We start from the raw sequence: 70,925 nt of genomic DNA, 5'->3' as shown, positions 1-70,925 counted from the left end.
TCACTTACTTTTTACAGCAGCGCTCACAATGAGGGTGAATTTGTAGGCCCATTGGTTACAACAGACTTCCTGCCTAAGACAGGCCATAAGACTTCCCTGAATTTTTGAACTAAAGCAGATTTTTCAGAATTTTTTTTTAAAAGCCCAATCTTGATTGAAAAATTGCCAGTGATTCAGAATCAAGCACGACTCTTGGTAAATGGTTCCAATTACCCTCTGTAATTACCCCCCCCCCCCCCTAAAAATTTGCACCTTATTGCCAAGTCTGAATTTGTCTAGCTTCAAGTCCCAGCCATTGGATCTTGTTCAATCTTTGTCTGCTAGATTGAAATGCCCATTATCAAATTTTAGTTGCCTGTGCTCAGATTGTTGTTCCCCATTGGAGGGGGGCAGGCGGTCCCTGGGCAATGGTTTGGAACTGTACAGGAACAGGTTGCAGAGCTGGTGAATGTGACTTTGCTTGTTGGATCCTTCCACAGGCCTGCCAGCCTGAACAATAACCCCATTGGGAGTTCAGGGCCCCTGCTAGCTTCCCCCTCGTATAGACTGTGGCAAATAACTTTACATGTTCAGACAATACAATGTGGAGAATTCAGCTCTGCTCATGTCACCACTTCTGGCTTGGGATCTGCATCAAAAGACCAGAGAGATAATGCTGAACTCCAGTCTTTACAGTGTAGAAAGGGGAAATCGGGACCTTCTTTTAAAAAAGAATAATGGTGAGGTTGGTCTGCTCTGGCATTTAGAGTTCAGACTCTCAGAGGTATGGGAAGGAAGGGGCCTACCAGTCTAAAATGGAAGGGCAGCAGTAACCCAAGGACAAGACCTTGCTCTGCCTGAGGCAGCGTGCCTCCTCTAATGGCAATAATCAGCATTTTTCACCCCTAGATCTCAAAGCACTTTACAAAGCTGTATCAACGAAGCTGTCTTTATGTTACAGCTGGGGAGACTGAGGCACGGAGCAATGAACCCATGACTTGAACAGGGTGGCACACGGAGTCAGTGGCAGAGCCATGATGAGAGGGCAAGTCCTCTGCCCTCGCCACAAGCTCGTGCTGGGCCCCCCCACAAGGGCCCGTACCAGGCCGAGTGCAAGGACCAGCTAGAGGCAGCGTGCAGCAGAGTATAGAGCAGACATCTTGCCCATCAGGTTTCTGGTCAGTTTCCATGTGCCAGAGTTCATGGTTGCGAAGCTGGATCTTACCCCACATGGGAAGGTAACACAGAGGAAAGGCTGGTCAAAGTGAAACATTTATAACTGGAATTCAGGCCTGCTGCCCAGACCTCCTTCCCTGATTTACGTGAGGAGAGAGGCCCCGAGTTGGTTTCAGCGGGGCGGCTCACACGCCAAAGTCTTTGTCATGGGAATGAGAGTGAAGCACAGTTCAAATTCTCCTCCCTAGACGGGACAGAGCTAGGAATCCCTGGCAAGCCGTTTCCGAACGGGATCCGGTCACGCTGGATCCAGTTTTACCGCAGAGGTGGGGCAAATGTGCCTTAGAAACATTTCTCAAGAGTCGGGGGCCAGATCCTCAGCGGGGTCAGATCCTCAGCAGAGGACATGCTTCAATGGACTATGAAGACTGGATGTGGCCCAGTAATACATTTCCCTTTTATTTATTTGGGGGTGGGGGTGGGGGTGGAGGCAGGTGTTTGAAGCCAACTTGTCTGGATTTTAGTGCAATTGAAAGTAAAGGCCTGAGACCACTAGTTCACATCAGGCAACGGGCAGGCAGGTTCCCTACTAGCTGCACCTGCAGCTCTGCTACTGCCCCTCGTTTCTGATCTGCACAACCCCCCCCTGCCCTTCCAACTCGGGGCCTCTCTCTTGAGCTGGGCAGCGGGATGTGCAGCCTAGAGGAACTCTCAGATGAGCCCTCAAGCTCCTTTCGCTCATTGTCCTAAGCAGCACTTGAAAACAGTCCTCCTGGGGTTCAAAATAAAAGCGTGCTGAGAAAATGGGAAGTGGAAATTGACGCCCCCAGAGAACAGGGAATCGCTACGTTAAGCTATTTAGGGACAGGAAGATGGGTGACTGCAGTGCTTGGGAGCTGCGAGGAAGGAATCAAATGTGGCAGGATTGGGGTTAAATGCTGGATCCCCTGCACAAGAAAACAGGCTTTAGCTGAGGGTTGAGTTTGGGTAGTTCTTTGACCTGCCTGCCATGGCCCTGTCCTGTTCTTGCCCCACTCCCCTGCACAGAACAGTGCCCACCCCCCCACAGTCCCTGTCGCCTGACAACTCCTGCTATGCAGAACGGCCACGTCTCTTCCATGTCCCCATCCCTGGAGGGGTGCAGCGGCAGGATGTAGTCAATGCTGAAGCAACATGTCCCCTTGATTAGCAGCTGGGAGCAGAGCACTGCCCAGGATTTCAAAGCTGGGTGGGTTTGATCTCCATTGGTCCATTAAATTCCCGGCATCGATCGAAGAAGCCACAGTTAACTGGAGAAATATCTCCCTCAAGTGTCTAACGGTTCCACGCGCTGGGCAGCTTGGCCAGGAGGACTTCTGCCTGAGACCCCGCTGCGCTACAGCATGACCCTCAGGAGGGTCCAGAGAGCGGCAGCTGTGATTGCCATGGCATCGGCTGTCAGCCCTGGCACGCCGCCGGTATTGCACAGGTCGGTGTGACAGCACGAGTCGGGGTGGGACTCCCCGATTCCATCCGGGTCGGAGGGTGTGCACGTCTTAGCACAGGATTTGGAGACGGTGATGTTCCCGAAAAAGGGGTAACCTATAATGGATGGATTAGGAAAAACCGGGGAGAGAGAAATGGTGAAGGGAGGTATATAGATTTAGGTTCTCCTTTATGCTAAGGCCACTTGACACTGCCTTGGAACTAGAAAGGGGCCTTGAAAGGGTAAACAAACTATATTCAAAGGAGCCTGAGTGCAAGTGGGAAAAAGGCTCATTGGCTTTAGTTAGTATCTGTAATCCGGTGGTACTCACAATGTGCTAGTTGCAGCAAAGAATCCTGTGGCACCTTATAGACTAACAGACGTTTTGCAGCATGAGCTTTCGTGGGTGAATACCCACTTCTTCGGATGCAAGCAGTGGAAATTTCCAGGGGCAGGTGTGTATATATAAGCAAGCAAGAAGCAAGCTAGCAAGTTTCTTCATGAGGTTGATAGTTGTTCTGTACGTGCATGTGAGGACACAGTCACTGTGCCAAAATTACATGGAATTCAGACCTAGGCACCAGCTGGTATTTCCATCCTCTCCAGGGGCCTGATTCTGAGCTGATGCCCGTGTAAATTAAGGGAAAAGTCACTGCATATTATGATGGGGAACAGCCATATGAGCAGTATTTAGTTTCTCCAGTAATGGCACAGGGCAGACTATCAATTCAGAGGGTTCAGGAGACGCTACTGCAAAATTAGCACCGGCGCATTGTTATTCTCCTTTGTAAACGACCAGTGCCGGCCAAAGCTTCTGTGAAGCAAAGTGAACAAAGGGAGTCCCGATCCCCACAAACTAGAGAGGTAAGATCCCCTGATATGTAGATGAAGCAAAGTAAGGAGAGAGAGCCCAGATCCTGGTGATTTACCACTAGGGTAGAGTTAAATAGACTATTCTCCTTCTTCTGTAAATTTGAATTTGGACTTCTCTATCTGGGTTCCTCAAAGACAGTGTAGGGGGCAATGCCACACTGGCTGGGGAAGCGGGTAGGAGGAAAAGAGAGAAGAGGGTGCGTGAGAAGTTATAACCAAGTTACATCAGGGATGTATTTCCTTTGCCGTGTTTACTGTATTTGCTGTGATCGGATGAGACTTACCAGAGTCTACAGAATGCACAGTTGTCCTGCACGCGGTGTCGTTCTCAGAGCAGTTGCTGACCGAGGTGCATGCAGCGAGATCTGTCGGTTCTTTGCAGGTGTAGCATCGCAAGGACTGGGCTGTCAAGAGGAACAAAATAGCAGGTGCTGAGTGTGGCTCTGCTTTTTTTTTGTCAGCTTTGGAGAACCTGCAATTGTGCTAAATGGCTGTTTAGAACACCAGATTCCCTCCCCCGCAGGGTATGTTGAGATTGTAAGTCAGAGGTTCAGGTACCTTGATAACCAGCCATGTGCAGTGGTATTTGAACCCAGATCTTCAGAGCTAAAAGCATGAACCTCTATCACCTCAGCTAAAAGCCCAAGCTGTAGCTGGCTTATTAATTATTGTTGTTATTTTATTTTGGAAGGACCTAAGATCCATAGTCTCCTAGTTTGGGTTCCGCAACTTGAGAAGTGCAGGGATCTAGTATGAATCATCTGCCTGGCAATCCTCATTACTTCCTTGTAGAGTTGCCACCTCTGAGGTTATATCAGGTGCCTGCGTGGTCAGCATTTTTGCCCAGCAGTACAGACACTTGTTCCTGTCACGCCTGTTTATATACACGAGAGCCAGTGCTGGGAGCTGCTGTGTGGCAGCGCACGACGAGCAAGCGTGTTCCAGCCACCTGAAATGACTTTGGTTTTAGATTAAGAAAAGCAACAAAGAACAAAAGGGATGTTTTCTCATGAGCGTGTGTGCGTGTGTGCGCGTGTGCGTGTGTGTCTTCTGGAACAAACTGCTGCAGCACCCAGGGCAAAGTGGTTGCTGTCATTTCAAGGTGCCGTTCACAAGAAACAAAACGAGTCTTAGTTATACCCCTACCATAGCAACCACTATCACTGAGCTCCAGCATCCACTCCAAGGATCCCTTTCACTTGCTCAGAGGGTTCTCAAAAGAAATTCCTCTTGGGATGAATTTTTCTATGCACGTTCTCTCCGCTCAGAAGAGAATTTTACGTAGTTAGTTGTTTTTTAGACTAACTTGTTTCAGCGTGTGTGTGTGTGTGTGTGTGTGTGTGTGTGTGTGTGTGTGTGTGAGAGAGAGAGAGAGAGAGAGAGAGAGAGAGAAATGCCCTGATGTAACTGAGATCAGAATATGGGCCAGTGAATTTCAGATTTGCCCCAGAGTTACTGAGGACAGAGTGAGGACATGCACCCATCAAGGTATTCTATTGCCGTATAAAACCGCTGATGATGTTACAGTTGTTTTGTAATATGCGAAGAGCAGCTGCTTGCACAGTCAAGACCTTTGACCTATTGAAACCTTTCCTATGTGTCCTTTTTATAAACATCATCAGTCTAGTAGTTTTAAAATGCAACAAATGTTTCTACTGCCACCTCCTGGTGAAAATGTAGAAAGAAATGATTTTTGTTTCTAACGATATATTACTTGGATCCATAAAAAGCAACAATCTGAGTCCTGTGGCACCTTATAGACTAACAGACGTACTGGAGCATGAGCTTTCATGGGTGAATACCCACTTCGTCAGACGCATGTAGTGGAAATTTCCAGAGGCAGGTATAAATATGCAGGCAAGAATATACCTGCCTCTGGAAATTTCCACTACATGCGTCTGATGAAGTGGGGATTCATCCACAAAAGCTCATGCTCCAATACGTCTGTTAGTCTATAAGGTGTCACAGGACTTTTTGTCGCTTTACAGATCCAGACTAACATGGGACCCCTCTGCTACTTGGATCCAGGTGCTCCGTATGGGCAATTCTCCACAGCCTCATACCTAGGGTAGTCATTTCGACTGGAATTTTCAAAGGACCCGAAGGCAATTAGCTATTCAGTGCCGATTGAATTTCAAGGGGAGCTGAGCATGAAAATGCCAGAGGGAGGGCAGAGTATGAAATGGTCCCATTTTGATTTGCAGATGCTCTCCACTTACTTTGCACAGGTCAGAATGACAATATAAGGTGGCAGGGAGTGGTAAATTAGGCTCAGTGGGCCAGATCCCACCTCGCAGGGTCCTAGAGTCCGGGCTTTAGCCCGAGCTGGAACATCTAAGCTGGATAAGTTTATGGAGGGGATGGTATGATAGGATAACGGGTTTAGTCAATAGGTCAATAACGTGCCACACTGGTAATTAGTATAAAGGGTCAATGTTGGGATATTGTTAGCCTTTTCCAGAGGGTCTGGCTGGAGAGTCTTGCCCGCATGCTCGGGGTTCAGCTGATCGCCATATTTGGGGTCGGGAAGGAATTTTCCTCCAGCGTAGATTGGCTGTGGCCCTGGAGGTTTTTCGCCTTCCTCCGAAGCATGGGGCAGGGGTCGCTTGCTGGTGGATTATCTGCTACTTGAAGTCTTTAAATAATGATTTGGAGCATTCAACAGCAGAGTCAAGGGAGAGAATTAGTTCAGGAGTGGGTGGATCGGCTTATGTGGCCTGCATCTTGCAGGCGGTCAGACTAGATGATCATAATGGTCCCTTCTGATCTTGAATTCTATGATTCTATGATCTACACTACAATTAAACAGTCCTGTAGCCCGAGCCCTGTGAGCCCAAGTCAGCTGGCATGGGCCAGCCGCAGATTTTTAACTGCAGTGTAGACACATCCGTGCTTTACGGGGCTAAAAACAGCACTGTAGATGTTCTCCCTTGGGCTGGATCTTGGGCTCTGAGAACCACCCCCTCCTCTGGGTTTTGCAGCCCAAGATCCAACCCGAGCGGGAACGTCTACACTGATAATTGTAGCCCAGGGTGCGAGTTGTGTGAGCCTGAGTCAGTTGGCCCAGGCTCTGAGACTCACTGATGTGGCTTTTTTTTTTTTTTTTTTTGCAGCATTGATGTGCCCCAGGTGACCTGCAAAGATTTATTTGCATAATAACAAGCGAAGGGTGGTGCAGGGAAATAGAGTTCTCCATCTCCTTCCCCCCCCCCCAAAGATGGTTGTTAACATGTGGGATCCGAACTCAGCGAGTATAAATCAGCGTAGCTGGCATGGTCTGGCCGGCAATTTTTGGTTGGGCCTGATTTGGATCTCACACCAGTTTTCCACTAGGGTAACTCCATTGACTTCAGTGGAGTTACTTCCGATTTACACCATGTTAAAGGAGAAGAGAATCAGGCCCCCATGTTCCTTGGCAAATGAATCCTTCCCAGAGGAGCAAAAGGCCATTATTGCCAGGGAGAGGGGGCAGTGGAAGGAACCAAAGAAGCACAAGGGAAGGTTACAAAACTAAGGAACAGTCCAACGGTGAGGAAAGAGCCCACGGAGAAGCAGAACAAGGGCATACAAAGGGCTGTGCTATGCTCAGGCCTGCACACCCGAGAGTGATTCAAGGGATCACGATTCTGGGCCCAGCCATGCCCTGTCTCACTGCAGGATCTAGGACAAGTCACTCTTCCCTCTCTGTGCCTCAATCTTTCCATCTGTAAAATGGGTTAGTATCATGTCCACCATCTATGGTATTTTAATATTAAGCAATATTCTGACACCCCAGAGGGAAATAACTAAGTATGTGGAATAGGTTACCTGGATGGGGGCTGAAACAAGAACATGGGGCAGAGCTTCAGCTGGGGTAAATCGGTGTAGCTCTGGTGAAGTAAATGGAGCTCTGCTTATTTAACCCAGCTGAGGAGCTGTCCCGTGGTATAGAAATAAGAAGTTCAGCAGATGGCTGGGTTAGCTGCAGCAGATGGAGAGGATCGAGGGGTAGGGAGGAAAGGCAGGACAGTGCGAATCAGGAAAACCCCCAAGCGGTTAACTCTTGAAAGACTCCTGGATTACGATTAAAGTCACAGCAGAGATGTCAAAGGAACCCACCCCCCCCAGCAGGCTGTTAAATCTCAGCATGGCCAGGGTTGCACACTACAAGGATATATAACAGGATCGCACCAAGACTGGATCACTCCCAAGGTTCATCGGGGCCAGTATCTGTCCCTGACTGTTGCCAGAACCAGATGCTTCAGGGGAAGGTCCAGGAAACGCTATATGAGGTACGTGTAGGATCAGCTCCCCCGTGAAGGTCTCATTCTAGCCCCACTAGCTAGAGATTGGCTTACACGCTGAATCCCATGGGCCAACACCTTTTCCAAAATTTGTGTTGGCATTAACTATCCGAGTTCTGGACACATCCCTCCCCATCACCTGGCCCCCCCTGATTTATGGACTGCCACCACAGTCACATAGCAGGCGGAGCGCAACCCATCCTGCACATAAAGGACCTAGCTAAAGGTAATAAAAAGGTAATAATTGGAGATATACCAATCTCCTAGAACTGGAAGGGACCTTGGAAGGTCATCTAGTCCAGCCCCCTGCCTTCACTAGCAGGACCAATTTTTGCCCCAGATCCCTAAGTGGCCTCCTCAAGGATTGAACTCACAACCCTGGCTTTAGCAGGCTAATGCTCAAACCACTGAGCTATCCCTCCCCCCTAGCTGACAGGCTAGGTGGAGCACATGTGTTAGGTCAGATCCCTGCCTAATATTCCACGGCCTCCTTCCCAGCCAGGGGCGGCTCTAGCCATTTCGCCGCCCCAAGCACGGCGGCACACCACGGGGGGCGCTCTGCCGGTCGCCAGTCCCGCGGCTCCGGTGGACCTCCTGCAGACGTGCCTGCGGAGGGTCCGCTGGTCCCGCGGCTCTGGTGGACCTCCCTCAGGCGTGCCTGCAGATGCTCCACCGGAGCTGCGGGACCAGCGGACGCTCCGCAGGCACGCCTGCGGGAGGTCCACCGGAGCCGCCTGCCACCCTCCCGGTGACCGGCACAGCGCCCCCCGCGGCTTCCCGCCCCAAGCATGCGCTTGGCGTGCTGTGGCCTGGAGCCGCCCCTGTTCCCGGCATGTCCCAGTCCTTTCACCCTCCCCGTTCTGCTGTGGGTCATGGATCTGGAGCAGAGAGGAGAATCCCATTCTCCCTTGCCCCATTACCTTGCTCGTTCTTTACACCAGCATAGAGGGGATGTGAGATGTCACCACCCAGAGGCGGTCGCATTACACCCATGTGAATCCTTGCACCTAGTGCAATGCAGGAGAGCCTCCCTCTCGACTGTCAGTAACTGTCCAGCTGGGAACATGCCCCCCCATTTCCCTTCCCCAAAACCTTCCTCTCATTTTGCCTGATTATTTGTCAAATACATAACAACACTCCTTCCCTCTCTCTGGGCTGTCCAGCCCTTTGTCCAGCGTAGCCACACGCTGGGAACATCACAGTTAAATCACTGCACTCCGAGTAATCCAGGTGGAGCCCCTGCAATCTTACCTAGCTCCACGCACACAAGGCCAGCCAGCAGTACGGCCAGAAGCACCTTCATCCTGAGCAGACCCTCAGCCTGGACGGCCAGGAAGAGCAAGAGCTGCTTGTTCTACTCTTCCCCTCTGCAGGTGATTTCCTGGCCTCCGCTGGTTCTGATCAGAGCCTTCCCCAAACCTGTAGTGCAACAAGTTCCTTGAGTGATCTCATCGCAGCAGGGTCCCGCCCCCTTCCTCCCCCACCCCTGCACATCCCGAAGCTCTCCAGGGCTGAAAATAGCAGGACAGAGGGGTTATGGTCAAGGATCCTTACATTGGTTGGGGGGGTTGTACCCTCCCCATCAGACGAGAGCAGGGGGGTTCATACAGCTCATCCCCCTGCACCGGAGTGACTCTTCGTGGCAGCTCCTTGTGCCACACTGATGCCCCTCACTGACCCTCTTTGCTTTCTCAGGCAGCTGGGAGCCCCTCAGGGATAATGGCCCTGGATGAAACTGTCTTTAGAAGCTCTGGGCGGCAGGGAGTGAAGTGGCACCAGGGAAGTGAAGCAAGTCTGACAGCATGGACGTCCCTCAGTCAGACTGCTAGGCTGGGACTTGGGCGACCCGTGCTCTGCCACAGACTTCCTGTGTGACCTTGGGTGGGTCACTTAGCTTCTCTGTGTCTCAGTTCCCCTTCTGTACATTTGGGGGGGGGCAACGCTGCTTCTTGCCCCCTCCCCCTGTCAGACTGGGAGCTCTGTGAGGCCAGGCTGCCTGCCACTCTGTGTTTGTACCACCCTGAGCAATGGCAGGTGCTCCTGGAATGCAAGTGACAATGTTCTTTGCTCTCTCTTTCCCTGCCCGCTGTACATGGGCCTCCATTAATCCAGTCCTAGCAGTGACAGGTTGGCAACTCCTCTTCCCCTCAGCAGCCTCCAGGCCTGGAAGAGTTTCTTTGCCCGTTCTGCCCTTCTCCAGGCCCCACTGCTCTCAGACTAGACCAGGCTTCCACTCCAGGGCTGTCTAGGTCCTGATATGGCCCCTCCGCACAACCCACAGGCTACAGAGCAGGAACTGAGGCATGGTCAACAAAAGGACAGGCCTGAGCATTAAGCTCAAATCACCTGATTCCCAATCCTGGGCCTTGACCACCGGCCCATCCTTCCTCCCTTGAGGAAGCACTATCAGGAAACTAACCCCTTCCCACCTCCGCCCTTGCCTGGTGCAAGCCCTCGTGTGGTAGGGCACAGCTGGCTCACCCTGCTCTGAGCAAGCCTGGATAATAATCATAGAGGTCACGGTGATGAGGAAAAGCCAGGGACAGTCCACACTAGCTCTCCGACCACTGCTACCCACTGGTGGAGCTGCATCAATGCAACAACCAGAGGATGGATCTGCTTGGGATCCATCTGAGGAGGGTCTTCTGGGATTTGCTAAGCTGCAGGGGATGTCTGGGATTCTGACCTGTTTACCCAGAAGCGGCACTCTGGAGGAGCTGCACCGTGGCCCAGAATCTTCCTGCCTATTCTAAGTCCATGGGAACACAAGAGTTTTTAAAGATGATGCTATTGCTAGTGATTGTAATGATAGGAAACGGTTGTGTCTCAGCAGCCAACAGTTTAAGAGCTACCAGCCTCGGGCTCCAGCCTCGTACGTAATCAGCCTGTTGCACAGTGAATCTATTGCATTTTTAATAACAAGGGAAGAATCATTAAAGATCTGCTCTCCTGGGCTCGGTTGTGGTGACCGGGCGCAAAGCTGTGGTTGCCATGGGAGGCAGAGCTTCAGAACATCTTGGGGGTTGTGTTGGGACTTGGTGTTCCCCACCCTCCCTGTGTGCTCAGCGAAGACATTTTCACATGAGTGAGCAAAAGCTGGGCGTGCGGGGGACACGGCTCAGCTGGGTGAGAGGCCTTCGTCGTCACCTGCCCGCTGGCTAATGGACCAGATAGCAGGGCGTGCCAGCTTTACTTAGAACTGGGGGTGTCGTCCTGGGACATTGCTGTGCCCAGCTGTTCTCTCAGAGGGTGAGACAATGGCTGCTTTGTCTTGTGTGTATGAGCTCTCCGCTCATCCCCCCGTCACAGATCTGGACCTGAGGTGAACCAGCACCAAAGGAGCTTGACCAACAATCCTTCTGAGCCACCTTCGGTCGGTTTCCACTCTGGGCTCCCCAATTCCACCCCCTCTGACTGCCAGAGATGGGCTGCCTCCCCTCAGCTTGTTTTGCTACCATCCAGCTCCCTCCTGCCACCCTATTCTGGACCTTCATCCCATGCCCTGACGGCCTGCTAGGCATCCACACAAAGCAGCAGTCACTGGCTCTCCCACTCTTAATGGTGCATATTGGGGTGCCTTTGACTCTTTGCGGGGCCCAGGTACTTGCACCTTTAGGGACGGCTTCTCAGCTGGAAATAAATGTTGCTCCCTTTACTTTAGCAGACCCATGAGGATTCACCCCGCTGAGGATCAGGCCCTTACTTTCTGTGTGCTCAGCGGAGCTGCACCGAACCAGAAAGGCATGGCTTTAGGTGAGATGGGTTTGGTGGGTCTCTCCCCTTGGTACCTTGGTGGGCTGTTTCTCCATATTAGTTTCTTCAGCCCAATAGCTTCAATGGGGAGATCATAAAATCATAGACTTCAAGGTCAGAAGGGACCATTATGATCATCTAGTCTGACCTCCTGCACAACACAGGCCACAGAATCTCACCCACCTACTCCTGTATCAAACCCCTAACCTATGTCTGAGTTATTGAAGTCCTCAAATCGTGGTTTAAAGACTTCAAGGTGCAGAGAATCTTCCAGCAAGTGACCCCGGCCCCACGCTGCAGAGGAATTTGAAAACCCCCCAGGGCCTCTGCCAATCTGCCCTGGAGGAAAATTCCTTCCCCACACCAAATATGGTGATCAGCTAAACCAGATGCCTGAAGCTACAGCAGCAGGTAGGAGTGAAGATCAGAACGGGGCGAGGGGGGGGGGTGTGTGACTGGCAAAGGGAAAGAGAGGACGGATGGTCGGTTGTTAGGGTTCAAGTCCCTGCTCTAACACTATGATTGTATGACACTATGACCTTGGGTATAATACATAGAACTTCCCCAAAAGAATTCCTAGCGCAGCTCTTTAAAAAAACCACCCAACCCCCTGCTCCAACCCGGAGTCCCCTCCCACACCCAAACTCCCTCCCAGAGCCTAGGCCCCCCCCAACACCCCAACCCCCTGCCTCAGCCCTGAGCCTCCTCCTGCACCTCAAACCCCTCATCCGCAGCCCCACCCCAGAGCCTGCACCCCCAACTGGAGCCCTCACCCCCCCACATACCACAACCCCCTGCCCCAGCCCGGAGCCCCCTCCCACATTCCAAACCCCTCATCTCAGGCCCCACCCCAGAGCCCGCACCTCCAGCTGGAGCCCGGAGCCCCCTCCTGCACCCCAACCCCCTCATCCCTGGACCCACCCCAGCCGGAACCCTCACCCCCTTCCCGCACCCCACCCCCCTGCCCCAGCCCGGTGAAAATGAGTGAGGGTGGGGGGAGAGCGAGTGATGGAGGGAGGGGGGATGGAGCGAGGGGTGTGGGCTTGGGGAAGGGGCTGGGTGGGGTGGGGCAGGGGTGTTCAGTTTTGTGGCATTAGAAAGTTGGCAACCCTGCAGCTGTGGGGCGGTGCGGACCTACATCTGCCCTGGGCAGAGGGGCCAGGTGGTGGGGACATGAGTTGGGGGCTGCTCTCGGGCTTTCCCCACCCAGGGCAGGTGGCAGGTCCGCGGCTTCCCACAGCTGCCCGGGCTCCCCAGGCCGCTCTTCCCCGCAATCCAGCCTGGCCGGGGGCAGGGCATCAGAGGGGAAGAGGAGGGGCAGGTGGTCATGCTCGTGGCGTAAAATGGACGGGCCCATCCAGCTTAAAAAGTGGGAGGGCCATGGCCTTGGCCTCGCCGTTCCGGCGCTCCCCGACGCTGTGGCTCCCAGGAGCTAGTTGTTGAACCAGAGGGTGTGTTGGAGCAGGACTCCCAACCTCGAGAACCAGCACGGGCTCAGCGAGCTGTGCCTAGCCCCTGGCTACAGCACGTCGGGACGGACGCCGCGGTGTTTAAAACACTGGCAGAGGCTCATGGCTTGTGTGCATTGGTGTTTCTGCCCGAGCTACCCAGGGTGCGGCTGAGCCGGGGTGACAACAACAGGGTGCTGTACGGAAAATAAGCTTCCAGGCCTTAGCTGGCTGGACCTCAGTGCAGTGAATGGAGACCGAAAGCCAAGCCACCCCCTCGAAATCTGGGGGTCACTTGGAGCTTGCTGCCTTTGGGGAGGGGTTAGGAGGTAGGACTGGTCAGGGAGCTCCCTCAGGCAGTCGCTCCCTGCCCTCCTTTTCTTTCCTAACTGGCTGGGATTTCACAACCAGAGCCCGAGGCTGCCTGGGGGACAGGCCCTGGGCCTGTGGGTGGATCGCCCAGTTGGGATGTTTATGGCTCTTTTCGGGAGAGCGTTGTGATCATCTCAGGTGTCTTGGCTGAATTCCAGCTAGACCTTTGCGTTCCATTCCAGCTCGACGCACAGGGACAGCCTTAGGGAAAGCGAGGCCCTGGCCCAATTTGTATAGTGGTGCCTGGGTGTCCCACCCTGCCCCCTCGCTCACCCCGCTGCCTCCCTGGCCCCACACTCCTCCCCTCATCACTCTTGGCCCCCAACATCTCCCTATCCATCCTCCCATCGCTCCTCACCCCCACCACCTCCCTACCCATCCCCTCATTGCTCCTGGCCCCCACCACCTCCAAATCCATCCCCACACCGCTCCTGACCCCCACTGCCTCCCTGGCCCCACACCCATCCCCCCATCGCTCCTGACCTCCACTGCCTCCCTGGCCCCACACCCATCCCCACACCGCTCCTGACCCCCACTGCCTCCCTGGCCCCACACCCATCCCCCCATCGCTCCTGACCCCACTGCCTCCTGGCCCCACACCCATCCCCATCGCTCCTGACCCCACTGCCTCCCTGGCCCCACACCCATCCCCATCGCTCCTGACCCCCACTGCCTCCTTGGCCCCACACCCATCCCCCCACCGCTCCTGGCTCCCACCATCTCCCTATCCATCCCCCATTGCTCCTGGCCCCCACCACCTTCCTATCCATCCCCCAGGGCCGGTGCAACCATTTAGGTGACCTAGGCGGTTGCCTAGGGCGCTAGGATTTGGGGGTTGCCATTTTCTTCAGCAGCGACCGCAGCGGCCGGATCTTCGGCCACCCCGGTCGCCGCTGGCATTTAGTCAGAGGGACCTGGGGAAGGTGGGTGTGGGGAGGGCCGCCTGCAGCAAGTAAGGTGGAGGGCAGTACGCAGGGGAACTCCCAGCCCCAGCTCACCCCTGCCCTGCCTCCTCCCCGAGCGCGCCGTGGCTGCTTCACTTCTCCTGCCTCCCAGGCTTGCAGCACCAATCAGCTTAGGCGCCGCAAGCCTGGGAGGTGGGAGAAGTGAAGTAGCGACGGCGTGCTTGGGGTGGAGATGGAGCAGGGGTGAGCTGGGGCGCGGGGTGCCTCAGAGTGGAGGGGAGCTGCTGCAAGGGGGTGCCTCAGGCGGAGGGAGGAGCTGCCGCGGGGGTACCTCAAGGTGGGGCGTGGGGAGGCGCAAGGTGGAAGTTTCGCCCAGGGCGCGAAACATCCTTGCACCGGCCCTGCCATCCCCTCATCGCTTCTGGGCTCCCCTGCCTCCCTGGCCCCATACTCATCCCCATCGCTCCTGGCCCCCACCACCTCCCTATCCATCCCCTCATCGCCCCTGGCCCCCACCACCTCCCTATCCATCCCCTCATCGCTCCTGGCCCCCACCACCTCCCTATCCATCCCCTCATCGCCCCTGGCCCCTGCTGCCTCCTCTGGCTCCCCACCCATTCCCCCCATTGCCAAGGTCCCCACTGCCTCCACCGGCCCCCCAACCATCCCCTCATTGTCCCGGCTCCTGCTGCCTCCCCCAGGCCCTCACCCATTACCCCCATCACCCTGGTCTCCACTGCCTCACCGGGTTGCCCACCTCCCACACCGCTGCCGAACCCCACTGCCTTCCCCCCATTTCCCCAAGCTCCCTTCCATGGCCTCACACCTCACCCTGCTCCTTGATTCTTGACCACGGCACCCCCAAGACCACAGCACCCACCCGTGAGGCTGGCCCTGTCGACGCAGAGCACACGGCCTGCTGTGTTTCCATGCTGGGTGTGGTGACTGGCAGAAGGCGACAACCTGAGTGGGTGATTCAGCCTGAGACCAGGCAAAACTCAGGTTCATACTGTGATTCACAGGCCAGGTGGGACCATTGTGATCATTCAGCCTGATCCCCCGCGTAGCACAGGCCAGAGAAATTCTCCCAGCCATCCTTGCATGAAGTCCAACAGCATGCGGCCGGGATAGACAAGTGAAGCTTCACTCTGTCTCAGGAAAGAGGCTCCCACAAAGCCTGTAGATGATTCAGACTGTCTCCTAACAAGGCCTGGTTTGCACCGAGTTCAGTATGAGATGGCCAGTTTTCAGAGTGGAAAGAGGTAAATATCAGGGTCCCCCAGGAGTCTGTACTGGGACCAGAACTCTTCAGCATATTCATAAATTATCTGGAAAAAGCGGTAAATAGTGAGATGGCAAAGTTTGCAGATGATACAAAAATTACTTAAGATAGTCAAGTCCAAGGCAGACTGTGAAGAGTTACAAAAGGATCTCTCAAAACTGGGTGACTGGGCAAGAAAATGGCAGATGAAATTCAGTGCTGGTAAAGGCAAAGTAATGCACATTGGAAAACATAATCCCAACTAGACATACCAAGTGATGGGGTCTAAATTACCTGTTGCCACTCAAGAAAGAGGCCTTGGAGTCATTGTGGATAGTTCTCTGAAAACATCCGCTCAACGTGCAGCAACAGTCAAAAAAAGTGAACAGAATATAAGGACCCAGTAGGAAAGGGATAGATAATAAGACAGAAAATATCATAATGCCACTATGTAAATCCACGGTATGCCCACATCTGGAATACTGCAAACAGTGTTGGTTGCCATCTCAAAAAAGAGATATTAGAAATGGGATAAGTACAGAGAAGGGCAACAAAAATGATTAAGGACATGGAACAGCTTCTGTCTGAAGAGAGATTAAAAAGACTGGGACTGTTCAGCTTGGAAAAGAGACGACTGAGGGGGGATATGATAGAGGTTGATAAAATCGTGACTGGTGTGGAGACAGTGAATAAAGAAATGTTATTTACCCCTTCCCATAACACAAGAAGTAGGGGTCATCCAATGAAATTAATGGGCAGCCGGTTTAAAACAAACAGAGGGAAGTATTTCTTCACACACTGCACAGCCAGCCTGTGGGACTCATTGCCAGGGGATGTTGTGGAGGCCATAAGTATAACTGGGTTGAAAAAGGATTAGGTAGGTTCACGGAAGATAGGTCCATCCATGGCTATTAGCCAAGGTGGTCAGGGACACAACACCATGCTCCGGTTGTCCCTAAGACTCTGACTGGCAGAAGCTGGGAGTGGATGACAGGGGATGGATCACTCGATGATTCTCTGTTCTGTTCATGCTCTCGGAAGCATCTGCCTTTGGCCACTGTGGGAAGACAGGACACTGGGCTGGATGGACCATTGGGCTGACCTGGTGTGGCCATTCTTATGAGATGGTTTCTGGGGATCCCAGTAGCCCACATGCTCCCTCCCCCACAATGTTTGGGGGTAGATTCCTTCCTATCTTTTTGGGGCAGGCAGCAGGCTTGCTCCCCACATCAGCCATCTCTAGGGGGTACCTGAAAAGGCCCTCTGCCTGCTATATCCTTAACTATCTTCAGGGGAGTGGGTGGCCTGTTTCCTTCTCATCCCCCTTCAGCAGCAGCAGAGCAACACTGGATGCATCTACACATTCTGTGGCGGCCCGCAGCAGCAATTCTCGGGCTCGCATTACAGTGCTAAGGATAGCTGCATGGACGCTGGGGCTCAGGCCAGAACTCGGGCTCTGAAGTCTAGGGAGGTGGGTGGATTTCAGAGCTCGAGCTCCACCTGAATGTCCACACCGCTGCTTTTAGCACCATAGTGTGAGGTCCCCAGGATCTGTGACTGGCTGCTGTGGGTGGTATAGATGTATCCGCAGAGGTCTACCTTTACCCAGGCCTGAGAGTGCAGCTGTGAGGAAAGCACAAGGGTAGTGTCTCTCTCATCTGAAGCATGCGGAAGCAGAATGCCAGGTAAAGTGAGCCTGGGCATTCTCTCAAGATTTGGGGGTGAGAGAGCTGGAGGTTTGACGCAGCTCATTGCAGAGGTACGGGCCAGCCGTGTGAGGTCTTCCTAACGTTCAGGGAGACTAGGCTATAGCATTGGGGTGCAGTTTGGGTGTTCTCCCTCATTGGAGTACACCAAGCAGAGGGGAACATGAAAGATGCAGCTTCCCTAGAGGCTGAACTTCTGTGACTCATAAGCTGATTAGGGTCACCTTAATTAAAAACACCCAGTTTGAGAAATGTCACTAACTCACCTCTACTGTAAACCTCTAAGTGGGAGAGCCATTCATTGCACAAGGCTTAGAAAGGGCAGGGAAACAGCAGCTCTCTTTGAACGTCCCCGAGTCTGTGAATTTCCATAAACGGCTCTGCCATTTCACCACCGGTGTTGAGGCAAATGGTCTCAGTCCAAAGACAGCAAAGAATGCATGTGCTGTAAGGGTTCGGCACAGGATGTCTTTTTAATTGAGGATCTGCTTTTTCCCCGATCTTCTTTCCGATCTATGAAGAAGGCCTGAGAGGGGTGGTGGTTTGTTTGTCTTTAAGCATTGGGTGTCACTGCTTGCATTTACATTTAGGCATGTCATGCCTTTCCCTCCCTGTTTTTTCCTAGAAGCCCCTTTGTGGGTGTAGAGGGACAGAAAAGATCAGTGAACCTTGAGTGCTCACAACTTAAATGAAGGGTTGAATCTTTAACCAAGCCTTCCTTTCTCCCAAATGTTCATTAGGCATCAGAGTTAAATGTGAACCAACAGAAGCAAACAGAGTCAAACAAAAGGGCCTTGTCTTCACTGCAAAGTTACCATATATTATATCTCAGGCTCATGTCTGCCCGGGGTGCCCAGAAAGGACAGACAAGTTCTCTCACAATACACTGCAAAAGCATACATAGAGCGGGGAAGCTCATTGTGCAGCTACAAGCCATGTCACGTGCCCTCAGAAGTCTGCACAACACACCAGGTGGTAGAGCGCCAGTGTGGACCCAGGGCATTATGACACCGGGTCTGTTATTCTGTAGCGTGGCCAGGACCCCTCATGACAGGCTAAATATGACTGAAGTAGCTCCAGGGTAGATCACTCAAATTAACGCTGTAGTGAAATTGTACTAAAAAACCCTATTCCTCTCTCATTTGTTCCACCTTCATTCTCTTGACTTTTGTGACCACAAGTTCTCTGTAGACTCTTCCAGGGCAGACAAGATTTTAACTTCTAATAAAAAGAATAAGCATAGGGGGAAAATGAAACGCTTTTGAGGGGCAAAATCTACTCCAACCTTCTTTATTGATCATAAAGAGCCCCCCAAAATGGCAGAAGCCCATTGTTTTATGCAAATTCTATTGCAGGTCACCTTTAAATCAGCTGCTGATTTCATAACCTTGAAAAAGCAACAACCAGGTATTTGGTGATCACGGAGGCCTGAAATAAGCTACTCTTATTCTGTAATAAGTGTGTCCACATGGAGGGGTTATACCAGTAGAACTATAGTTTGGCTTGACCGAATTCCTTTTTAAAAATAATTTTGATGCATAATTTCCATGTTAATTTTTAAGCATCCCTCCTGCCTGATTTTTATCTATTTAAATGTTTACAGTTGCAGGAAATCAGGCAGCAGGTCAGATAATAATTATTTAATGACAATAAACATTGAGATGCAAAAAGTTAAAGCTTTAAAACACAAGTTGTCAACATCCCAGGTCAAAATAGACATAGTAAATATCCTGAAAATCAAAACCTCTAATAAGTTCTCAAGCAGCATTTTTCTTACTTTGTCCGTCTGCAAGTTTCAATTATTATCAATGGAAATATGTTGTTGCTTTGTGTGTGTGTGTTGTGTGTGTGTGTGTGTTGAAATCAACATTTACTGATAATCTAATCCTTCCATCCCCAATTATAGTGGTTTGACGATGGCAGTATACTAAACCACTATAGTTATACTGGTATAACTCCACCACGTGGACACACTTATTCCAGAATAAGTATAGCTTTTTTTCACAGTTTAACTCCCTTCCAAAGCAAAATAAATTAAGGTTCTTCTTCGAGTGATTGTTCATGTCCATTCCAAGCAGGTGTGTGCGCGCCGCGTGCACGGCAGCCGGACGATTTTCCCTTAGCAGCGTCCATAGGGTCGGCCTTGGCACCCTCTGGAGTGGCGCCTCCATGGCGCCCTATATAGTGGTTCGCCGACCCGCCACCCCCTCAGTTTCTTCTTACCGAAGGTGAAGGCTAGCTGGAACTTTTGCTCACTCTTACAGCAAGCATAGCAATGTCCTGTTTAAGTGTATATAGTTGTTCCTTCTCTCATAGTTTAGAGTTAGTGTTAGACAGTTAATAGTTTGGGAGTTTTTCCCCCAACGTACTCGTCGCCCCACTGGGGCATGCCCGGATCCCCAGGGTTTAAACTCTGCAAGGACTGTGGGAGGTTTATGCCGAAGAATGACTCGCACTCTTCCTGCTTAAGTTGCCTTGGAGAGAGCCACCAAAGAGACCAGTGCAGTATCTGCAGGGGATTCCGTCCCAGGACTCTTAAGGACAGAGAGCAGAGACTCAAAGTGCTCCTGATGGAGGCAGCCTTACGGCCACACTCGAACCCCGAGCTGCCCGACCGGGTGCCCAGCACCTCTTCCTCGGTGCGCAGCACCCTGGCACCACTATCAAGTCAGGAGGCCCAGTCTAAGACTTCTAAGTCCCGGCACCAGGGAGAATCGGGACATAGAAAATCGGCCTCCATGAGGCACCGATCACCATCTCCGGTGCCCGCAAAGAAAAAGAGGCCGGTGAGGGGCCGATCAGCCCACCAGGACCTTAAAAGGCCAATGGGTTTGGTTGACTCCCGCCCCGGCGGGGGTGCGGTCGAGTCCGGACTGGTTGAGATCCACGGACCTCAACGAGGATGCGCATCTTCCATCGACGCCAGAGGCATTTGAGGCGGCCTCTGACTCAGTTGGCTGCGTGCGTGTTCCCTCTGTGTGCTGCCCCGGCTCTGCCGATCGCTGGCACAGCAGACCCCGAGAGAACCTCCAATGACCGCAGACGCCGATAAGGCACAAAGGCACCCGGGCCAGGCTTACTGTCAAAGAGAAGCACAGTCTCCAGCTCCCCGGATTAGATATCCAAGGTGCTGCTAGCTAGTACATATGTGTTCTCTGGCAATGGACCGGCTTAGTCAGTGGCGGGACTTTCCACTGCCCCCTAGGCCAGACAAAGACGTCCACTCAGGGATGTATTCTTATACACAGGTACAAACAGATTACACATCACTCCTGACGTACTGAGGTGCAACCCCTCTACGTAGCAAGTTACAACCCCTCTACGCAGGAAGGTGCCGCCTCTCGCCTTGTATATGTTGGTTCGAACAAAACAACTCTATCCATCTTATTCCCCTTTTGCCCCTGTCCTTGTTATCTGTGTGGAATGTGCAAGTATCGGAGTGTTCTGGTGTTTCTAGTGTCCAGGACCTTTTAGGTATGTGTATTTTTGCAGCATCAGCCCTTTTGTTGCCAGCTTCTGCGAGCAGGGCCTGCCTCTGGCTCACAGCTTAACTTTGCTTTATGTTAGCAAAGTCTTGACCATTACTTTAGTTCAGGCCTTAGGCCTCATAGCGGGCCTCTGATATGGGTTTATGTTTCAGGGCCTCATCTTACTACAAGGGCCAGGGGATCCGCTCCCCGCAAGGCAGAAACAGGATCTCCACTTCAGGGAAGGGTGACGTCTGCCTGGCTGACGCAAATAGCTAGCTAGCCAGAATAGGGGTGCCTGTGGATTCAGGCAATGGAACCAATCCAATGGGCGGACTTTGGAGTGAGGGGGAGTGTAGAATGGGAGTGGATCAATTCAACAGCCTGGGAAAGCAATCAGCCAGCAATACTAATCCTAATGCCACTATATAAATCCATGGTACGCCCACACTTGAAATACTGAGTGCCGTCCTGGTCATTCCAACTAAAAAATGATGTATTAGAATTGGAAAAAAAAGTGCAGAGAAGGGCAACCAAAATGATTAGAGGAATGGAACAGCTTCCATATGATGAGAGATTAAAAAGACTGGGACCGTTCAGCTTGCAAAAGAGATGACTAGTCTTGAGAAAAGCAGACAGAGGGGAGACTGGGAGTCTTCCAATGTGTTAAGGCCTGTTATAATGAGGACAGTGATCAACTGTGTTCCATGTCCACTGCAGGTAGAACCAGAAGTAAAGGGCTTAATCTGCAGCAAGGGAGGGGTTAGGTTAGATATTAGACAGTTTTTCCTGACTCTAAGGATAGTTGAGCTCCAGACTAGGCTTCCAAGGGAGGTTGTAGAACATCCCGTCATTGGAGGTTTTCAAGAACAGGTAAGACAAACACTTGTCAAGGATGGTCTAGGTTTATTTGGTCCTGCCTCAGTACAGGGGAGCTGGACTTGATGAGGTGCCTTCCAGACCGACATTTCTATGGGTCTATGACTGAGGGGGCATATTAAGAGGTCTATAAAATCGTGACTGGTGTGAAGTAAGTAACTAAGAAAGTGTTATTTTATTTTATTTAGTTTATTTGCCCCTTCATATAACACATGAACGAGAGGTCACCCAATGACATTAATAAGCAGCAGGTTTAAAAAAACACACAAGGAAGCACTTTTCACACAACTCACAGTCAACCAGTGGAACTTGTTACCAGGGGATGTGGTGAAGGCCAAAAATGTAAGAGGGTTAAAAAAAGAACCTCTCTTTGATAAGCTAGACAGACTGAGCTCCTTAAGTCCTTCACACATTGTAAAGGCCCCAGAAGATGCCCCCAGCTTCCTGCACGGAGATCCCACCTTCTCCTGAGGCCCTGTGTAGGTGCTGTGGAGAAGAACGAAAGGCTGGCGGCCCCTGGGGCTAGATTGGTGGGTTATCAGAGTTGTGATGATGGCATCACAGCCTCTGTGGCACCCCCGACACATACACAGCTACAGCAGTGGCTCTCAGAGCCCTCAGGGGGCATGCGATGATGCCGCTGCTAGGGAGGTGCCACCTCAGCCACTGACTTTGATGAGCCACTCCGCAGGTCCTGACACAATAACACAGGCCCAGGAGGGGCTCTTGGCCAAAAAGGCTTCTTTCTCAAAGAGGAAGGTTGCTCCCCCACTCACTAAAAGGCAACTCTCTGGAAATACTTGAAGTGCAAATAACCCCCCGTCAGCTTCAGAGCTCTGTGCTGAATGCCCAACGAGAAAGCAGGCTAGGAGAGGCCGGTCCATACGCCGATTATGTCTCCAGTCCTACAACCTAAGCCGTGGCTGGCTAGTACTGGGGCAGCAGAATATCTAGGAACTACAGGCGGCATTGGGCTCAGCCCCAGGGCTCAAACAGCAGCCGGGGGCCCATTGAGCTCATCCCCAGGGCTCAGTCTAACTGAAACGTCTGCTGACCAACCACCTGTATATCCCATACGGCCTCTTCTCTTTCTGTCAACTGCTGGATTTTGCCTCCTATTTGCCATTGCCTGGGACCTTGGCCCATCTCCCTAAGCACAGTTCATCCATAAGCAAACAGAGTAGCTCGCGTGAATGGAGAGCAGATCTTGAAGGGTAAGGCAGGTGGCCTCTTGGCTCTTAATCTGGGGCGTTGAACAACATAGTTTCCTCTTTCACTGTAAGCCGCTCAACAGGGCCACCTCCCATGTCCTGCCTTGTGTACAGGAGGGTGTGGTAGCTACAGACGAGCTGCCTGGTAAATAGGCTTTTGTGTCCTTACATTACTAGCATGGGCAATGGCAGAGGCCCGGGGCAGTGAAGAGTAAATGCCCCTCCTCAGCCTTGGTTTGCAGGCTCCTGAGAAGTCAGATGTGAATCGGCCCCTTTATTTTAGCAGCCAGTAGAAAGGAGCAGCAGGGTCTGACAGAGACAGTCCGGTCTATGTGCGTCATGGGGTCGCAGCAGAGGGGATGGATCGTGGTCTTGTGGCTAAAGCACGGGCCAGACATGCAGGGGACCAGGGTCCTAGGCCCAGCTCTGGCACTGATCGTTCCTAACGGTGTAAGTGTCCATTGCTTGACCCCTATGCTGAGCAGGACTTTACATTGGGTCAGCCTGGGTCCATCCAGTTCAGCGTCTTGCCTCCCACAGTGGCTGGTGCCAGCTGCTTCAGAGGCAAGTACGAAAGGCCCCTAAGGGATAATGATGGGAGACCTTGCTCCACAGGGGAAGTTTCTTCCTAACAAGTCAGTTAGCGGCTGGCTTGTGCCTTGAAGCAGGTGGATTTATATCCCTTCTAATTGTTTTAATCCTGACTGATGTAACTGGGAGTTCTCACATGGATCCGTGTTCATGTTGTGTTCCTCGTCAGTACCTGGCCCTGGCCAGAGAAGCTAATTGTCCAACCAGCAGACCAAATTCAGAGATGAATCCTGGTCATGTGCCACCGGAGGCACGTTGTGCATACACTGAGGAGACCATCCATGTAAATGTCTGATTCTTTGACTCTTCCTGAACTCTTGGTCTCAGGGATCCTCTAACAGCGGCAGTGAGTTCCGCAAGTACATTGTGCATCAGTGTCCTGTTGTCCTTGTCTTATAGAATCATAGAAATGGGCTGGAAGGGACCTCGGGACGTCATCAAGTCCAGCCCACTGCACTGAGGCAGGCCCAAGTGAACCTAGACCAGCCCTGACAGGTGTGTGTCCAACTTGCTCTTAAAAACCTCCAGTGATGGGGATTCCACCACCTCCCTTGGACTCCTATTCCAGTGCTGAACTCCCCTTATGGTTAAAAAGTTTATATGAGAAAGGGTAAATAGGAGCATCCGACCTGCCTTCTCTAGACCATTCATTAATTTATACACCTCTCTCATGGCTTCTCTTCTTAGCTTCCTCTCCTTGCTAAACGGTTCTAATCTTCCCAGTGTCTCCTCATACAGAAATCTCTCCGGGCTTTTAATCGTGGTCAGAGCCTGTCTTGGAATCTCCTCTATATCTGCTGCGACTTTTTTGGTGACATTCTGATCAGACCTCAACCCAATATTGCAGCTGGAGGTGCACCACGGCGTGGCATGGCATTGTAACGGTTTCTATCACACCCGTCATAGTAGGTTTGGGTTTTGACCGTGGCTGGTGAGAGGCTTTCATTGAGTTGTTCACGGTGGGTGAAAGCCTGACCCCAGGGAAGTGCGTGGGAGTTTTGCTATTGAGTTCAGTAGGGGCCATGACACCCAGTCTATTGTCTGAGTGCTCAGAGTTAGGTTTTTAGAACTTAGCAATGTCTGCTTCCAATGAGACATAAGAACGGATGTCGTCCAGCTAGCCCAGTATTTTGTCTTCTGACAGTGGCTGGTGCCAGATGCGTCAGAGGAAATGAATAGAGCAGGGCAATTTATTGCGTGATCCATCCCCTATTGTCCAGTCCCAGCTCCTGGCAGTCAGAGGCAGCACCCAGAGCATGGCGTTGCATTCCTGACCCTCTTAGGGACTAGCCACTGATGGCCCTATCCTCCATGAACGTAGCTAGAGCTTTTTTTAACTCAGTTATACTTTTGGCCTTCACAACACCCCTGGCAACAAGTTTCACAGGTTGACTGTGCGTTGTGTGAAGAAATACTTCCTTTTGAGTGTTTTAAACCTGCTGCCTGTTAATGTCATTGGATGACCCTGGCTCTTGTGTTGTGTGACAGGGTAAATAACACTTCCTTAGTCACTTTCTCCACACAACTCATGATTTTATAGACCTCTGTCATTAGTCACTTCTTTTCTAAACTGAACCATCTCAGTCTTTTTAATCTCTCCTAGTACAGAAGCTGTTCTATACCCTAATAATTTTTTTTGCCCTTCGCTATGTCTTTTCCGTATCTTTTCTGAGAGGGGGTGGACCAGATCTGCATACAGTATTCCAGATATGGACAGACCATGGATTTATATAGTGGCATTATCATATTTTCTATCTTACTATCTATCCCTTTCCTAACCATTCCTAACATTTTTTTTTAGCTTTTTTGACTGCTGCTGCACATTGAGTGGATGTTTTCAGAGAACTATCCACAATGACTCCAAGGTCTCTTTCTTGAGTGGTAGCAGCGAATTAGACCCCATCATTTTGTAGGTGTAGGTGGGATTACATTTTTCATTGTGCATCGATTTGCATTTATCAACACTGAATTTCATCTGCCATTTTCTTGCCCAGTCACCCAGTTTTGTGAGATCCCTTTGTAACTCTTCTGAATCAGCTTTGGACTTAAGTGTCCTGAGTAATTGTATATGATCTATTAATTGTATATAGTTATAGCGCATGAAAGCTTATGCCCAAATAAATTTGTTAGTCTCTAAGGTGCCACAAGGACTCCTTGTTGTTTTTCCTGATACAGACTAACACGGCTACCCCCCTGAAACCTGTATATAGTCTGCAAACTTTGCCACCTCACTGTTTACCCCTTTTTCCAGATCATTTATGAATATGCTGAACAGCACAGGTCCCAGAATAGATCCTTGGGGGAACCAAAAGTACCAAAGAACCCCCTTGCATATACCAACTTGCTGCTCAATCGCCTGCCTTTACCAGAGTCTTCTAATACAAGCGGATGAGTAGCTGGGACCTCCTCATCACACCTATGTAAGGAGGCTAACCTTGCTCCTAAATGCACTGCATCCTATGCAAACCAGCCACAATCCTCTGAGCTAGCTGCCTGTGTACTCTGGTAGGTGTGGGCAGGCAAACAGGTTTTGTCAGTGAGGATGGACTCTTATGCCAGAGATCGCCCTGAGTCGCTCCCTGTGGAGGAAGTTGCCACTTAAACTCGGAGGGATGTTAGATAATACAGAGCCTTAAACATGTGAGGGAAGGAGAGAGCCACCAGGGCCTGAATGGGAGCTCCCAGGCAGCAAGGAGGTGGCATGGATGTGCTTGGGAGGTAGGGGAAATTCCCACGATCCCCGGGAAGGAGGGAGGAATCTAGGTGGGCTATTTTGCAGAGGCTCCCAGAAATCCCAGGGCCAGTCCTGAGAGGGGGAAATATTGTGATGATCCTAGACAGGATCTCCTCTCTGCTCCTGAGTGCTATTGAGAACATCTCACTGAGGCAGAGTCCGTCCAGACAAGTCTCTGTATCTCCCCTTCTCTGGGTTCTGTTAGTGATTTTCTAGCCCTGGCTTCTCCTCCCCCTGGAGCTCGCCAGTGGTATTGGGCGTGTGCGTGTGTATCTCAGAAATCAAGCAGCTGGGGTGGAAAATATGCACCTGCTTGTTGACTATCTCTACTCTTCCTTGTACAGTGCATAACCCCGGAGCTGCTTCAAGGGAAACACCTCATCAGCCATGCAGCAAAGCTTGTTCCCGTCTCCGCCTTCAGACATGTACCAGGGAGTAGCCTGGAGGATACATAGTGAGAGAGAATCAAAGACCCCAAGGGAGGGTGGCTTCAGAGGGTGCGACTACCACTCAGAACAGCAGACAAGGGGAACAACTGCAGACAATCCTAGTGCTGGGTTGACTCTAGGTGAAAATGTCTCCAGGGGCCTGGCCTGGGTCGGGGAAAGAGAGCAGCATGGAAGGAGTTAACAAGAAATCACGGCTGGTGGGCTGCTGACAAGTGTAGGTCTTTCTTTTCCTAGTGGGACAGCTGAGAAGCTGATTAGACACGGTGTGCATGGTACGGGGGCCCCCAAACACGCCAAGGCTTCCCTTCCTTTATTGTTATCATTTATTATTTGTACAGTGCTCACACCTAGGAACCAGCGTCACGGGCCAGGGCTCCAGCTGTTCTGTATGTACAATTCATGCCTTCTGCTTTGCTATACAACAGTAAAGGGAATCTCACATAACACACATGCTCCCGACAACAGTGACAAAGCATGTGTGTCTGCCAAAATCGGTGTCTCTGGCACACAAACACACACACACGGATGTGCACTTGATGGAGCAACAAATGCATCAGCTGAGCAGTGCGTCCTTCTCAGAGGCGCGCGCGCACACACACACACACACACACACACACACACACACACACACACACTCTTTCTTATTCTCAATTAACAGTAGGAACAAAGATCTTGCCAGGGAGGCATCGGCAGCCAGCTATAAGCGTGCGAGACAGAGCTGAGTGTGAAGCTGGGGCCGGTGGTTAGCATCCTAGCTGCAGTGGGGAAGCGCCAGGATTCTGCCAGGCCGAAGGCCTCCTCCCCACGCCTCACAGCCCGTTCCTCAGAAGGACGCAGAGGACGCTGGCGGTAAGCCCTGCTGCCATGGCGGCGTAGCTGCTGCTCACGCTGCCCGCCCCGTTGCGGTTGCAGAGGTCGGTATTGCAGCAGGAAACGTTCTGCTTTCCCACGGTGAAGTCCTGGAAGCGCGTCTCGCACGACGTAGCGCACTCCTTGTTGATGACATTGAAAAGGCCCACGACGTCTGGAAGGAAGACAAAAGGGTTTCATTTTGGGCGGGGGGCCGTGGAAAGGGTTTATGTGGGTTGCCTGTCACTGCCCCTCCCCCCCACATCAATCCCTGCCCCGTGCATGCCCCAGAAGTATTCCCCCCCCCACCAGGGCCACCCAGAAGGAGGTGGGGGCAAAAATGGTAGCTTGCCCTGGGCCCCCTACCTGAGAGGCCCCTCAGCCCGAGTGGTGGTATGACCTGGTGCACGGGCGTTACACCACTACTTGGGTTTGGCCCATTCCCATCTGTTATGATGGAGGAGGCGCCGGGCCAAATCTGAGCGAGTGGCACTGCGACCTGGTGCCTGGGGCCGCAGCACCACTTAGGTTTGGGGGCCCGGTGACAGAGGGGTGGCTGGGCCAAACCTGACCGGCACGGCAACCCTCATGCGCCAGTTTGCAACGCCTGGAGCTGGAAGCCAGGCCCAGCCCCCGGGACAGGAGCTGCTGCAGCGGGGGGGTGTGGGAGGCAGGATCACCGTCTCTCCCAGGCAGACCAGAATATGGGACTCGGGGGCCCGGCCCAGGAGGGGAGCTGGGATGGAGACAGGGGTGATTTTCTCGCCTTGACGGAGGGGAAGACCGGGATTGTGGAGGGAGCTCTGTGGTGGGGGCTGTTCAGTTAGCCCCTCCCCTCGCCCACAGACATGAAAGGATCTTGAAGAGGGTGAGGCTAATCTCTCCTAGGACAGAAACAGCCTGGAGGGCTCTTCTGTTCCCTTGTAGCTTGTCTTCCGCTCTCACTTACAGCCTGAACTACAGGGCTGGAGCAGGAGCCCTGCTATGGGCTCTATTCACAAGAGGCACAGGCAGGGTGACCAGACAGCAAGTGTGAAAAATCGGGACAGGGGGTGGGGGGGTAATAGGAGCCTATATAAGAAAAAGACCCCCAAATCGGGTCTGTCCTTATAAAATCGGGACATCTGCTCACCCTAGGCATCGGTGCTAGAACTAGGGCTGCGAGCGGGGATAGTGGGGAGCTCCGCCCCCCCCGGCTTGAAGTGGTTTCCGTCATATCCAGGGTTTACCAGTTTGGTTCAATGGCTCTCAGCCCCCCCACTGCACAAGTTGTTCAGAGACCGAGAGCAGGAGGGCTGGGGGGAGCCGAGCAGGGAGCTTGGGGAGCCGGGCTGGTCTAGGAGGGGAAGGGAAGCGGCAGCAGGGGGCTGAGGAGGGGTGCTAGCAGTGTGGAAATCACTTGATTTTGTGTTTCTCTCTCTCTCTCTGTAATGGTGGGTTCCCCAAAAGAGACAACATGCAGCTGGTAGGTCGCCTTAGTCAAAAGTTTGGGAACCCCTGCACGAGGGATTCTAAATAGGGCAACCATCCGTCTTCTTTTTAAAGGGACAGTCCCATTTTTGGGGACTTTTTCGTATATAGGCGCCTATTACCACACACCCCCTGCCCCATTTTTTCACAGTTGCTATCTGGTAATGCTAATTCTAAAACACTACCACAGCCAGGGCCGGCTCCAGGCACCAGCCCAGCAAGCAGCTGCTTGGGGCGGCGAACGGTGAGGGGCGGCAATTCGGCAGCGGGTCCCTCACTCCCTCTCGGAGCAAAGGACCAGCCGCCAAATTGCCACTGAAGCGGCAGCGGTAGAACTGATCGTGATCGCGGCTTTTCTTTTTCTTTTTCTTTTTGCTGCTTGGGGCGGCAAAAACCCTGGAGCCGGCCCTGACCCCAGCCAAGTCTCACTGAATTGAATCAGCCGAGGCAGTTCATAACGGCGACCACTAGAAGGAGCCTAGGCAAAGGAGTGGCAAAGAGAAGGGAAAGAACATAAAGCAGGTGGCGTTTCTTGGGAGAACTGGCTTGTAAAAAAAATCCCGTTTACTTGGGCGTGTTTGCTTGAATCATAGTATAACAAACCCTTTGCCTTTCTATAGCGCACTTAGCCAAGGATTTCAAAGCATTATTATTATAACTCCAGAGACCCCGTGCAGGGTTCGGCACACCCCGTTGTGGCAAGCACTGTACAATCACAGAGCCTGGGACAGTCCCGCTCCTCTGTTATAAACACGTCTAGCCTCACGACATCCCTGTGAGTTAATGGAGTCTTGGTATCCCCATTTTACAGATGGGAGAGTGGAGTAATACAGGGGCTAAAGCAATTTGCCCAGAGACACACAGGGGATCAAATTCAGAGCTGGACACTATAAGATGGTGTAACAAACTTTTTCTTGGCCCTTCAGTGTGTCAGGTACAAAAGCTCAGACTTCCTTGCACATAGGTACGTTAATGAAAGTGGGTCTAAGAGAGTTTAAGATAACATCAGGGAGATAAGGCTACAGCTACACTACAGCTGTTACAGCCGTGCAGGTGCCCGCTGCAGCCTCACCGCCGTAGGGCTTCTGATGAAGAGGCTCGAAGCCGACGGGAGAGAGCTCTTCATGAGTCCACCGCCCGCGAGAGGCGGTAGCTATGTTGGCGTGAGACGCTCTCCCGCTGACACAGCGCTGTCTACATCGCTCAGGGATGTGGATTATTTACACCCCGGAACGACATAAGTTATACCAAAGTAAGTTCTAGTGTAGACAAGGTGACAGTGTAGACATTACCTACACTGACACGACGAATTCATCTGTTACTGTAGTTAATCTACCTCCTGAGAGGTGGTGGCTAGGTTGCTGGAAGAATTCTTCCATCAGCCCAGAGCTGTCTACACTAGGGCTTAGATCGGTATAGCTACGTCTCCCAGAGGCACTGGGACCCTTTTTATACTGGGGATGCTGAAAGTCAGCTAACGAAACTGTAAATTATGTGTCTTCAAAAGCAATGTGGAAAAGCGCAATTCCTGCTCTCACCACATGGATGCAGCGCAGCTCTGGGATTTTCAAGAATCCTGAAATAACGCTTGCTTCGTTCTGACAGCACCAGCAAACTTTTAAACCTGGGGATGCTGCGGCACCTGCCGCACCCCTTGTTCCCGTGCCTGTGCTCAGAGGCGAGGTGTTTTCACACCCTCAAGAAATGTAACTAGGCTGATGTAAGCTCCCAGTGTAGACCAGCTCTGAGTGAAGTCCTCACTACCAAATCTGGCCTGCTGAGTTAACGGAAGAGCCAGCAATACAGAACTCACGAGTCCTGGTTCCCAGTGTCCCTGTTCTAACCACTAAACCATACAGCCTTCCTGTCTAACCCAGGGAAGTTTTGTGTGAAAGAAAGCGTTAACAGAGGATATTAGTGTTCTTCCAACAGGTAATTTCTAAAGCTAGAATTGCTTTCAGTGTCCCTGGGCTCCCTACACGTTGACATCAATGGAGCAGTGATGATTTATGCCAGCTGAGGATCTGGCTCAGAGACTTCCAGATGGGCAAAGAGGGGTACACCCTAATGGGTTGGGTTTTACAATATAAATATAACACCACCTTCTTCTGGGCACTGGGGGAGAAGTGGTTTCTGCAGAGAGGCTGCTGCAGGAAAGCAGTGTACACCATCAGCACTACGCATCACTGTTCGCTTTCTGCCTTTCGTGAATAAAGTGAACGCCTTTTGCCCCCACTCACTCCCAGTCAGCATTTCTCCTCCTGTAGCGCACCGTGCCTTTAAGAGACCCGGCCCCTGGACAGGAATCTCAGAAAGGCTGCAATGGAAGGGGATCTGTTCGCACATCCTAGGGGGATGTCTCTGTGTCAGCCCCTTCAGTGTCTGATACCAAACTGGGACTTTGTCTTACTGATCACATCCGTCTTGCACATTTGTGAGTTGTTGGCGCACGTCATCTCCGTCAGACAGTTGGAGTTGCTGAGCTGCGTCTTGCACGTGTAACATTTCAAAGAACCACCTGCCGGAGAGGAAAAGGGGTTAGAAGGGAATGCAATACGGGCAGTCTCATGCGCACTACCAAGCAGACAGGGTGATTGAAGTGTCAACCGTGGCTTAAAAGACCCTCCCTCCATTTTTACCGTGGGTCACACCCCAGACAGTCGTGTGTAGGAAGGGGGCAGGAGATGGGAAATTTTTGGAGGGGTTGGGGCAGGTTCCCTCTAAATAGTTTGAGGAATAAGGACTATCAAGGAGAGAACAGTTTATTAATGCTGATGATGATTATTGGTAAATGAGAACATGGACCATTTCTTCCAAAATGTTGGGTAACACCGAGCACCCTGGCATTCCGCTCCTGATTGGAGCCCCCGAGAGCTATGGTAGTAATTTACAATCGGACATCAATGTTTAATTTAACAGGGATGGATGGAGGAAGGCCCAAAAGGTGTAGACTGATCCAATGTTCGTGTGACAGCATTGTGACTTGTGACACCAGCTCTCTGGCAACCCCCTCGAGCACAGAGTCTGTACACACCCTTCATCTCCCTCTGGAAATGAATCCCAGTGGGTAGAGTGGTCCTGGGTGAATTGAAAGGGTTCATACGCCCGGGCGTGTGTGAAGGCCCTGGGGGAGCGTGACGCAACGCTGTACATTTCCACAGCACGGTGAAGTGCACTGAACAAAGGCAATGACACAAGCGCAGACATTCGCAGTTTAAAGCCCAGATCCTCAGTGGTGCTTAGGTAGCTATTGATGGGAGTTAGGTGCCTAAAAAAACACACTTGCGTTGTACCTGGTTGCTCAGCACTACGCTGGCTGGAATCGCTTACCTACCTCCCAGAAGTGTTGGGAGGAGACATGCCTGATTTTCTGTGAAATGCCCAACAGCACAGCAGGTGTGTTCAGCATGAGGACTTGCAATTAACATACCTGCTTTACTCTCAATGGGGAACTAGAAGGCTGGAGCTTCCACCTTACCAGCCCTAGCCCCCCCCCCCATTTGTTAAACTTTTGAATAGTTTATTTTTTTGAGCATTGGGAGCCCATCTCTCTGACCGACTGGCGGCGCCCCGCCCCTTGTATACCCATGAGGGCGTGGTGACAACATTCTAGGAGGTTCGAGGAAAATGTAGTTCTCTGAAAATCTGGAAGGTTCCACGAGATTCTACAAAGGTCCAGAACATTCTAGGAGGTTAGTGAAAAATGAGGCCACATACGGAATCCCTGAAACATTTTACTTCAAACGTTCTATTTTCCCTTTTGTTGCTAACAACAAAAACAGCCCCTCGAGCCCAGAGCCTGGCCCTAAATCTGGCCCTGCTTAAGTCTATATGCACAAACTCTTGTGGGTTTAGCTCACTGCCTCCATCTTGATCTAGCTTAGACACTTATCTGGTCCCCACTAGCACAGTGTCTGAGCACCTTGTAACCTCGCATACACTTGCCCTGACAGCACCCCATTATCTCCCTTTTACAGATGGGGAGCGGAGGCACAGAGAGGCCAGGTGATGAGCTCCAACATGCCTGTAGCAGAGCAAAATATTGAACTCAGGTCTAGCACCCTCGCCACCAGACCATCCTTCCTCTCCGGGTGCAGAATTTCAGGGAAGTTCCATTATGCGGCTTCCCTTCCCAGTCTTGGCTTTGATTCACCAGCTCAACCACCAGTGGAGGGGAAGCCCAGTGGCATAAAGTTCTTCCTGCTCCCAGGCGAGGCTGGCTAGCCGGGGCATACCCAGGGTGCCTGGGGAGATACATTGATTCAGCCAGCTCCTTAGGTGGGACTCCCATGTGGCCTTCCCTGGGGGATCCATAACCCCTTGGGAGCAGCTGTCCCCATGGGATCTGAGATGGGAATTCATTCCCCCTTCCCACGCATGCCAAGTGAGTTTCTCAAGCTCCATAACCTGTAATGGTTCTTCTGTGTGTGTGGTGGGGAGAGGGTGTCAATTATACCCAGGACTAAGGGGATGCCCTCCAGGATAAAATTAATCCAGGAAGCCGATCTAATCTCATGCCAACTTTGCACTGGTCCCCTTGGTTCACAGGCTCGGATCAAGGGGATCAGAATTCCCAGATCTAGGGCAACATCCAGGCCTGACATTGTGCCTTCGGCAGGGTTCGTGGCACGAGGATGATTATTAATAACAATGTGGCCGAAGCGCAGACTGGCTCCTGTCAGGATCAGAGCACCAGTGCGCTAGCAGCTGCACAAACAAATAAACCAAAGACCGCCCCAGTGTGCTCAGACTCCCATGTCTCTCCCAGCTGTAACCCAGGCTCCAGAGTGCAGAGCTGGAGGATTGCACGTGCTCTGTTAGATTGCCCAGTTCATCACCCAGAATGGCAGGATGGTTCTTACTGAACATTTTCTAGTGTATTATCCCAAATGCTTATAAAAGACCCAAATAATTTGCCTAACACCCATTCCCTTGGGAGGCTGTTCCACAGCCCAAGAAGTCTGGCAGGATGCTTTTTCCAGCTTTTCAGCCTAAATTTTCCCTTTCTTATTCCATCTCAGTATGCTCAGCCAGACCCTCTTGTGCCAGCTCAAATCATTCCTCTCCCACACATCTCTGTGGGCACGTCACCTGCCCCCTTTGGCTATGACTTAGAGAAGCCAGACAGTCTAGTTTTTCCTCCCCATTCATTCTGTTGCTCGTCTCTAAACTCCCTCTCACAATAAGCCCCTGAGGCATCTCACTGGTTTCCAAAGTGACACCGCTCCAAGCAGTAAGAAAACCTGCCAGTAAACGGAAACCTCCTGTGGTATGTGGCAGGGGAAAGTCATAAAAAAAAAAGATTAGAAAGGTAGCGGGGTATTCAGATACTGGGGTAATGGAGGGAGTGTGGATAGATAGATAGATATGAGCACTCATATCAAATCCCAAGCACATAAACTCCCATCAGGAATGCAGAGGACCATCTTTATCCTCATACGGACCAGTCTGCTGTCCATAAGAATATAAGAACAGCCACACTGAGTCAGACCAATGGTCCATCTATCCCAGTATCCTGTCTTCCGACAGTGGCCAATGCCAGGTGCTTCAGAGGGAATGAACTGAGCAGGTAATCATCAAGTGATCAACCATCGAGTGGTCCAGGAGAATGCCAATACACTATATTTAGAGCTGGAGCCAGTGACTTCAGTAGTTCTTTCTTTGCTGCAAACACATCCTAAAGATCTCTCCAGCCACTCCCAGAGCCGTTTATCTTGGTGGTAAGGAGATGGGTTGGGGTACGGAGGAATCTCCTGGATGTCTTACCTGGCTCTGTGCACAGGACGGCAGCCAGCAGGATGACCAGAAAAGCCTTCATCTTCGGAGGGTGAGCCAAGCACAGAGAATACAAGACACCTCCTCCTGGGGTGCTTTATAGCCCATTTCAGTTATCTCATCAACCGCAAGAGGCTGGGAGGTTTCACTGGTAAATCTGTCATTTCAGGTCCAGCTGGTTCTTTGAGTCATGGCACTGATATTTGTGATAAATGCCCCTCCTTTGTCTACCTGTCCCCATCATGCTGTGCTCTCAGATACTTCCCTCCGCATCACCGCTCATTTCCTCATTGTCCAACGTGCTTGGGCAAATGGTTCACACCTCAACGGAGAAAAAACAAAGCACCTACAATCAAGGATGGCCTTCTCTTTGTGACCCTTCCCTGGGCTGGGGAGATTTTTGCTGCTCAGGTGTGACTAATCTGCGAGTGCTACGCCCATTGTAACCAGGGACACCGGCTTTAAATTAAATACAGGCTCATTCTTTAACGAATTTTCCAGGTGTCTCCACAGTAGCTCAGAGTCACACCTCTCTAAGACCATGTGCATGATGCAAGCCGTCTCCCGGGCTCTTTGCAGAACACTGGAGGGGAATGAAATTCCATTCACGTTTCCTAGGGGGCAATTCCCAGGGTCTCTGGTTTCGCCACATGTGGCCAATGCCCAGTTTCAGAGAACAGATGACCTCCGTGTATGGTGGCAGGGTGGTTCCCATTGGGAAGAAAGACAGGAGAACTTCTAGCCCCCTGAATACTAAATGGGGGACTCGCTGAGAGGAGAATATGGTTCTCAGGACACTCGGCCAATTAAACAGGGTGGCAAAGACCCCCCGCAACCTTACCAGCAGCCAACAGGAAGTGGGGTGACCAGACAGCAAGTGTGAAAAATAGGGATGGGGTGAGGGGGTAATAGGAGCCTATATAAGAAAAAGCCCCAAATATTGGGACTGTCCCTATAAAAATGGGGTATCTGGTCACCCTAACAGGAAGGAAGGATAAAATCCCTGCTGTTGAAGGGATGGTAGAGACCCTGTAGGGGGAAAGACCTGAAGAAGGGAGGGCTGTTCTGCTATCACAATAGCAGACGGATCATAGAATATCAGGGTTAGAGGGGACCTTAGGAGGTCACTTAGTCCAACCCCCTGACAGATTTTTGCCCCAGACCCCTGAATGGCCCCTTCTGGGATTGAACTCACAGTCCTGGGGTTAGTAGGCTAATGCTCAGACCATGGAATTATCCCTCTCCTGCATTGCTGACCCTCCTAGCAGAGTCCTTCTGCTATTGCGCCATCTGTGTCGTGGGCATGTTGCTGTGAATTCGGGTTCCTCGTCTGTTAGCCAGGACAGAGAGCTTGCGTATTAACTCAAATATCCAAGAGAGACATGCGATGCAGAATCATAGAGAAGCTGGAGGAGGAAGGATGCGTAGGAGCCCCTGGGCACACACGGAGCTGGTTAGAGGGTGGACAGGGTTGTAAGTGCACCTCCTTGTGGCTAGGTCTGGGCGTTAGCTCTCACCCCCTCTGGCACCCTGCTGTGTGTCCCCCACCCTCGCTCATGACCTGGGGTGTGCCCTCTTCATGAGTCAGCCCTCTGGCCAGGTCCCTGTATAGTCCCCAGGGCTTACTGTCCCCCTGGATCTCCACCTTGTCCCTATCCAAATCCCTTTCCCTCTTGGCAGTGATTACAGACAGACCTTCTCCCTGCAGCCCCCTTCCTGCGCTCACTTCCTGGCTTATTCGGCTATCTCAGCTCCTCCCACAGCTTTGACTATAACAGGGTTTAAAAGAGAACTGGATAAATTCATGGTGGTTAAGTCCATTAATGGCTATTAGCCAGGCTGGGTAAGGAATGGTGTCCCTAGCCTCTGTTTGTCAGAGGATGGAGATGGATGGCAGGAGAGAGATCACTTGATCATTGCCTGTTAGGTTCACTCCCTCTGGGGCACCTGGCATTGGCCACTGTCGGCAGACAGGATACTGGGCTAGATGGACCTTTGGTCTGACCCGGTACGGCCGTTCTTATGTCCCTCTGCCATTAGGCCCTGTCAGTCCCTGGTTCCCTTCCAGATGCAGCATCTGAGGTCAACTGGCCCCTCCTGGCCCACCTTAACCTGCTCAGGGCTTGTGTGGGGTGAACACCCGATCCCGGGAGAACAGGTTCTCATCAAAGACAGGCTGTGCCAGCGAAGATGCACAAACACCAGCCTGGGGTCTGGATCCTTTTTGCTCTGTGTAGGACACCATAGAAAGTGACACTCACATTCACGTATCACAGGCTGGAGCTGAGTCCAGGAGGGATGCACCAGGACATAATCACCAGGAGTGAGACCAAGAGGGTCCCTGGCATTTCACAGGAAGGGATGTTGGCGGGTACTGGGGGACGCACTAGCGAGCTGGTGGGAACGGACAGGATCAGTTCTCACTTGGTACCCGGAACAGGCTATAATTGTCCTCAATGCTCTAGCTGGAGTCCTCCCTGCAGTCACAGAAATAGCCACAGCATCACTAAGGGACTGATCATCAGAAACCAAGGCTCCCGCAGGAGAGGGAAGGAGGGACCTGTGGGGGGTTCTGTGGAATCTTTTAGAAGAGCCCCAAAGAAAGGGATTAAACATCCCCTACAGACCCAGGATGCAGTGCAACCGTAGACACTGGAGACACTTACATCTGGTTAAAGGGCCCTTTCCCTCTCCTAAGCTCCTCCTGCAGTGAAGTCCCATGTCTGAGTTTGTGCTGTCCCAGAGCGTCATCAGTACAGCATCATGGGCCATCAATTCATTATGCTGAGCTGCCCAGTGATTTTGATGGGCATTTCTCTGTGTGGATGGCAAAATATGGCCTGATGCCTTCCTGGGGGGAAGCAGAGCCATGAGAGAGGAAGCCCTTATTTAACACTAGAAGTGAGCAACCGTATTAGGAATAAATATACCAGAAGGACAGCTGGGAAGTAAATTTCTGTTTCTATCTGTAGCTGTATTCCCTGAAAGCACAGGCCTTCTTAAAGCAGCCAAGGTCTTTTCTTGCCAGTTTAGGACCCTATCAATCCCCTGACAGAACCTCCCATTCCAGTACGTGGGTGAAAACCAGAACAGTCCTTTTCCCAGGCCTTTGAATAGGTGCATGGAAAAGCGGAGAGCGAGATCCCAGAACCAATGTATGGAGGAGGCCGCCGGGGTGCGCTGAGCCCAGTTTTGCTCGGTTTGGTACAGTTAACGAGCAGTCAGGGCTGCGGGACTCTGGACCTCAGAGGGAGGAGGTGGAACCAATTTTCTGTCAGGGGGTCTCTGCGGGGTCACCCCTGAGCTGAGCGGTGCTTTTGGGTGATGTCCCATGGGCAGAATGTTCTAGCAGACAGAACACCGAGCTGGAACTCAGGAGACAGCTGGTTGCAGTTCATGAGTCTGCCACAGACAATGTGTTTGACCTGGGACAAAAAACTCCCTCTTCTCTCTGCCTCTGTTCCCCACCTGTAGAGGTGAGGTGATGGGAAGGGCCTCTAACATCACGGAGAGGAGAGCCACGTAAATACCTCTGTAGACACTAGATGGGTCTCGCTTGTTTGTATCCTCAGGTGCGTGGTGAGACTTGATTGAATGACGCTCTCGATGCATTCAGAGCACAGCTAAGCTCTCTCCCTGGGTGTGTCCTGCGGCTTGTCCCTACCCAGAGGGTAGATTCAGTTCTCATAGTTGGATTCACATCAGGTCCTCATGCAAATTTAGGGTTCCTAAGAAAACACTTTTCCCCATTGTAGGTGAAGGTTAGTTCATTCAGATTCCAACTTGCAGGCTGCATGTTTACTTTAGCGAGTTGATCAGACAGGTTTTTCCATCCCTTGTGCCATTTGCTGGGTGGTTTTTTTTATTGAGATCAGTGTGAAAGGAAACAGACTGGTTTTCAAATTCAATTTCCTGCAGTTTTCTGCTTTCTTTAGGGCTAATTTCTCTATCTTCGAAACACAGCTCTTTCACAGTATATAGCGTTGGGGGGGGTGGGGTATTCTTTTTGGGTTTTACTTTCAGGATGCTATGAGCTTTTTCTAATTAAAAAAAAGGGTGTTGGAGCTCGTACAGAGCTTAGCGTGTGATCAGTAATTTCTGGATTGATATTATGAAGTCAGCAGGTGTAGATCCATGGAAGTCGAAGGAAAAGCATTCCCACCTCCTGCATGACAGCTGCGTGGAGGGGAGCGTATGCTCTGCCAAAAGCAGCTTCTGACAACGCTGTTTCCATGTGCATGGATGGGAGCGTTGTTCATCTGCTGTATAAGCCAAGAGCTTGGATGGTGGGGCCACAGTACCCATCCGCTGGGGGGCACCACAACCAGGTTTCAAAATCCCAACAGGGCATCTTGGGATTGTCCTATGGAGAGACCAAAACAGAATTCTCAGAATTCAGTGGGATGTGGGTACCCCAGCCATATGCATCGCAGCTGATCCAGTAAACAGACGTATACTGCATGTGTCACAAACTGTACCACTGGAGACAATTCAGAGAAGAAGGAGGATGGTCCAATGGTTAGGGACTTTGTCTAGGACGTGAAGACCTACAGTCAGTTCCCTGCTCTGCCACAGACTTTCTGTGTGACCTTGGGCAAGTCACTCAGCCTCGATCTGTGCCTCAGTTTCCCATCTGTGCACTATGATAGTAATGCCCTACCTCAAGCAGAGGCTTTACCCTGAAAAGGGAGCAGTGCCAGAGATTTTGCTATTGTTGATTTTACATGGAAGGTGCTCAGATACAGCAGTGACAGGTGGTAGGATAAAACTAAAATCTAGAAACATAGACAGATAATAGTTCCCTATTTCATGGGAGTGGCTTGAGGTTCCCTGATACCACGATGATGGGCTCTATAGAAAGCACCTAAGCACAATATATCTCCTATGTTCACCCCCTTGTTTGATTCAAGACTCCAACCCCAATATTCCCAAAAGTCCCCAGGGGTAGAGACAAGTCGTTCAGAACCCTTGTCCCCTGGAAATCTCTACCAGGAGCCATAGAGCTCAAGGAGCAGGAACTGGCCATGAGTCCTTTGGAGAACCCCACTGTGAGCCACCTCTCTCCTATGCCCCACAGGGGGTAGAACCACCTCCCCCCATAGCCTACAAGGGGTAGAACAATCTCCCCCCATAGGAGTTGTTGGGGGGGTCTCAAGGTTATTGTAGGGGGAATTGCGGTACTGCTACCCTTCCTTCTGCACTGCTGCTGGCGGCAGCGCTTCCTTCACAGCTGGAGGCCTGGCCAACAGCCGCTGCTCTTTGGCTGCCCAGCTCTGAAGGCAGCACAGAAGTAAGGGTGGTAATATTGTGACCCCCTTAAAACAATGTTGTGACCCCCCCTGCAACTCCCTTTCGGGTCAGGACCCCCAATTTGAGAAACGCTGGTCTCCCCCCATGAAATCTGTACAGTATAGGGTAAAAACACACAAAAGACCAGATTTCACAGGGGAGAGACCAGATTTCATGGTCGGTGACATGTTTTTCATGGCCAAGAATTTGGTAGGGCCCTATTTACGAAGCTGAATGGCTTTATGGGTGCATAGGGGTATAGGGAGTGTGCAAGGAGTCCTCTCTCCTACACAGCAGCCAGTCTCAGGCTAAGTTCCCTCTAAGCTGTGCGGCTGTGCGGCCGGGCAGCAGCCTATTAAGCACTGTGCAGGCGCTCAGGGCTGTGGTGAGGAGAGATTTCCCTCCCTCAGCCCCGGACCTGCTACAGCCAGTGGAGAGGCGCCCATCCCACGGCCCCAGCCCCAGAGCTGCCGCGGCGGGGAGAGGTGCCTCACATCACCTCCATACTGGTGCACATAACAAAATTCATTCCGTACACAGGTGGGAAAAATTAGAGGGAACGCTGGACTCAGGGGCTGTCTCTGCACCCCCCTGGGAGAGCAGGACATCCGGAAGGGGATGGGAAGGAGGTGGACCCTGCCCTCCACACACTGGATAGCTGAGTTACTTAGGTGCACCTTAGGGAAAGTATACGCTGCACTACCAGCGAGGGGTAGCAGTGGGTAAGCCCTTTCTGTGAGTTCGAGGAGGAATCTCCCCCCTCTACCCCATGGGGAGCTGCCGCTCTACCAGGGGCGGCTCTAGATATTTTGCCGCCCCAAGCACGGCAGGCAGGCTGCCTTCGGCGGCTTGCCTGCGGGAAGTCCCCGGTCCCGCAAATTCCACGGCAACCTGCGGGAGGTCCGCCGAAGCCGCAGGATCAGCAGACCTTCCACCAGGGGCGGCTCTAGGATTAGCGCCGCCCCAAGCACGGCGGCACGCCGCGGGGGGCGCTCTGGCGGTCGCCGGTCCCGCGGCTCCGGTGGACCTCCCGCAGACGTGCCTGCGGAGGGTCCGCTGGTCCCACGGATCCGGTGGACCTCCCGCAGGCACGCCTGCGGATGCTCCCCCGAAGCTGCGGTCTGGAGCCGGCCCTGCACTCTACCCTGACACCCACACAGCGGGGCTGTGCCTAACCAGCAAAGGAGCGAACCCAAAGGGAGTGAAAAGTCTTGGGAGTAGCACTGCGCACATCCAGAGTTAGATTTTCAACCCACAGCCTCTCCCTGTGCTTATTCATGTGCTTTCCCCTGCCCTCGGCAGGTGCAAATAACTGCACGTGCATGCCCTTTAACGAGCCTAATGCTTGTGCACACACAGGAGTCAGGCGAGGGACAGGGCGTATGCGAGTGTCAGAGTTTCCAGCTGGCGTTTGCTCCTGCCAATGTTGCCTGCTCACAAAGTGGAGGGAGAGTAGAAGCCCCGATGAAACCATTAACCGAAGTCACTAGTTATCGCTAAATGTGTGCTCACAGATTCCTAGCAAGTAGCTTACGGTTAGAAGCATCGTGTGTACATTGACGTGATGCAGTGGTTTCCTTCTTCTCTTTACAGGCGTTGGAAATATAGGTGGAACCCGATTAGGTAAGGGATTTTCCTGGAATTGTCCCACATTTGGGGGATCCTCTGGCTGAGCCGACATTACAGGGTGATGACCTGGCCTAGTTCTATTTGATTCATTTCTGCTCTCTCTCTATACCCAGCTGTTGTTTCTGTGTCTTTAGCCTGGCATCTGACTGAAACCACTGGCTCCTGGGTTTCTGTTTTCAACCTTGTGGCTACAGTTCATGCCCTGGGGCTCTGTATGATCCTAATCTTCGGAGAGGCCCAAAGGGTGGACCCAGCCTCTGCATACATAGATCTATAGTCGCTGGAAAGATGAAATCTTTTGAAGGGTTTAGGACTGTAATTTCTATTGATAGCTGTTGCGCAAATGGTTCTTTGCGGAAGAAAATATTGTTATATTGTAGAATTTAAATAGAAAAAGTCTATGGAGAGACTATTACGGGCCTGAACTAAACCCAGAGGAGGGAGGAAATCCAGAGTTAGAACTTTGCTCAGGGGAATGGCTGATGGGTTATAGAACCTTTCAGCTCCAGCTCACCAGTTTGAATGTGAATTCACTAGACACTGAATGAAGCAGCTGATGGCTTATCTGAAGTCCGTTGGTGGCTCTAGTCCAGTTTCTAGTGCAGAAATAGCCTCATGGCAGGGAACGCCATCCCAGATGACTCTAAGCGGTAACTTAGCTGGGAGACTCAGCAGAGATGCCAAGGACTGAACGGCTCAGTGAGAGTGAACTCCTCTTTCATCCTGGGAGCTGCTCCCTCCAGGACAGAGATGAGGCATCTCAGCAGTGCGGGAATCATGCATTGCAGGTGTCCATGTTCTACCAGCTCTGTGGCTGAGAAGATCACTCCCATCTCCGGGGCTGTCAACCAGTTCTTTTCATCGACACTAAATAAACTTAATAATACCAAGGAGTGTCCTTAACCTGCCCTCGTGTGCCTCAGTAGTGCCATAAATATAGAGCCCTACTAAATTCATGACAGGTTTCAGAGTAGCAGCCGTGTTAGTCTGTATCCGCAAAAAGAACAGGAGTACTTGTGGCACCTTTCAGACTAAAACATTTATTTCAGCATAAGCTTTCATGGGCTACAACCCACGTCATCAGATGCATAGGTCCATTATGGTCAATTTCAGGGGCATGGGATTTTAAAATTGGTAAATTTCACATTTTCAGATGTTTGAATCTGAAATTTCAGGGTGTTGTAATCGTGGGAGTCCTGACCCAAAAGGGAATTATGTGTGTGGTGGGGTGATCCCAGCAGCACAGGAAGATCAGATCCAACTCCACAAGTCTCCTCCAGCTGCAGGAACCTCTGGGGCAGAGGGAATGGGGGAGGCACCTGGAGATGGGTCTTGTCTCCCTCTGTCCCAGAGCGGCTGTGCAGGGGATGGCTAAGTCTGGTCCTACCCCAGCCCAGCCGGAGCCCCCTTTGCTGGAGCGCTTCTAGGAATGGGGGGACATCAGATTTCAGGGGAAGGGCTAATTTCATGGTCTATGTGATGTTTTTCACAGCCGTGAAATTGGTAGGGCCCTACCTTTACCCTGCAAGTGGTAGAACCACCTCCCCCATACCCCACATGGGTAGAACCACTTCTTCTCATACCCCCCAGGGGTAGAACCACCTCCTCTCATACCCCACAGGGGGTAGAACCACCTTCCCAATACCCCACAGGGGGTAGAACCACGTCCCCTTATACCTCACAGGGGTAGAACCACCTCCCCCATACCCAATGGGGGGTAGAACCACCTCCAACATACCCCACAGGGGGTAGAACCACCTCCCCCTATACCCCACGGGGGGTAGAACCATGTCCCCCTATACCCCACGGGGGGTAGAACCACCTCCCCTATACCCCAGGGGGGTAGAACCACGCCCCCCTATGCCCCAGGGGGTTAGAACCACCTTCACACACTTTGGGACAGTTTGTTACTCTCAGCCAGGGCCCCAGGGCCCAGAGTCGCTCTCCTTCCATTTCTGTCGGGTGTGGGGGAGGGCCAGGAGGCAGGCAGGGGTTGGCTCAGCAATTGTTCCAGTGAACACATACAATGGCACGGCCCAGTGATGTTGTGCAGATCCCATTGCAGGTTCAGAGCCCACAGCGGTCCTGGGAGATGGGGACTTGGGGCCAGGTCCCCAGACATCAATTGGCTGCTCCCCATTGACTCGGACAGAGCTGCTGTGATCTCTGGATCTCCGTGTTCAGTCAACTCTCTACATATGCACATAAGAACATAAGAGCGACCATACTGGGTCAGACCAAAAGTCCATCTAGCCCAGTATCCTGTCTACTGACAGTGGCCAATGCCAGGTGCCCCAGAGGGAATGAACAGAGCAGGTAATCATGGAGTGATCCATTCCCAGTCGCCCATTCCCAGCTTCTGGCAAACAGAGGCTAGGGACACCATCCCTGCCCATCCTGGCTAATAGCCATTGATGGACCTATCCTCCATGAACTTATCTAGTTCTTTTTTGAACCCTCTTATAGGCTTGGCCTTCACACCATCCTCTGACAAGGAGTTCCACAGGTTGACTGTGCGTTGTGTGAAGAAATACTTCCTTCTGTTTGTTTTAAACCAGCTGTCTATTCATTTCATTTGGTGACCCCTAGTGTGATGCTGTATGGAATTGTGAGACACTTTGAATTATTATTATTTTTTTATTATTATTATTACTACCAATATTATAAAATTGCAATGAATAGTGCCAGATCTGCCGTGTGAGGTATCTGCAAAAATGTTATAATTTGCGCCAGGTATGATAATCTTGTTTACATGTGTGTATCGCTTTGCATTGTGAGTTATAGGTATGTAGGGGATATTTGTATTATGTTTCTGGGTGACACCCACAGACAGCTTGGCATCAGCACTGCCTAACCTGTTTGATGACCCCACTGAGAGGAGCCAGGGGATACACCTTATGTGTCAACAAGGCGTGTAGGGCAATGCCTATGGACAGAACTCTAAGGCTTTTTCATGCCATGTGCTGTGAAGCTTGTGTTTGGGACACATGAAGTACCAGACACACGGCAAAAGAATATAAAAGACAGCTGCCTCATCTCCAGTTTTTCTTCAGTCCTGTGGGGATCGCAGAAACCTGGCTTGCCTGTTTCACACACAGGTATATTAACTCTGTGCTTGTCCTCAGACAGTCTCTGTCCGAGCCCGGGCCCAGTTTCTCATCTGGAAGAGGAGCAAAGTAACTGTGCAAAAAGAACAGGAGTACTTGTGGCACCTTAGAGACTAACAAATTTATTTTAGCATGAGCTTTCGTGAGCTACAGCTCACTTCTTCGGATGCATAGAATGGAACACACAGACAGGAGATATTTATATATACAGAGAACATGAAAAGGTGGAAGTATGCATACCAACAGGAAGAGTCTAATCAATTGAGATGAGCTATCATCAGCAGGAGGAAAAAAAACTTTTGAAGTGATAATTAAGATGGCCCATAGAAGGTGTGAGGAGAACTTAACATAGGGAAATAGATTCAATTAGTGTAATGACCAAACCATTCCCAGTCTCTGTTTAGGCCAGTGTTAATTGTATCTAATTTGCATATTAATTCGAGTTCAGTAGTTTTTCTTTGGAGTCTGTGTTTGAAGTTTTTTTGTTGCAAAACTGCCACCTTCAAGTCTGTCACTGAGTGGTTAGAGAGGTTGAAGTGTTCTCCCACTGGTTTTTGAATGTTATGATTCCTGATGTCAGATTTGTGTCCATTTATTCTTTTGCGTAGAGACTGTCCGGTTTGGCCAATGTACATGGCAGAGGGGCATTGCTAGCACATGATGGCATAGATCACGTTGGTAGATGTGCAGGTGTACGAGCCCCTGATGGCGTGTCTGATGTGATTAGGTCCTATGATGGTGTCACTTGAATGGATATGTGGACAGAGCTGGCATACTTCCACCTTTTCATGTTCTCTGTATGTATAAATATCTCCTGTCTGTATGTTCCATTCTATGCATCCGAAGAAGTGAGCTGTAGCTCACGAAAGCTCATGCTAAAATAAATTTGTTAGTCTTTAAGGTGCCACAAGTACTCCTGTTCTTTTTGCGGATACAGACTAACATGGCTGCTACTCTGAAACCTGTGCAAAAAGGCCAACTCATGAGCCACTAAAAGATTATTCCCAGGCCAAGAATTTGCTTTTCCTCTGTTCACCCAGCTCGCTGAGGACAGTGTTGCTATTATTTTTTATTTGTATTACAGCAGCACCCTGAGTTTTCAGCTGAGATCAGGACCCCATTGTGCTAGGAGCTGGATATGCATATAGCAAGAGACTGCCCTTGAGCTTACTAAGTAAATGGGAAAGCCAAGCAAAGGATGGGAGCAAGGAGATATATTTATTCTTGTATTGCGGAGGGAGAACTGAGGCACAGATGGAGGAAGTGACTTGTTCACAGTCGCGCAGGCAGTCTGCGGCAGAGCCGGGAAATTATTCCCAGTCCAGTGCTTTACCCATATGGCCACCCTTCCTCGCTGCCTTTTTCAGTAAGGGCTCCTCTACGTCTGAAGCACAAGCTGAGGCGTGAATCGACAGTGTGCCGGTTGGCCGCGCAGCAACAGCCTGTGTGGACACTGCTACAGCGCGCGAAAAGTTCTGCAGTGTGTTTGAAACGGGAGTGTGGCAAAGCGCACACCACAACTTATAGTGCGCTGTCCACGTGTCCACGTGGGACATTAATGTGTGGCAGGCGCGTGCTCCGTAGATTCGCACCCTGGCTTGCCACACACGAATGTCCTGTGTAGACAAGCCCTGAGACTGCCATCAACAACCCGTCCTGCAGACGCTACGGATGATGCCTGGACGTCGTCCAGCTTACTCATTGACCCGTGTTTCCTTAGCTTGTGACCTCAGATGGGATCGCAGCCCAAGGTGGAATGGGCTTCAGGTTCTGGGGAAAAAATAAATGTAGGATATAGCGAAAAGAAACATAGAAAGAGCTTAATACGTGTAGCTGGGCCAGGCTCTGTAGGACAGTGGTCCCCAAACTTTTTACCTCATGCCCTCCCTTGCCCCTGTCCATGCCCCCCATGCTCCCCCAGGGCCAGGAGCGGGGCCACAGCTCCAGGAAGGGGGGATGCGGACAGGGTAAAGGGGTCAAGGCCAGGGCCACAACTTGGGTGGGTGTGGAGCCCCCGGTGCAGGGCTGGGAGCAGAGGCCTGGGCACGGGCCACAGCCGAGACCCCAGGCAGAGGGCCAGCAGTTGGGGCTAGGGCCAGGAGCAGAGCAGAGTGAGACTCCCTCCTGCCCCCCAGTGGGGGTTGGCCCAGGTCCCAACTGCACCCCCCCCATGTTCCTCGGGGCCCCCCTAGGGGGGCACGTCCCACAGATTGGGGACCTCTGCTGTAGGACATGGTTAACTGTCTGCAAGGTGGGAACACTAAGGAGACAAGAGCAATGTTTCAGCTAGGACTATGAGTAAGGGAGAGAAAAACGAGCTAAGGGAACGTATGTCGGAACTGAAATACTAGTGCCCATGTAAAGTTAATATTAAAATATTACAACCTGGCTGACTATTAGGAAACATTCCCTAACAGTGAGGGCTCTTAGGGTACGTCTCCGCTGCAATCCCAGGTCTGACTGCAGCACCATACCCATCCTGGCATAGCTAAAAACAGCAGGGCAGATGAAACCAGATGGGCTTCAGCATGAGCTATACAAGCAGGCCAGGCAGGATGGGTTCCCCAGTTCCCCGTGCCCATTTTGGGGGTACCGTGAAAACCTAGGCATTTCTGTACCTTTGAGGCATGAATCACTCCTAATGGTACTTTGAATATATGTGCAATTCCGGCTCAGTTCCTGAAGATGGCAAACATGCACCATTTTAGATACCAGCAGGTAGCATCAACATGCAGCCATACATGTGTGAGTATGGGTGCATATATTTTATTCCTCCCTGTATTTTCAAATCACAAGTCCACTTAACTGTGCATAATATACGGCCGTCTATTTCTCCTGAGGCTCTAGGAAGATCTACAAATCACTCGGGCTTTGCTTTTGCGTCAGTATAAAGTCTTGATAGAAATATATCCTTGTGTCTTTCCATCGAAGGTATAGTTTATTCTCCAGATAATATATGGGCACCTGGCATTACCCTTTAAACGTCAGGCTTGAGTAGCTCGGTGTTTCACGGTGCGATGTCACTGGTTACAATGACATGGTACATCGCTGCAGAAGATGTTACATGAAGACATGTCACATGAAGAAGTCTCAGGCCATCAAAGACAGTAGGTGAGCCGTTGCACCAGGAAATTTGCGGTATCACAGGTGTGTATCAATGAAAGAAACTTGCTTAGCATTCCAAGGTTGTAGTAACCATTAGAGCAGGTGGTTAGAAGGTACTGCAGCAAGGTGGGCCAGATGGCAGAGAGAAATTTCTATGATTTCAGGAACGGCCTGGTTTTGTTGGAATGTCTCTAGAAGGGCAGGAAAAGAACACAGGGGAATTCCGAATTAAGTTCTGCACACGGATCTCAGGGTTCTGACTGGCTCACAGACCTGGAAAGGGAAAGTCATTAGGGGAACCCTGAGGTGCCGGCATAGCCCAATAGCTATACAGATGTGCCGTGTTCTCACATTGCTTCCAAGCCCCGCAGTGTACACTGGGCATTCCCTTTTCTTTAAAGCTTGAAGACAGACCAGATCTTTGACACTAGTGCATGGGGTAGGAGCAGCCCCTCTGGGAGAGCTCCCCGTGGTCTCTGCCCCCAGGTCTGCACAAATCTCTGACTCTCTTTATGGATAACACATTTTATGGCTAAGAGACAGGAGTAAGAGTCAGGAAATCTGGACTCTGTTCCAGACTCGGCTGCTCACATTCTGTGACCTGTGGCAATGCCCAGAACCTCTTTGCACCTCAGCAAATAGGTAAAAATTGAGATGATCGTCTTCATCCAGTTTTGCCAAATCCTTTGGGATCTAAGGATGGAAAGAATGTGTGCTGAGTTTCTCATCTGTCTAGAAAACGAATTCTACTGGACAAATTCATAGCCAGCAGGGACCATCTAGCCTGACCTCCAATGACTTGGTTGGTTACTTTCTTGATTCAAATCCCTCTTCGTATTTCCCTTCCTTGAAATAAACAATCGCATTATTGCTACAGCTGTCTAGTTTGCTGGCAATTATTTCACATTAAAGGCCACTCATTTTCTGTCCTGCCGTGGCAACAAAGATTACTGGGATGCTCTGGTTGTCAGTTCCTAAGCATTTCCAGGGGAGAAAGGATGGTCCAGTGGTTAGTGCTCTAACAGAAGACTTGGGTTGAAATCCCTGCAAATCACCGAGTTGCAGTCTCTCATCTGTACAGTGGGGATAACAGCACTTCCTGCCTCCTGCCTTCCTGCCTCCTGGGCGCATTGTAAAACTCACTGCACTAAAGACTGTGTAACAAATGTGTGCCGACAGACTTCAGCAGCCAATGTGCCTTTTCAAAACAGTCTCCCCCACTCCTGCAAAATAGGCAGCTGGGTTTGAGCCCTGAGTGCTTAGTGTACAACCCTGCCATTGAGGCAGTCACATTTGGGTGTCCACATCAACCCTGGTAATTGGGATGAGAATGTCGGCAAGGAAATGAGGGGGAGTGATTCCTTGACCCAGCTGTTTCTTCAGTGTTACCTTGTCCATGGGGAGGTCTCTTTCTGATGGCTGAGGATTTGCCCTTTCAATGGACAATCAGGCTGCTTATTTAAGCCCCTAAAGTTGGATTGAGGTGTCCAAATTTAGGTCCCATGTCTCAGTATAGAACTATAAGGAGTTCGCTATCACTTGAATTATTTCTGAAAACTTATGTCCTCTCTAAAAGCCTTGTTTCCTTTTCTTTGAATAGCTGACTAGCTCCTTTCATACAAAGCCATTGTTATTTATCACTGTTGCTAACTTGTGCACTTTTAACACAGCTCTCATGCTATTTGGTGAGTTTCTTAAAGCCCCAGCTTCTGGAGTCAGGTGAATAGGTGAGAGTCTCAGCTTTCTTTCTTAAAAAAAAAGTATGTTTCCAGGTCTCATGGTTGTGAAGAAAACCCTGAAAATGTGACCCAAACTCCCCGTAACAGCTCAAGAACCAGAAGAAAAATAAAAAGAACCCAAATGTATTTATTTATTTAAAGATCATGATTTTTAAGCCAGTCTTTTGATTCAGGCGGGTGGGGCAGGGGATGGGCTGACTCCTAATTTTTAAATGGTTGGTGATTCTGTATATACTTCCTAGGCAAGGTCCTTAGCTAGTTGGTGTAAATTGGCCTACCTCCGCTGAAACCAATGTGCTGCAAGTTAATGGGGCTAGACTGATTCACTCCCATTGAGGATCTAGCTCGTGGTGTCTTTATTTTAAATGTTGTCTGAGGATTTTGAACCTTTTCCTTAGAAACATGATGGCACCCCAGTCAACGAAATAATCCCCACAAGCAACCCCACTCCTAGGTATTTATAAAGAGATTCCCGCCTTGGGCCCCTAGGTACAATATCACACAATGAGCTAGGTGCATTATGGGAATTTTCAGCTTCCTCTGAATATCTGGCATATAAGCTACTGTGGGAGGCAGGCCAATGGGCTATATGGAATAAACTGGACTAGCTGACCTCTCAAGGTCCCTTCCAGTCCTACGATTCTATGATCCCATGTTCTACCATTAGCTGTCAGTATAGCCAGTCACATTACACTGTTGTTTGTAAAGAGAGCAGGGCTGGATGGCAAGCTCTGGATTTTGAATGGCTTGCTTGTCATAACTACATATTTGCCATCATTAGTGAGGCGTTTTAGTCCTGCTCGGGCACTGTGCAAACATAACATTATCCCATCCTTCACAGCATTCACAGCCCACGAAAGCTTATGCTCAAATAAATGTGTTAGTTTCTAAGGTGTCACAAGTGCTCCTGTTCTTTTTGCCGATACAGACTAACACGGCTGCTGCTCTGAAACCTGTTTCCCTATAGTACAACCCAGCAAGAAACCTTTGGCCAAGCAGGAGGCACTTAATTAATACAGTAATATAAAAATATTAGCTAGATCAGGAGCAATGTACAATAATTGGTAGGAAGACACACCATTCTATAACTGCATTTGTTAGTAAGTTTCGACTTTTCCAGTATGAGCACACTCTTGTGGCTGAAGGAAAGAATGCCTGAGCTGTCTCGGGCAACGAACGTTTCAGCCAGTGCTTCCAGCTACTCTCCAGGCCTCCAGGCTTGTTGTTTTGTGGCTCAGAAGAGAAAATTCAGACCTGCCATCCGCAACTGCAACGCCCATGGGATTTGATAGGAATGACACCTGCTTTCGCCAGGGCTGAACTCGCTCAGACTTTAAGTAGAACACGATGTTGAATTTGGAGCCAGATCCAGAGGTGTTTGCATCTGCGGGGCTGGCTCAGATCTTGATAAAGATTGGGGCAATTTGTGAAATTTGGATCCTGATTTGAGCTTAGCTTTAGAACACCCCTGGAGGTACTTTGAGGTCAGGCCGGCCTAGAGAGACTCTCCAGGATCTGCCAAGATGGAGCTGCCCTAATGAGCTGGATTAAACGAAAGGATAGAGCATTGGGCCAAGACTCAGAAGGACTGGGTTGCATCCTGGCTCTGTCACTTGCTTGCTAGGTGCCTCTTCGTCTCCATCTTTAAAAGGGAGATAAAGATACTGGCCTCCTTTGCAGAGCACTTGGAGATCTATGGATGAAAAATGCTGTAGAAGGGCTATTCAAGTTCATTAAACAAGAAACCTGTTTGACCTTGAGCATTTCTAGAAGGGTCAAGGGAGAGACCGACATTCCCAACCAGGAACCTGTGTTGTCTGTCCACATGTGCTCTCTAGCCAGCCTGATCGGCTTGGAAGGAGAATTCCCCACTACCTCACACATGGTCTTGCTGGAGACCAGGAAATCAATATAGCACCACAACTTAATGCTAATTGTGGCTGGTGGCTAGCACATCGCTAGATTGATTTTGGAGGGCTGCGGGTCCTGGAAGCTTTCCAGAAGGTGGCGTTGTTGCACCACCATTCGTGCCCAGGTGGTTTTGTGGGGAGGAGTAGCCCAGACTGTTTGTTCAAAATCCCAGCAACTCCAGCGCATCAAAAATGCATCTGACATTTTTTGTCATTTTGCTAATTGCTGCGCTCGTTTGGTTGTAAAAAGATTCCGTGTGTGGGATCCCTGCCAGCGGCTGCAGGAGGAGCCTAGCGCGTCTCCGTGCTGTTTGCAGGAGGAGATGGGAATGGACTTTCTTTCTTGGAGCTTTGCTGTTGGGGGAAACAGCTCAAGGCAGGAATTCAGACCAGCTGCCTGGGTTCTCAAAGTGCTGTGCAGGCCTCGGCAATGCGCCTCTGAGGCAGGTCCCTGTTTTATAAAGGGGGCAGGTCCCTGTTTTATAAAGGGGGCAACCAAGAGCAGAAATGACTGGCCCAAGGTCACATGGTGGCTGAGCTGGGAATGGAATCTGGAAACCTGGGCACTCTCCTGTGTGCTAACCAGTAGGATGCCCCCGACCAGTGCCAGGCTAGTGACATTTGATCAGTGCTCTCCAGGAGCCCAGGCTCAGAGCAGATTGGGTGGGGTTTGGAAATGATTGGGCAGACCCTAAGATTACTTCAGCATGGAAGAGAGAGTGAGGAGGACCAGGGAGATCTCACTCATGGGAGAGCCAGAATACCATTGCTGGGCCAGGGGCGTGAGCATCCACACCCCATTGAGGGTGTGGCTGCGTTGGGGTGTGGCCAGCCAAGGCTCCTCCCCCTTGGTTCGGGCTGATGGTCTGAGGCTGGTGCTGGGAGGTAATACATGTTACACCTCTTAAGGCCGGTGTGTGACAATGCATGGGCAGCTACTGTTAAAGAGGCAGACCTCTTAAAGCTATCACTGCTAGCAGTGGTGGAGTCAAGAGCTGCCTATAAAACTGGGTAGATGCCTATGTAACCTACCCGTGATGCCAGTTCTGCTCTTCAGAAGGAAGTGCTCTCCCCATCTCTCAGGGGCCCCCCGCCTGCCTTAGTCCTCTGGAGAGAGAATCCCTTTGGTATGACACAGCTCTGTCTATGTCTCTGCTGCTAGAGTCACACTTAAATCTGGAGCATTCTGGGTCTGTGCTCTCCCGCCATTACAGGGTTGGCAACTCAGCTCTCCTAGCATGGGATGGCTCTGCAGGCACTCCAGCCTCAGTTTCCCCTTCTTGGGGCTCCTCAAGACTCTCTCTCCAACACTCTGAGGCTGATAATACCCGTGTGGTGGGGTAATGTAGCAATATGGACACATCAACTCACAAGGATCAGGCTCTGCTGCCTTCTTTGGCTTCAGGCTTGTCATCGGTCTTCATCATCCTTCAGTCTGGAGGGCTCTCAGACTTACCCCCTCTCTGCCCCTTGCCTGACTCCCCCAGCACTCCCCCCCCTTCTAGGATCTAGGTGCCTTCTCTTGCAGCCCAACTGGGATCAGCTGACCAGTCACAGGAACACTGGCCAATTCCATCTTAAAGAGCCAGCGGCACCCTGTGACACATGGATCCTTTTGATGATTTTCAGCAGAGAGTTTGCCTGGTGATTTTGAACCGGTGTGAAACTCATAAGAACATAAAAATGGCCATAGTGGATCAGACCAAAGGTCAATCTAGCCCAGTAGCCTGTCTTCTGACAGTGGCCAGTGCCATTCCACACATTTGTATCACAATGAACGCAAGAATCATCCCCCCAGGAATGCTTGTGCACCCGATGTGGCTGACCTTTCCACCCTCTATGAATTTTTGTGAGCTCACGGCACATCTTTCAAGGCCAAACAGTGGCTTTCCACCCTCTGGGAAATGCCTGCTTTTTTGGTGCATCAGAAAATCAGCCAGGTGCAAGAATGTTAAGCATGTTCTGTTTTTTGTGCACTGGGGAAAAGATTTTTTCTCCATCTTTTTGTCCTACGCTGCATGCGTTATCATATACTATGGTGATGGGGGCGGTCTGATAACGGAGATAGAATAGACCATAAGAATTCCAATTAATATCTGCATTTCCTTCCGCTACACATATTTTGCTGCAAAACCTATTAGAAAACCCCACACTTTCTCAGAGCTGTTATGCAAATGGAAGTGATGCTGGCTAATACCCATATGAAAGAGTTCCCATTGTGCACGTGGGGAAGGCTTGATTCTAGTGACCTCTGCTATTCTATTTATTTATTCCCCAGTAGCAGCAATGTGAATGTGCATTAGCATGGCAGAGGATATGCACTGAGGGTAAAATCCTGGCCCCAGTGAAGACAATGGGAGTTTTGCTGTTGACTTCAATAGGGTCAGGAGTTCCCCCGAAATATGTGATTTTTCAAAACGACTCAGCGTTGGCCTAACTCTGTCCCTATTGATTTTAATAGCAAACTCCCTTTAACATCAGTAGGGGCAGGGATCAGCTAACAGTGAACTTTCTGAGCTTGATACATTGTGCACTGGAGTTAATGGGCAGCTTTCCCAAGGACTCGAACGGGATTTGAATTGGTTCTTAAGAGCTGGATTCCACATCTCTTTTCTAAGTTGAACAGTCCCTCTCCTCACATGGAAGCTGTTCCATGCCCCTCTTTATTTTTGTTGCCCTCTTCTGTACCTTTTCCAATTCAAATAGACCTTTTTTCCACAGACCGGTGGCTGTGGAATGCCGTTGTGCCAGGTGTACGGGTGCCTGCCACTTTCAGAATGAAACAAACCCCACTCTCCTCCCACAAGAAGGACCTTAAAGAATGGCTCAGCATCATGTGCCTGAAGATAACATCTGATATAATAATATCATACTAAGTCAATATCCTGCCACCACAGGGGCCTCGGGCACTGGTGCACTTCAGTCCATCCTATTGTCTGCTGGTGGCACACAATAGTTTGTGTGAAGGCTGTAACACTTTGGTCTAATTCCGGCTGTTGGATTTAGTGGGAAGTTGTGCTGTAATATACAGGATCTCGGATTCGATGATCTAATGATCCTTTCTTGAAATAAACTCTCTAAATAATCATTAGAGATGCTCAGATAAAGATAAGTGGAACATTTCTTGGCGGCCACGTGCATCCCATTAACGAAGGTCCACGGGTCTCTTTGTGATCAGCTGATCTGTGCTGCCAAAAACAGCTTTGCAACTGAAAAGAAGATGAAAGGATTAATTGGACAAATTAATCATGTGTCATCAGGGATTATGGGCCTTGTTCTGAGTAGATGTAGGAAGGAGAATCCTGAGGGCTGGTTGCCCCACAGATTATTTTCCAAGTTCCTTTGCATGATGAATTAGGCTATATATATTTATAGACCCTTCTTCTGCCCATGTAATGACATTTGATATACAGGGCTCATTTTATGTTAACGATGGGTAGATTCTGATAGCCTTGCACACGTTGAGTGAGACCCTACTGCACAAGTCATACCATTTCAGTCGGTGCCTCCAGGTGGCACCATAATATACATCATAATACCACAAAGGCAGGGGTTAATCTCTTACACAGCACTCTTTGTGACGATGCTGGCTCAATCGAAACCTGGAATTTGAACACTGGTGAACTTCGAAAGTGATCGCAACCTGGATCTAGACCAAAGTTTGCCATCTTCTAATAACAGCATCACCTGGCTCTTATGTACAGATTTTCATCTGTAGAGCTCAAAGCGCTTTACGAAGGAGCTCAGTAACATTATCCCATTTTAAATACGGGGAGGTGCCATGATTTGCCCAAGGTTATCAGCAGACTAATCACAGAGCCAGGAATAGAACTCGGTCAACTGAGTTCCAGTCCACTGCTCTATCCACTAGACCACACTGCCCTGTGGACAACTGTCGGACTATTTGTAGTAAGGGACTATTCAGGCATATGGTCTAGTAGAAAGGGTCCCTGGACCTGGAATCAGGAGACGAGGGGTGTTATTTCCAACTCTGCCCCTGTCCTGCTGTGTGACCGTCACTGGGCTTGTCTCCTCCACTCCCACTCATTGTCTGTTTAGTTTGTAAACTCTTTGGGGGCAGGAATTGTCTTTTTTCCCTACAAGCACAATGGTTCCCTGACCACAGTTGGCACCACTGGGCATTACTGCAATGCAAATAACAATGCTTCACCATGAATAACAGGAGCAAAATTTGGCCCTAAAATAGTGGGGCTTCAATATGGGAGAGAGGCAGTGGGACTCTGTTGAGAATACTAGAAACAATGAACTGAGAGTGCTTTTCTGTGATCAGCAAGAGTTAGTGCAATGCCTGCTTCTTTCACCTGGCCTTCCCATAACAACATAGCAAGAGACAATCCTTTCCACTGAAAATACTGCGCTGTCCGGGCTGACTGCAAAGAGAGAAAGAGGCCACCAAATGAAATTAATAGGCAGTAGGTTTAAAACAAATAAAAGGAAGTTCTTCTTCACACAGCGCACAGTCAACTTGTGGAACTCCTTGCCTGAGGAGGTTGTGAAGGCTAGGACTGTAACAGGGTTTAAAAGAAAGCTAGATAAATTCATGGAGGTTAAGTCCATTAATGGCTATTAGCCAGACTGGGTAAGGAATGGTGTCCCTAGCCTCTGTTTGTCAGAGGGTGGAGATGGATCGCAGGAGAGAGATCACTTGATCATTACCTGTTAGGTTCACTCCCTCTGGGGCACCTGGCATTGGCCACTTTCGGAAGACAAGATACTGGGCTGGATGGCTGGGCAGCAGTTCTGCAGAAAAGGACCTAGGGGTTACGGTGGACGAAAAGCTGAATATGAGTCAACAGTGTGCCCTTGTTGCCAAGAAGGCTAATGGCATTTTGGGTTGTATAAGTAGGGGCATTTCCAGCAGATCAATGGATGTGATCATTCCCCTCTATTCATCACTGGTGAGGCTTCATTTGGAGTACTGTGTCCAGTTTTGGGCCCCACACTACAAGAAGGATGTGGATAAATTGGAGAGAGTCCAGCGGAGGGCAACAAAAATGATTAGGGGGCTGGAACACATGACTTAGGAGGAGAGGTTGAGGGAACTGGGATTGTTTAGTCTGCAGAAGAGAAGAATGAGGGGGGATTTGATAGCTGCTTTCAACTACCTGAAAGGGAGTTCCAAAGAGGATGGATCTAGACTGTTCTCAGAGGTAGAAGATGACAGAACAAGGAGTAATGGTCTCAAGTTGCAGAGGGGGAGGTTTAGGTTGGACATTAGGAAAAACTTTTTCACTAGTAGGGTGGTGAAGCACTGGAATGGGTTACCTAGGGAGGTGGTGGAATCTCCTTCCTTAGAGGTTTTTAAGGTCAGGCTAGACAAAGCCCTGGCTGGGATGATTTAGTTGGGGTTGGTCCTGCTTTGAGCAGGGGGTTGGACTAGATGACCTCCTGAGGTCCCTTCCAACCCTGAGATTCTATGATTCTATGATTCTATGGACCTTTGGTCTAACCCAGTAGGGCCGTTCTTATGTTTTTATGTTCTTAACACATCATTCTATGGCACTTTATAATTGTGGAGGGTGCTTGAACACCAGGAAGATGGTAGGAAATGGTTGTGAAATGGATTTTATTTCCCATGGAATAGTTCAAAGAAAAAGAAAAATTTACCTTTTCCCCCAATTTTTAGGGGGATTTTAAGTGAAAAACTGAAAACCCCCAAACCCAAATATTTCGAGGGGAGTTGAAAAATGAAAAAAAGGTTTTCATGATAGATAGATAGATAGATGTGTATGAATAGAGATGGACGGATGGGTACCAGTAGGGATGGATGGGTGGATAGATGGGTATCAATAAGGATGGATGGATATCAATAGGGCTGGTTGGCTGGGTAGATCGGTATCAATAGAGTTGGCTGGCTGGGTATCAATAAGGATGGATGGATGAATGGGTATAGTTGAGAATGGAGGGATGGATGGACAGATATCAGTAGGGATGGATGGATTGTTGGATAGGTGGATGTGTATATAAATGGCTAGATAGATATGTAGTCTTTTCATAACAGCAGACATTTAGTTCGTTTCTTTCCTGTGCTATAATTATAAATTGTGTGGACTCTCTACTCATTTTCATCATATCTGAAGCATATGCCATACTTTGAGCATTGGATAAGAAGAACTGGCGTGCCAGTGGGACACTTACAATCTTTAATCGCCTCAGAGCATAGGCAAGGCCTTTCTTCAGGTTGCTTTTCCAAAAAAGGTCTTATTAGAAAGTGCCCCTGACAATAGGCTGCTCAGCATTGAATGTATTTATGGCTGAACGATGAAAAGCTGAGTTGACTCTGCCAGCCTTAAACCTGGAGGTCCGGGGAATGTAAATATGTCTAATCAAAGCTATCTCCTCCAGGCTGATTTCCCTTCAAAGAACTCTCCCTAGAGCTCGGTTTCGGAAAGGAAACGTAGCATCATTAGAATCAGAGTGTTCACAGAAGCACCAGGCAGTGCGAAGACCAGGTGCCCACCTCCTGTGACACTGCCCTTTCTCTTGTTTGTTCCTGGAGAAAGTTATAGCCCATTCTCTACAATCACTCAGACAAAATGAGCAGCCCGTCGGCCTTTATTATCATTCGGCTCGGTCAGCGACAGCTAACTAATTGGGCAGGCCACTCGAGATGGAGAGATGAATAAGAGAACAGCTACTAAAATTGCTTTACAGAAGCGGAGAGGCCCTTCCCGGCTACACAATGGCAGCTGGAGGCATTCCAGCCCAGCGAGGTACATGTCGGAGAGGAGTCACGCTCCCAAATGTAGCACAATGGAGCCTTTTCTCAGCATCTGGAGTTTAGTGAGTAACTGTTGGAGTGAAAACGAGTAAGAGGCTATTTGACATATTGAATATTTGATTCTAGAGTCATGGAATTGCCTTCGCTGGAGGTTTTCAAAAGGAGGCTGGAGCCATCTGTCTGGGGTGGTTTAGACACAACAAATCCTGCATCTTGGCAGGGGGTTAGATGACCCTTGTGGTCCCTTCTAACTCTGTGGTTCTATGATTCCATGACGTGCAGTAAATAGATGTGTTTTGATATCATATCTAGTGCATGTACCTGGCTCTGTCTATACTAGTACTTTTATTGATCCCTCCGTAGATGTTGATCTAGAGGCCACTGAAGTCACTGGAAAAGGTCCCACTGACTCCAGTGGACTTTGGCTCAGGCCAAATGAGCAATGGCTAAGACACATGGGCTGTAGAGGTGGGGGTGTGACCGGCTACAAGGGAAGGCCGTCAAATGGCCATGGACAAAATATTATGGGGTAATGTTTCCTTGTACCACATTCCAGCAACGAATAGAGCGCTCTGTCAATGAGGTCTGTACATCACCTGGAGGATGGATATCAGCAGGTGCTTCTACCTCCAAGCCTACCAAGAACCCCATCCCCAAACCTTCTTCGCCTTGAAATTCTCAAATGGACGTTTGCTAAAGGATGCATCGCAGATCTGGGGAATAGGATTCCTCCAGCCAGGCCAGTCAGACTAGCCACAGGATGATTACAGGTGCTCACTAAATAGCCTACCTTTCAACCAAAGAACAAAATATATGGTTATTACTTTATCCACTACTGAAACAGCCACTTCTGGGGTGGAACATCTCAGTTGTTTTCATATCACATAGCCACACAGCACAACAGCTGAGGACAGAAAGTAAGGAAGTATAGCATATCAATTAAAACAACAGGGGAATTTCAGGTAGGCAGGATGCAATTATCTGATTTGGAACTTGGCCAGGACACCGGATTAACATGCCTTCTTTAACAACCACACTTATTTTACATCTCATCGGTAGGCTGCTATCTTCCAGAAAACAGTGGCCTCTGGCAATAGTCTGGGGGCATTGGTTCAATAGTAACTCTTAGGATTTCTACCTATTCTGCAAATCACTTAAGCAAGTGCTTAACTTTAAGTTCATGCTTAAGTCCAGTTGACTTCAGTGGAGCTACACCTGACATCAGATGAGGACGTGGCTCAGAATCTGGCTCCATTCAAGCTGCCCACTCGAAAGAGGGATTCAGCCGAACCTCACAGCTGCACTTGCATTGATTGTTATTATTTATTTCTGTCTAATAAAGTCATTTCTGTACCTTCCTGACTGAGGTACCTGTGTGCTGGCCCAGCCGCTCGGCGGCTAGATAGCTGAGACCCTGGTTTGGATCAAAGGCCTGGGATGCCGTGTGCCGTCTGTTTTTATAGGTCTCTGTGTGACTCTGTGGGGTTTTGTTAAGATTTCCTATTTTCAGGCACCCGAGCTGGTTGGTAATTACGTTGTCTTTGAGAAAAGTTCTATTAAACACATCTCGTAACCACCTCGCTGGCTCTGATGGCCTGTGATTTATCATAACGGTTTGTGGAGCCTGCACTTTCTCTCTTCTGCATAGAAGAAAAGGAAACAAGCAAGGGGAATTGTAATTTTAGTCTACGCACACTATTAAACACTGTTTCTCTGTTTGTTTGTTTTCTCCCCTCCGCAGCAGAGGCGGTTTTAATGTTAAACCAGCTGCTGATGCTGAACATAAGCAAACAAACTTTTACTAGAGCGAGATATTTTATCTCCTGGCTTTTGTGCATATGGACTAAGCCTCCGGGAAGCTTTTCAAGGACCTGTAAGGTTTGCTTAATGTTATTCCCAGTCAGTTCCTAGACCTCTATGAAGCACTTCGGTCTTGATCCTGCTTCTATTGAAGTCATTGGCACAGACCCCATTCAATGGTGTAAGGTCAGGCTTTCAGTCTTTGCTATTGCAAACACCCACATATGTCCCTCATTGTAATCATGTAAGTAGCTCCAGTAAAGTCAGTGGAACTATTCATCTGCTGTATGTTAAGGGTGTGTAGGTGTTTGCTGGATCAGGGCCATAAGCACTTGCCTAAATTTAAACACACATTTGAAGTCAATGCTTATAATTAAGTATATGTGTGAATGCTTTGCTGAACAGAGATGAGGTTACTCGTGTGCTTAGCTGATCCAGGAATTTCAATCTGTACTCTGCTAGTTAGGAATATAGAGGTTGCCAGATTGGATCAGACCCAAGGACCATCTAGACTGGCTCTGACAGTGACCAGAACCAGATGCTCCAAAGGAAGGTATCCCAATGCACAGTGCAGAGCACAGTCAACCTGTGGAACTCCTTGCCAGAGGATGGTGTGAAGGCCAAGACTATAAGAGGGTTCAAAAAATAACTAGATAAGTTCATGGAGGATAGGTCCATCAATGGCTATTAGCCAGGATAGGCAGAGATGGTGTCTCTAGCCTCTGTTTGCCAGGAGCTAGAAATGGGTGACGTGAGATGGATCATTTGGTGATTACCTGTTCTGTTCATTGCCTCGGAAGCACCCAGCATTGGCCACTGTCGGAAGACAGGACACTGGGCTAGATGGCCCATTCATCTGGCCCAGTAAGGCCATTCTTATGTTCTTAAGGTGTAAGATGTGACCATCCCAGCATTTGTGGGAAAATCTGCCCTTCACATTAGGTGTCCCCTCGATTTCTGGTTTTAAGGCCTGAAGGTTTAGTATCCCTTCCAAAATGTGTGTTAGATGAATAATGATCACTCTGCATATTCTTGTTATCTACAGGAATATCCAGTCCCTTTTTGAATCTTGTTACATTCTTGGCTTCAAGTTGAGGGTTTGCAGCTGTTAGATTTCCTTCTATCTTCCTGTAGTATCTCAGTCTGGACTGTTCATATACCATTTCCTGAAGTTGTCCTAGGAGCAGCAATTTTCAGTTGTTTGAAGCAGACAAATATGTCTGTAAAAAGCACAACGTGGCCCTGATCTGGACGGGCGTCTGTGGATGCTAACGTAATAGACATTAATACATTATGATAATAATTTCTAAATTACAGCTGTATCCACTCCACTACAGCTGTCCCAACAATATTGGAGCGATATTGATGCAGCTAATCTAAATATTTCATATTTGCAAATTTTCTATGGCAATTGTCATCCAAAATTCAAGGAAAATTTCATGGATTTGTTTGGGTTTTGCTTTTCAACCAACCGTGGAGCTGTGACACATTTTTAAACATGCTGATGAAACTTTCTATTGACATTTTGAAATTAGTCCTTCCCCTGTGTGAACAAGAGCAGAAAGAGGCCCGCAGAGCATGAAGAGGTGTAAATCAGCATCCATTCAAGTCAGTGGTGTTGATTTACACAAGCTGAGGTTCTGGCTCAGACGGAGTGATAGCACGAGAAGATTTCATCCACTGCAAGAGGCAGCTGCTGGGAAGGAAGAAAGCACGTTAGAAAAAGAATAGTTCAAATCAGCAAGAGAAAAGATGTTGTTTGTTGCCTTTAAAGTGAGCTGGGGAAGAAGCAGAACTGGTGTGTTTGGCATTCACAAGAAGAGCAAAAAAACGATTAAGGGTATGGAGTGGCTCTCATTTGAGGAGAGATTAAAAAGACTGGGACTGTTCAGCTGAGAAAAGAGACGACTGAGGGATATTTTTAGGGAGCTGTATCAAATCATGACTGGTGTAGAAGAATCGACTAAAAAATGTTACATCTCTACCTCGATATAACGCTGTCCTTGGGAGCCAAAAAATCTTACCGCGTTATAGGTGAAACCGTGTTATATCGAACTTGCTTTGATCCACTGGAGTGCGCAGCCCCGCCCCCCTGGAGCGCTGCTTTACCACGTTATAGCCGAATTCATGTTATATTGGGTGGTGTTATATCAAGGTAGTGGTATTTACCTCTTCACTTAACACAAGAACCAGAGGTCCCCCAATGACATTAACAGGCAGCAGGTTTAAAACAAACAGAAGGAAGTACTTCTTCACACAAAGCACAGTCAACCTGTGGAACTCATTGCCAGGGGATGTTGTGAAGGCCAAAAGTATAACTGGGTTCAGAAAAGATTTAGACAAGTTTCTGGAGGATAGGTCCATCAATAGCTATTAGCCAGGATGGGCAGGGATGCAACCCCATGCTCCTGGTGGCCCTAAACCTCTGACTGCCAAAAGCTGGGACTGGACAACAGAGAATGGATCACTCAAAATTGCCCTGTTTGGTTTATTCCCTCTGAAGCATTTGGTAGTGTCAGAGAAAGGATACTGGGCTAGACGGACAATTGGTCTCTCCCGGTATGGCTATTCTTATGTTCGTATTTGTTACTGTGTGTCGGAATACAGCAGCAAGTGCATAGAAATGAGTGTTTCTTTGTACCAGCTGTGCCTCATGCCATATGCACCGTATTCTGGCATCACAGCTGGTTCCCGCTCGGCTACTCCTTTGTCCTTCGCCATTGTGCTTTCTGCCAGGAAGACATTAGCATCAACGCATACGTTTTCAGGTGGAAAATCGCTCCCGATTGACATGGCTCATTGAGGTGCGCTGGGTTTTTCTTTAGAGTCTGAGTTCATGCCACTGCAATGTCTGTTCAGACGCCTTCGCTGCCATGACAAATACAGGGAGCAAAGCGTCAAAGCCTCTCCTCTTGGTGGCTGAAAACCCACAAGAGCAACAGCCATTAAGGAGCTTTCTAATTTCATGGGCCAATCAGCTTTTAATGGCAACTTTATTATTAATTTAATATTTCTTAAGCACTGATGATGGGTAATGAAAACCATTTTCATGGTCACACTGCCTGGCCTGTGAAGATCTGCAGCTATCAACTGTCTCTCTCTCTATCCTCTTATTAATAACTTTTCAGCAGTTTTTAGGCACCGTCTTGAGAGGCCCTTTCATGGGAAGCACACGCCTCCTGAGAATCGGGCTTTTTTAAGGTGTCTCAAATCAGGCATCCAAAAATGGAGGCACCCCAATCACTTTCTACATTTTTAGCTTGTCTCCTTTTGGCTTGTCAGGTTCAGAAGATTTTCTTCTTACCTGCGTGATCAGTGGGAGATGCTCCAGGGTTGGGAGAGGTACAAAATCCTTACAGAGATCAAATTTTGGAGATAATTATTATCTAGCTGTAGTATTCCTAGCACAAATGCTATCCCCGATGATTTGCAGAAGTAATACAATCTAGGTTAGATATAACGTGACATGATGCAAAGTCCAAAGACATCAGGCAAGGGAGGGACATTTCCACAAAAATCATGCTGAAGTTTGCTGGCACGTATCTATCAGTCCTAGGTACCTGTATGGCCCCATTGATGTCATACCTGAGTGCTTGCAGTCTTCTCTGGAGGGCTAGCTCAGTGGTTTGAGGATTGGCCTGCTAAACCCAGGGTTATGAATTCATTCAACCAACTGTCAGGGACACTACTTGGTCCTGCTAGTGAAGGCAAGGGACTGGACTCAATGACCTTTCAAGATCCCTTCTAGTTCTATGAGATAGGTCTATCTTCATATTTAATTTGAATTTTTTAAAACACCCCTGTGTGGTGGGGAAGGCCTGTCACTGAGGTATCAACACCACTCTAGGGATCTTTACTTAATTAAGAGCTCTCTCTCTCTCTCTCTCTCTCCGCACACACTCACAAAACTCTAGGGACCTTTGCCTGATTAAGAGCTAATATATATATAAAGAGAGAGCTCAAGTTCTGTGTATCCAAAGAGAGCGAGAGACAGAGACACATGCACGCAAACATTTGCAACCTCTACTGTAGTGCCTTTAGCATGGCTGCCGCTAAAACCCTTCAAAGATCCCTTTCACGTTCCCAGCCAGCACTGCGGCTCAACCAACCCCTTTGTCTCTGAGTTTGGCTTTTGGAAAAGCTTCCATCTTGTTCTATCTCCACCCTGGACTCCGGCAACCTGGGAACCAGACGCCTGACCCTCTACCTCCATTAATGCCATAGGCCAGTGGGTCTTAACATCTTGGGGCTCCGGACCCATTTGTAAATGTTTATGGGCTGTTGTGACTGAGTAAATAGTCAGGGGTGGAGGCCCTGGGGTGGTTTTGGGAGGGTCCTGCCTGGCACTCACCCCACAGTGCTGACTCCTGCAGCTCCGGGGCTGGCTGGGCTCGGCTCTCCGCTCCGTATTGCAACCTCTGGGGTTGCAGCGCTGCTCAGGTGTGGCCCCGCCCCTGCTTGGGTTGGATTTGTGCCACTGGAGTTGTGACCCGGCTCATGGAGTCGCAGGGCCACTCACTCAAATCTGGCCTCCCCGGACTCCTGTCGTCATGCCGGCTGGGCCGAACCTGAGTGGCGCTGGGACCCCGGAGGTTGCAGGGCCAGGAGCAGGGAGGCGCGCGCAGCCAGCCCCGTGGGACAGGAGCTGCCACGCGACCCTTTGAAACACTCTGACGGCCCAATTCTGGGTCCCGACCCACGGGTGGAGAATCCCTGGGGTAGAGTGCGGGTGAGCCCCCTAGAGGCTCAGGGTGGTAGTTCAGGAGAACTCCCTGCCAAGGGCTCCTACCCGCCTAAGCGCTGAGCAGATCGCTCACCCAAGCAGCACTTTAAGCAGTGCAAATGGAATGGGCATGAAAGGCTGGTCCCTAACAGACCCACGGGGAGGGGCCCCTATAGGAAATTATATGTTACGTGCTCGTGCAGGCGGGCACCTCAACATTTGCGCAAGAGAATGTGGCCAGTGATTTCACTCCGATTAGCCTCGTGTGACAGTAAAATCTGGCCTGTGTGACATTAAAGGTTCCCAGCTCATTCATTACTAGTTCTCCTCCTGAGAGCAAACGTTCCTCACTCAGCATGGATTTCTTAACGGGTAACGTAGGCAGGAACTGACCATACAGGGCTGTGAAATAGCAACACCCCAGGTAACGTGCCAAGGCATTGACAGATAAACAAATTCATGCTGATGAGGGTTAGGTATTAGTTGGAGCATTGTAACCCCTGACTAATGACGCCTGGCAGCATCTTTGTGAAGGAGAGAAGTATCACCAGCCCTGTTTTAGAGATGCCATAGAGGCATAGGAGGGCACAGAGCTGGATTTTCCGAGGTGCTGACCACGCCTAATTCCAGCCAGTCAGCGAGTGCCGCAGACGTGCAGTTCCTCTGAAAAAAACCGGGCTCTCTGGCCTTGTCTAGATCAGACTCTGAATATGCGCTAGTGACCACCACCCCTCCAAAGCCTGCTGTAGACAAGGCCTAAGTGACTGGCTCGAAGTCTCCTAGAGAATCAGCGGCAGAAGCCCTGACTTCCCGTCCCTTGCTCTAATCATGAAACCGCAGCCCCCTTCCCAAAGCTGGACACAGAACCAGGAGTCCTGACCCCCAACCCCATGCTCTGACCACTAGGTAATTCTAAAACTATCCCAGGAGAACCAAAGTCTAGTCTAGACACAATAAATCGATCCCCGAGCGCTCTCCTGTCGACTCCTGTACTCCAGCTCGGCGAGAGGCGCAGCCGGAGTCGACGGGGGACCGGCAGCAGTCGACTCACCGCAGTGAAGGCACCGCAGTGAGTCGATCTAAGTAAGTCGACTTCAGCTATGTTAGTCAGGTAGCTGAAGTTGCGTAACTTAGATCGATCCCCCCCGTGTAGACCAGGGCTAAGAGAAGAAGGGAATCCCTGCTTTAGTTCTAAACTGAGGTGGGATTCCAAGGAATCGGAAGGCCTGGATGCATAAAAAGGAGCCTCAAAACAGCCTCTCCCCAGCTTGTAGGATATTTTGGCCACAAATCCAAGGCTGCTTGGACACAGTCTCAGCGCCCCCGCTGAAGCCAATCTGGTCATTATGAGTCTGCATTAACAGACACAGGACCAGCACGTTTTAGGCTGACGGGTGCATCTCAGCAACTGGGTGACAGACTCATCACTGCTTCCTTACAGCTGGCCTGGAATAACCTCACTCCTCTGGTGCCCATCCCTAGACTGGAGGGAAAGGAGGGCTGGCTGCTCCCAGCTGGCCCAGCCCAGCCCAGCCCAAAGCATGGATGGGACACAGGGAAGAGCCCCTTATGCTGCATCCCTGGCTTGCTGGCGGGAGTACAGGCTCCAACAGCAGAAGCCAAAGCCAAATGTTGCTGTGTTTGCCCTTTCTTGTTCCTAAAGCTCATGCTCCAGGGTTTCAGCTGGCCTGCAGTAGGGGTCAGGAAGGGGTTTCTCCCCACCAATGTATTCTGTGTAGTGTTTTTAATCTTCTTCCTGTGAAGCATCAGGGATGTCCCTGGCTGGAGAAGGGACATTCAGCAGGGTGGGCCGGTGCTCTGAGGTGTCACCGAGCACCCTCTCTCTCAGGGGCTTGGCTGGCTGGTCCTTGCTCACACACTCAGGGTCTAACTGATGGGCATATGTAGGGTCAGGATGGAATTTCCCCCCAGCTCAGATTGGCAGGGCCCTTTGTGGGGGGGAGGGGGTGTTCACCTTGCTCTGCAGCGTGGGGTGCAGGTTACTTGCTGGGATTACCTGGGTGTATCTCAGTTAATCATTGTCCTGCCATTGCAGGAGCTTTGGGCACAGCCTGTTCTCTGACAGTGACACATGACAGCCTAGTTTCCTGTGGGCTGAGGTACTTTGGTCTCATTTCGGTTGTTGGGTTTAGTCTGTGGGGTGGCGTTGGCAGCCTGGCGGGGAGGGTCAGACTGGATGACCTAGTGGTCCCTTCTGTCCTTAAACTCTATGACTTTACGGACCCTAACACTAGAGAGGATAGGGTGCATCTGTGCAGAGGGAGCAGAAATGCTATGAAGTCCAGTCTCCCCAGGCCCTTTCCCTCTCAGGGCTTAACACACAGCCCACCCACGCCCATCCCTTGCAGCCCGGTGCATGCACAGAGACACAGACTTTAAGGTCAGAAGGGACCATTATGATCATCTAGTCTGACCTCCTGCACAACGCAGGCCACAGAATCTCACCCACCCACTCCTGTAACAAACCCCTGACCTATGTCTGAGTTATTGAAGTCCTCAAATCGTGGTTTAAAGACTTCAAGGTGCAGAGAAGCCTCCAGCAAGTGACCCGTGCCCCACGCTGCAGAGGAAGGCGAAACCCCAGGGCAGGACTGATGGGTTCATGTCTTGGCTTTTCTAAGGGCTAAGGACACGGCTGTGTCTAAGAGCGCAGTGGCTCAGAGTTCCCTGCTCCTCCCGTGCAGGGGTTATGTGATTGACAGGGGGCCAGGCAGGAGGTTAATTTGGCAGCCAAACAGCAGGGGGCTGGATGAGACTCAGGGGCGAGTTATTTGACTCTCTGTCTGTCCCCTGTTCTGAGGCTCCCGGGAAGATGAGACATGGATTCATGAGCATTTATCACTGATTATGGTGTTTTTCTTTGGCTCCAGTGATAACAGGAGAGAGTCAACAGTGTTACAGTACATATAATACTCTCTCCTCCTGTTGCTTCCAGGATCAGCTGTTCTCTCACCTCTCTACAACGGCAGCCTGTCCATGGCAATATATCCTGTATTTTTCTATTGCCTGTGAGAGGAAGGAATGGAAGCAGAGAGGAGAAAAGCTAGCACGCAACTTAAAAAATGGCACGTCACAGGAGTTGTTACTTTTGCAGGTAAATAAATACACAAGCATCTCTCTGGGGCTTGGCAGAACCAGGCACTGTTGGCCATTTCCTTTTGGAAAACACCTGCAAACACATCACAGTTTCCACCATGTTCTTCATTTGCAATGACTCAGCCAGTGTTTAATGCAAATAGATTTCAGCCCACTGGCAGCTCCCAAGATGTTTGCTGAGGGTATTGCTTTGAGCAGCCGAAATTGGAAATCCAAGCTGCTTGATTGGACACATCGGTCATGTGGTACATTTCTGGTCCTGGATTGGAGGACTTAAGGTCACATGGTATGTTTCTGTTTCCAGACTGGATGAGTGTACTGCATAGCACCAGGTCTCCAGTGCAAAGCCATGCAATTGATTTATCCACAAGTGTTCTGCTAGGTGTATTTTTGCAAATGTTCCTGTCAGTAAAATGCTTTCCACAGAGGATGCTGCAAGGCATGCAAGCAAAATCAAAAATTTAAAAATAGAAACATTTGTACATAATTTTTGTGCTGCATTCACCCAGCTCTTGCTGTTACTGTCTTGTTGACATGCCAGCCTGCTCCAACACAGATCCAGGGTCTGAACCACACGTCCCAAAGCTGCAGATTTAACTGAAAACAGCTTAAGAAGTGCTCCTGTCTCCAGCACCCAGACACCCAGCTCCCAATGGAATCCAAACCCCCAATGAATCCATTTTACTCTGTATAAAGCTTATATGGGGTAAACTCATAAATTGTCCACTCTCTATAACACTGACAGAGAGATATGCACAGCTGTTTGCTCCCCCAGGTATTAATTACTTACTCTGGGTTAATTAGTAAGCAGAGGTGATTTTATTAAATATAAAAAGTGGGATTTAAATGGTTCCAAGTAATAGCAGACAGAACAAAGTAAGTTACTAAGCAAAATACAACAAAACATTCAAGTCTAAGCCTAATACCTTTAAGAAACTGAATACAGGTAAATCTCACCCTCAGAGATGTTGCAATAAGCTTCTTTCACAGACTAGACTCCTTCCTAGTCTGGGCCCAATCCTGTCCCCTGGTACAGTCCTTGTTCCAGCTCAGCTGGTAGCTAGGAGATTTCTCATGACTGCAGCCTCCTTTGTTCTGTTCCAGCCCCTTTTATAGCTTTGGCACAAGGCGGGAATCTTTTGTCTCTCTGGGTCCCCACCCCTCCATCTAATGGAAAAGCACCAGGTTTAAGATGGATTCCAGTACCAGGTAACAAGGTCACATGTCCCGTGAGACCTGAAGCCTTCATTCCTCCTGACCTGATTCGCAGGAAGGCTGGCAAGTAAACAGAGCCACATATAACCCATTGTCCTGGTTAATGGGAGTCATCAAGATTCCAAACCCCTATTAATGGCCCACACTTTCCTTAATTACAATAGGCCCTCAGAGTTATATTTGATATTTCTAGTTTCAGATACAAGAATGATACATTTACACAAACTGGATGACCACACTCAGTAGATTATAAGCTTTGCAATGATACCCTACAAGAGACCTTTTGCATGATGCATATTCCAGTTACATCATATTCACACTCATTAGCATATTTTCATTAAAACATATGGAGTGCAACATCACAGGGATTACCCACCATGGTCACATTAACACCACCCTATACCGAAAACCTACCGACCGCTATGCCTACCTTCATGCCTCCAGCTTCCATCCCGGGCACACCACAAGATCCATTGTCTACAGCCAAGCACTGAGGTACAACCGCATCTGCTCTAACCCCACAGACAGAGACCAACACCTACAAAATCTCCACCAAGCATTCTCAAAACTACAGTACCCGCACGAGGAAATAAGGAGACAGATCAACAGAGCCAGACGTGTACCCAGAAGCCTCCTACTGCAAGACAAACCCAAGAAAGAAACCAACAGGACTCCACTGGCCATCACATACAGTCCCCAGCTAAAACCCCTCCAGCGCATCATCAGGGATCTACAACCCATCCTGGAGAATGATCCCACACTTTCACAGGCCTTGGGTGGCAGGCCAGTCCTCGCCCACAGACAACCTGCCAACCTGAAGCATATTCTCACCAGTAACTGCACACCGCACCATAGTAACTCTAGCTCAGGAACCAACCCATGCAACAAACCTCGATGCCAACTCTGCCCACATATCTACACCAGCAACACCATCACAGGACCTAACCAGATCAGCCACACCATCACCGGTTCATTCACCTGCACGTCCACCAATGTAATATATGCCATCATATGCCAGCAATGCCCCTCTGCTATGTACATCGGCCAAACTGGACAGTCTCTAAGGAAAAGGATAAATGGACACAAATCAGATATTAGGAATGGCAATATACAAAAACCTGTAGGAGAACACTTCAACCTCCCTGGCCACACAATAGCAGATCTTAAGGTGGCCATCCTGCAGCAAAAAAACTTCAGGACCAGACTTCAAAGAGAAACTGCTGAGCTCCAGTTCATCTGCAAATTTGACACCATCAGCTCAGGATTAAACAAAGACTGTGAATGGCTTGCCAATTACAGAACCAGTTTCTCCTCCCTTGGTTTTCACACCTCAACTGCTAGAACAGGGCCTCATCCTCCCTGATTGAACTAATCTCGTTATCTCTAGCTTGCTTCTTGCTTGCATATATAAACCTGCCCCTGGAAATTTCCACCACTTGCATCCGAAGAAGTGGGTATTCACCCACGAAAGCTCATGCTGCAAAACGTCTGTTAGTCTATAAGGTGCCACAGGATTCTTTGTTGCTTTTACAGATCCAGACTAACACGGCTACCCCTCTGATACATGTTAGTGTTTATGTGTCTTTGTGGGAATGCACGTCATATAGCCAGTGAGGAGAGCTGACTAATGTAAACCCTGGGCCGCATTCTGAGCTGCACAGGGCAATTTGAAATAATGTGACAGTTTAAAGTTACGTTGGTTTCCCGGGAAATCGCTAGGGGGAAGGTGTATGCCAGTGAAACCCTCCAGTTACGCAGGAATTCAGCCTTTTGAAGCTTTGCCCTGAGGGAGAAACCTTTTGTCGGCTGATCTCCTCTTCCATGAGGACAGATCAGAGACCCCAACCGTATAAAGAGGTGACTCACGGATCCACGGGGATGCTTGTTCTAAGCCAAGGCAGGT

The 70,925-nt window shown here is 50.0% G+C and overlaps 2 protein-coding genes across 2 annotated transcripts; both read right to left on the bottom strand.

Moving 5' to 3' along the window:
- Positions 1-1,939: 1,939 nt before the first annotated feature.
- Positions 1,940-9,177, bottom strand: LOC120396681 (ly6/PLAUR domain-containing protein 2-like). The gene is made up of 3 exons (XM_039521714.1): positions 9,028-9,177; positions 3,778-3,897; positions 1,940-2,736 (listed from the first exon to the last, which is right to left on the bottom strand). Exons 1-3 carry the CDS (start codon positions 9,077-9,079, stop codon positions 2,531-2,533), a joined length of 378 nt encoding a protein of 125 aa, XP_039377648.1. The 5' UTR covers positions 9,080-9,177; the 3' UTR covers positions 1,940-2,530.
- Positions 9,178-26,830: 17,653 nt separating this feature from the next.
- On the bottom strand, positions 26,831-62,760 carry LOC120397341 (prostate stem cell antigen-like). The gene is made up of 4 exons (XM_039523034.1): positions 62,609-62,760; positions 34,638-34,741; positions 31,282-31,389; positions 26,831-27,576 (listed from the first exon to the last, which is right to left on the bottom strand). Exons 1-4 carry the CDS (start codon positions 62,758-62,760, stop codon positions 27,362-27,364), a joined length of 579 nt encoding a protein of 192 aa, XP_039378968.1. The 3' UTR covers positions 26,831-27,361.
- Positions 62,761-70,925: the final 8,165 nt, after the last annotated feature.

Source organism: Mauremys reevesii, linkage group 2, assembly GCF_016161935.1.
Source record: "Mauremys reevesii isolate NIE-2019 linkage group 2, ASM1616193v1, whole genome shotgun sequence".
NCBI classification, from domain to species: domain Eukaryota; kingdom Metazoa; phylum Chordata; order Testudines; family Geoemydidae; genus Mauremys; species Mauremys reevesii.
This window is presented reverse-complemented; position numbering and strand designations above follow the sequence as displayed.

Bases quoted from the DNA above. Each gene is read 5' to 3' on its own strand.
- LOC120396681 (XM_039521714.1), bottom strand. From the start codon at position 9,079: ATGAAGGTGCTTCTGGCCGTACTGCTGGCTGGCCTTGTGTGCGTGGAG. The intron at 3,898-9,027 runs GTAAGATTGCAG...TCCTCTTGACAG, and splicing joins CCTTGTGTGCGTGGAGCTAG to CCCAGTCCTTGCGATGCTAC. The intron at 2,737-3,777 runs GTAAGTCTCATC...CATCCATTATAG, and splicing joins TGTGCATTCTGTAGACTCTG to GTTACCCCTTTTTCGGGAAC.
- LOC120397341 (XM_039523034.1), bottom strand. From the start codon at position 62,760: ATGTCAATCGGGAGCGATTTTCCACCTGAAAACGTATGCGTTGATGCT. The intron at 34,742-62,608 runs GTACAAAGAAAC...TGGGCTATAAAG, and splicing joins TATGGCATGAGGCACAGCTG to CACCCCAGGAGGAGGTGTCT. The intron at 27,577-31,281 runs GTAAGACAAAGT...TCTTCCTTCCAG, and splicing joins GTGCAAGACGGATGTGATCA to ACGTCGTGGGCCTTTTCAAT.